This window comes from Marmota monax, unplaced genomic scaffold, assembly GCF_021218885.2.
Source record: "Marmota monax isolate L192 unplaced genomic scaffold, Marmota_monax_Labrador192_F-V1.1 WCK01_AAM20220418_F8-fsc00022, whole genome shotgun sequence".
Taxonomy (NCBI): domain Eukaryota; kingdom Metazoa; phylum Chordata; class Mammalia; order Rodentia; family Sciuridae; genus Marmota; species Marmota monax.
In genome coordinates, this window is record NW_026695215.1 from 10,421,589 (window position 1) to 10,493,677 (window position 72,089).

General features: G+C 37.2%; 1 protein-coding gene across 2 annotated transcripts; it reads left to right on the forward strand.

Annotated features, from left to right (window-relative positions):
• Positions 1-14,574: 14,574 nt before the first annotated feature.
• Positions 14,575-38,882, forward strand: LOC124084219 (phospholipid scramblase 1). Of its 2 annotated transcripts, none has more exons than XM_046431218.2 (8): positions 14,575-14,770; positions 20,813-20,838; positions 22,776-22,969; positions 24,337-24,379; positions 27,063-27,133; positions 28,214-28,375; positions 33,317-33,478; positions 38,686-38,882. In XM_046431218.2, the coding sequence occupies exons 2-8, from the start codon at positions 20,826-20,828 to the stop codon at positions 38,740-38,742; spliced, it is 702 nt and encodes a 233-aa protein (XP_046287174.1). In that variant the 5' UTR covers positions 14,575-14,770; positions 20,813-20,825; the 3' UTR covers positions 38,743-38,882. The 2 variants fall into 2 exon arrangements, with proteins under 2 accessions (XP_046287174.1, XP_046287172.1); XM_046431216.2 differs by having other exon boundaries at positions 14,579-14,770; positions 26,913-27,133.
• The last annotated feature ends 33,207 nt before the right edge of the window (positions 38,883-72,089 follow it).

The window sequence follows — 72,089 nt, forward strand, 5'->3', positions numbered from 1 at the left end:
AGTGAAATATTTGTAGTTCAGGATTTTGATTTCTAAGTGGCTGGATTACTTTGTTAACATAAATTTGACACATAGTTGGGCTGTTAGCCATCCCTTGAGGGAGTACTTTCCATTCATATCTCTGATCAGGACCTTCATGATTCAGTGCAGGGATAGTAAATGCAAAACGTGGACTATCCTCAGGATGAATTGGAATTGAAAAAAAACAATCTTTAATATCTATAGCTAAAACATACCAGGTTTTTGGCAAAGCAGACAACTGAGGAATCCCTGATTGAGCAGGTCCCATAATAACCATCTCATTATTAATGGCTCTTAAATCTTGCAATAATCTCCATTTACCAGATTTCTTTTTGATGACAAAAATGGGAGTATTATGGGGAGATACAGAAGGTTGTATATGTCCTTCCGCTAATTGTTGTTTGACCAGGTCATGGGCTGCTTGTATCTTTTCTTTAGTCAGGGGCCACTGAGGAACCCATACTGGTCTTTCTGATTTCCAAGTAATTTTTATTGTCTCAGTGGCCCTTTCTGAAAACCCAATCCATGTCTGTCTGTTCCTTGATCTATTTGTATTGGTGCTGTTATACCTTGTTCTTGTTTTTCTAATCTTTTTCCTTTCCTAAAACCTTGTCTAGTCATAATAGTGGGTGCATTTTGGTTGATGTTATTTGTTAATGTCAAACCTAATTGATCTAGGACATCTCGTCCCCATAAATTTATGGGAAGATGATCCAATACATAGGGCTGTATAGTTCCTTCACATCCTTCAGGATCCTTCCAATCTAATACCATTGCACTTCTATGGGGATTAGTTGCCACTCCTAGGCCTCGAAGCGTTTGAGTGGCTTGTTGTAATGGCCAATGTTTTGGCCATTCTTGACGAGATATGATGCTAAGGTCTGCACCTGTATCCAGTAGCCCATTAAATTCATGTCCTTGAATATTTAGTTTTAGCATGGGGCGAGAATCTAAATTTAAAGAAAGCATAGCCCAATCTACACCTGTGGAGCCTAATCCCTTGGAACCTCTTTCTACAGTACGACTGGAAAATTTATCATGTAGGCTGGGTATTATTAGTAACTGTGCTATTCTATCTCCTGGTGAAATTACTGATATACCCTTTGGAGAACTGGCTATAATTTTTATTTCACCTTCATAATTGGGATCAATTACCCCAGGACTTATCATAAGTCCTTTTAGAGTAGAAGAGCTGTGTCCCAATAATAAGCCTACTGTTCCTTTGGGAAGAGGTCCTTTCACCCCTGTGGGAATGATTTGAACTCCCATCTCTGGAGTTAGTACTGCTCTGGCGGAGGCGCAGATGTCCAACCCTGCGCTCCCTCTGGTTTGTCTGATGAGGGATCTGATGGACAATGTGTCCTGGGCACTACCCTGATGGGGTTGCTGGGTTCCTCCAGTGCTCCGTATATTTGTGGTTTTGGGCCCCGGAGCATTGGGCCCCCCTGTCCATTTTTTGGCAATGGAGCCCAATGCCTTTCTCCATGATATCGTGGATAAACACCTGGTCCTTGTTTGTTTTTTGATAATGGAGTACCCTCTATGGTGGTTTGAGAACGGCATTCATTAGCCCAATGTCTCCCTCTACGGCATCGTGGGCAAATACCTGGTATTCTACTCCTTTGATACCTAGTTTTGTTAAACCCTCCTCCAATGGGGCAATTCCTTTTAAAATGTCATGTTTGTTCACAATTGTAGCATGTTCTTGGCCTGGCATCTAAAGCCTGTTTTACTGCAGCTGCCACAATTTGCCCTTGTTCATTAATGTCTCTGGCATCTAAAGCCTGTTTTACTGCAGCTGCCATGACTTGCTCTTGTTCATTAATGTCTCTACATAATTTAATATATGTGTTTAAATCTTCATGTTTCCATGGTCTAATGATATCTCTGCACCAACGATTCGCTTGCTCATAAGCCAGGTGTTTTAGTAATGGCATTGCTTGTTCTGTATTCCCAAAAACTCTGGTAGCTGTTTGAATAAGCCTATCTACAAATTCAGCATAAGGTTCATTAGCTCCTTGTATTACCTTAGATAATTGACCTTGTAAACCTCCATGTCCTTGTAAAGTCTTCCATGCCTTAATTGCATCTGCAGCAATTTGTGCATATATGCCAGGATCATATGCAATTTGTTGCTGCTGATCCTCATAAGGTCCCTTTCCTAACAACATATCTAGATTTCTCTGAGGATAACCAGCTGCTGCATTTCGCCTAGCCGTCTCCTTGCAAAATTCCTCATTGGCAACCTTCCATAACAGGTATTGTCCTCCATTTAGCACAGCTTTACACATATTAGCCCAATCTGCTGGCGTCATGTTCAAGTTGTTAATGGATTCGACCATGCTTACAGTGAAGGGTGCTTGAGGACCATAGGTTGTTACAGCCTCTTTTAGCTGCTTCACTGTTTTGAAATTTAAAACATGGTAAAATCGCTGCCCTCCTGCCTCAAATACAGGGCATGTTAATATTTGAGATCTTGTCTCAGGATCCCAACTATCAACTGCGGGGGTTGGGGACCTCCCAGCATATGGAGGTGGCCTTGTTAGTTGGACACTTACGTCCTCTGGTGATAGAAAGGTGTTAGTAGCAGTCTCCTGTTGTAACTTTCCCCCTGATGGCTTTTTCTGTTTTACACTTTCTTTCTCTGTCTGAATAGCTTGAGAGGCCTTCTCTTTTACTTGAATCTTTTCCTCTGTCTGACTAACTTGAGAGACCTTCTCTTTTACTTGAATCATTATGTCTTCTCCTTTCTCTACCATTGTCTGAACTGAAGGCTTTGGACTAAGCAAACAAGATATGAACGTCCACAATGGCAATGTGCCAACTGGCAGAGTCCCTGGGCTTTTCTTTTCTATTCTTTTTAATTCTTCACCATGATGGTTCCATTGTGATATATTTAACAACTCCTCCTTAAAAAGCCATGGGCTACATTTTTGTATTGTATCAACGTATGCCCTGATTGTTCTTGATTTTACTGAGATGCCTCCTTCCTCTAACAATTTACTTAACACTCTTTCAGTTTGTTTTTTACTAATTTCTGATCCCGTATTTCTACTATAATACAACCCAACAAGATAACGCCTAACAAAACTGAAACTGAGTGAAACAAAATTGGAACAACACAAAATCATTATAATAGCCTCCTGAAATGTCCATCCGTCCTTTCTCCCTATCTGTTCCTCAGATGTGAGCGGTTTTTCTTCCATCTTACACATCTCCAGGGACAGGCAACTTAAAACAAAAGTGAAACAAAATAACAAAAGAAGAATCTTAAAATGGCTACCCATCCTCTCGCCCTGCCCTCAGGGGCAAGCAGTTCACTTACCCTCAGTCGCTCCCCGTGCGAGCCACCAAATGCCGCAGTCTGGCTGGGCACAATCAGGAGCCACTTGTCAAAAGAAACTAACTTTATTTTTAGAACCACACACGCCAAACAAAACAGCCTCTCAGGAAAAACCCTCAGAGCCTCAACTGCCACCACCGGCTTTCCACAAGCCTCTCTCTCCCACACAAGCTTCTCTCCACCTCCCACAATCCTCCTGCTCTTGAGGCCGATTGGCTGGGTCACGTGGGCGGAGCCAAAAAAGTCCCCCAATGAGCAGTTCCGTGGTCTGAAAGGGCAGGGAAACAGCCCAATGAGCATCACCGCAGAGGAGCCAATCAGCTAGATGTTGCTGGGGCCGCGGAGCCAATCAGCTAGATGTTGCTGGGGCCGCTGTGAGCCAATCATCAGCCGGCAGCTGGAAGTTTGCTGGCAGCTGGAAGTTTGCTGGGGCCCCTTCGGCTGTGGCTCTCAACAAATACATTGCCATTCATGTGAAATATTTTTGTACTTATCAATGCACATAGATATGATATATTATGATTTTTTAAATTTCAAGTAATATTCTTTCTATATATAAGTTACTTTTTACACAGTTTCAGAATATAGACTCTTAAAAATCTGTGCCTTGAAGAAAAATCAGTCAGAACACTTGTAAAAATTATCAAAATCATCCTTTTCAGAACACTTAAAAGTTAGCTGTAGACTTCCAACAACTTAAGAAGAGTTTATTTAATAAAAATGGGAAAATTTCACATTAAGAGTAAGCTGTTGCATTTCAACTTGACATAACCCATACCCACTGTTCCCAGCACCAGAGATGCTTTTCAAACCAGCAGCATCAAAGTTACAAAGATATAACTTTGCACCAAAGATGTGCATATCATATTTTTCCAAACTGTGAATATGGTACCTTGGGTGTCACTGTATATGACAGTGTAATGTCATATGAAATGAATTCAGAGACACCCGCTAGAGAGCCGTAAGCTTCTTAAGGCCATTATTTTAAATGAAACAAGGCCACCTTGAACTGAAACAGACAAAGGAAAAAAATGAAAGAAACTTACCCCACTCAAAACTTTCTATGGGAGAAAACTGCATAACAAAGTTGCTAAATTGAAAATGCATTCTTCATTTTTTAAAAATGTAAAATTTGTTCTGAAGGCTGAGACACAAGCCCAGAGAGCAGAGCCCTGAGCCCCAAAGAAGAGCTGAGAGCATGGAGGAGGATTACTCTAAGGCCTTGAAAATCTGGTGGTTTGCCTTCCAGGATTTCAGAATTCTTTGGAATGTCGACTCCCTTTTCTCTTGTATTTGCCCTACTATAGGTTCCCTGGACCTGTCTCCTCACTGTGTTTTGGGTTCACTCACTTGTTTTCCACTGTCACAGGTCCACAATATAAGAAAAACTGTGATTGAGAATGGACTACATTAGGGGTTTTACAAATGCATAATTTAGATTAGGAGATTTGGGAGTTTTGGCTGATTAAATTTATATGGAATATTGGACTTGAGTAGATGCTGTCACGTGTTCTGAAGATCTGAAATGAGGTGAAAGGCACAATGAAAGAAAGATGCTATTTTGAGAACATAAAATTGATAAAACTTTGTTAGATTAACAAAGAGAGATGGGGAGAAAGACATAAAGAAGAGCCAAATAAAATCAGAGATGAACAAGGAGACATTACAACTGATACAACAGAAGTACAAAGGATTTTAAGAAATTATGATGAACAAGTATATTAATAAATTGAAGAACTTAGAAGAAATGAATAAATTAATGAACACTGACAACCTATCAAGACTGAATCAAAAAGAAATAGTGGAGAATATCATGCTAAGTGAAGTAAGCCAATCCCCAAAAACCAAAGGCCAAATGTTCTCTCTGTTAAGTGGAAGCTGATCCATAATGTGGGGGGTGGTATAGGAAAAATGGAGGACCTTTGATTGGGCAAAGGGGAGAGGGAGAGGTAAGGGAAAATGGGGGCAGGAAAGATGGTGGAATGAGATGGACATCATTACCCTAGGTATATGTATGACTGCACATACAGTGCGACTCTACATCGTGTACAACCAGAGAAATGAAAAGTTGAGCTCCACTTGTGTACAATGAGTCAAGATTCATTCTGCTGTCATATATACCTAATTAGAATAAATAAACAAGAAATAGAAAATCTAAACAGATCCAAAACCAAAGTGATTGAAGCAGTAAAAAAAGTGTCTCATCAAAAAATGTTGAGGACCTCATACTTCAAAGAAGAATTCTACAAAATACTTAAAAGGAAAGTATTCTGCCAAACTCCTTTTACAAGGCCAGCATTACTATAATATTAAAAAACAGACATAGAAATAGCATAAAAAAGAAGCTACAGACTACCATCCCTGATGGACAAAGATGCAAACGTTCTCCACAAAATACCAACAATTGAGTCCAGTAGCACACGAAAAAGATCATACACCATGTCATGTGGGATTCACCCAGGGACGTGAGACGGCTTAATATATGCTTACTGTTATAGCTTGAATATGAGGCATTCTCCTAAAAGTTCCTGTGTTGATGCAGGATTTTTCAGAGGTGAAATAATTAGATCATTAGAGCCATGATCTATTCAGTTCATCCTCCTTGGAATGAATGGACTGGGTGGTAACTCTAGGCAGGTGGGGGCACAGCTGGAAGATGTGGGTCTCTGGGGTCATACCCTGAAGAGGTGCACCTACACTGCAGCCCCTTCTGTCTCTTTCCGCTCCAAGCCTCCATGAGCTGAGTAACTTTCCTCCCTCAAGCACTGGAACCATGATGATATGAGTATAATGGAAAAAATAAAACACACCAACTAGGTATAGAAGGAATATACCTCAGAAGACCAAATGAAGAACCCACAGCCAATATCATTGAAGAATGAAAAGCTGAACGAATAAATCAAGGATGTCCACTGTGACTGCTCTTAAGCAGTGTAGCATCGGACGTCTTGGCAAACACTGCATGTTCACACTCCCTTGTGGAAACTAAAAAGTCCATCTCATGGCAAAATGGAGTGGAATGGTGCTCACTAGAGCCTGAGAAGGTCCTGGGAGAAAGGGAAGGAGGGACCTTAGCAAAGGGCACCAAGAGAGTCAGACAGCAGGAACTGGTTCTGGTTTTCTATAGCACTGTAGGGTACCTATTTTCTGATCATCTGTATTTTGAAATAATTAGAAAATAATATGAAAATTTCCAAACATAGAAATGATTAATGTTTAAAGAAATGGAAGAGCTTATTATACTGATTTGTTTACTACACATTTAAGCATGTATCAAATTATTATACTGTGCTCCATAAATGTGTACAGATATTATATTTATAAAAGTATAAAATGATAAAAATGGTAACAATTTTAAAAGAGGAAAACCATTTTAAATATGTAAGACAATCTTCCATATTAAGACATTAGATAAAGAGACAATAAGACCTGAAGCAAGCAGAAGGAAGAAAATACATAATAAAAATAAGAGAGGAATATTAATCATATAGAGAAAGGCAAATGAGAAAATTAATGAAATAAAAACCTGCTTCTTTAAAATGATTACCAACATTTATGAACTTTTAACTGCATTGACCAAGAGAAATAAAAATCAAATTACTAAAATTATTCATTAACAAAGGACATATGCACATTATAGAAATCAAGAGATTTTTATACTTTTCTTCTTTTCCAAATGTCTTCATCTTTTAATGTCAAAATAATTTTTTCCTCTAAGTTCTTCTGTAATTATTTCCTTTGGTGTGTATTATTTTTTCCATTCAATTCATATCAGTTTAATGTAAAGGTGACCCTCTTATGAGAATTAGCATGTTCTGTATATAATAGCTGTTTACTTTCTGTTTCTAATTCATCTTTGTGCATGAGTCTGTGTGTGGGACTGGAGATTGAACCCAGGGATGCTGCACCACTGAGCTTCATCACCAGTTCTTGTTATATTTTATTTTCAGATAAGGTCTCACTAAGTCACTGAGGCTGACCTTAAACTTGGGATCCTCCTGCCTCAGTCTCCTGAGTTGTTAGATTTATTAAAAGTTTGCATTATGGGGCTGGGGATGTGGCTCAAGCAGTAGCGCGCTCGCCTGGCATGCGTGTGGCCCGGGGTTCGATCCTCAGCACCACATACAAAGATGTGTCCTCCGAAAACTAAAAAATAAATATTAAAAAAAATTCTCTCTCTCTCTCTCTCTCTCTCTCTCTCTCTCTCTCTCTCTCTCTTTAAAAAATAAAAAATAATAAAAGTTTGCATTACAATGACTGTTATATTCCTCTTCATTACTAGATTATGTGCTAGACAATTTACCAGGTTGACTCTATAACTCAAATAACTACTATAAAGCTAAGTTTTACTAAGATGAATTGACAAAAATACAGCAACTGGTAGCTGTATCAATAATTTGCTCTCCTGTTGGTTTAAAGAATATTGGGAAATTTGATGAGATCCAGAAAAGCATGAAAAATTAGAAGCTGAAAACTACAAGTCTTGTAGTTTGACTTCCTCCTAAGATAACTCTCTCCTACTTTCTCATTGAGAGGCCTTCAAGCCTTCAAGCTCACAGTTCAACTATTTTAAGAGTTGAAGAAACTCTAACAATTATGAAGCATTTTCTTCTACAAAGAAACTTCTCCATTCTATATTTATTATTGTTCTTTGTACAATACCTTGCAGGAAAAATAATAGTAGAAGTTAATATTTGTATGGTAGTTAACATTGTTTACCAAAAATTGTTTTGAGAACTTAACATGCAGTGCCTTATTTAAACCTTACAATAACCCTATGGAAATATACATGAAGTCAGTTTTATTGGTGGGAATCAGAAGCATTAGAGAGTAATTCAGAATAAGTATTTTCCCACATTCGTATTTCAGCTTCTAATTTTTCAAAAATACAGCAACTGGTAAAATTGTAATGAGAAACCAAGCAGATGTACCCTATGTCCCAGCTAGAAATACTGACAGGTTAAATAGAGCAAGAAACACAAATGACAAACTGCCTTGGAAAAGCACCAGTGAGCACCCTGCACATTCTTCATTCCCGTCCCAGAGACCTAGGCTGAATTTCTCATGCATTCACAGTCATAAATATTTCATGTTGATGGCTTAGTATGCATAGTGAGATTTATGATCCATGTGTACAGAACATTAAAATTAGGATTTTTTTTTTTTTTTGGTACTGGGGATTGAACGCAGGGGTTCTCAACCACTGACCCACACCTCAGTCCTATTTTATATTTTATTTATTTTTTAGAGAGAGAGAGAGAATTTTTTAATATTTATTTTGTAGTTTTCGGCAGACACATCTTTATTTGTATGTGGTGCTGAGGATCGAACCCGGGCTGCACACATGCCAGGCGAGCGTGCTACCGCTTGAGCCATATCCCCAGCCCTATATTTTATTTAGACACAGGATCTCAGTGAGTTGCTTAGTACCTCACTTTTGCTGAGGCTGGCTTTGAACTTGTGATCCTCCTGTTTCAGCCTCCTGAGCTGCTGGGATTACAAGCATACACCACTGTACCCAGATGAAAATTTAGGATGCTTTAGAAATAAAGAGCAATGAGGGCAATGGTCTGGGAGACAGCCACAGAGTGGGGGAGGGGTAGAGGAATTGACAAAGTGCTCCTTTCACAACCTTGTCCCCATCCCTTCTCATTTTAGAGGCTAAGCAAAGGCAGTGTCAAGAAAACCACATCATTGAAACCCAACTTCCCTAACCCACCAAGTGTTCTACCCATTCACAGGAGCAGGACTATGTGCTGTGGTACTTCATTCTCTGTGTGTATATATTTGGCTTAGTAAGAAGAACAATGTAGAGGATATGCTCATTTTCTGTATCAAAGTATGTACTATGTGTTAAAAAGAACGACAGAAGATATACTAGGATTCTGCATAGCCATAGAAAGTGGGCACAAATACTTCTTCATAAAGGAATTACTCCATCTCTTAGGCTCCATGAAGTGGTCACACTGCATAATGCAGTCACACCATAAGCTTTTATCTCACTTAAGTTTCCCTAAATCTACTGTGTCAAATTAATCACTCACATATGGAAAAATGTTAAACCAGTTTTCTCCCATGATACCCTTGACAAAGAAAACAACTTTTAAACTGATTGGTTATCTAATCGTATAATATCTGTAAATTTTCACTGAATTAAATAACATCTTTTATATATTGAATGATATGACAATCCGTGATTACAAAAAAAAAACAAAACTCATTCTGGAAGGTCGAAGCATAATATAAGTGTACTAAAGGATATTCAGTAGTTTAGAGATAGCCAGAGTCTCTGATTGGATGCCCTTACAGGAAGGTACATGCCATGACCCTTCTAGAAGCTCTGAAGAAGTCAGGATATGTGTGGAACTGGAGGTAGGAAAAATGGGAGGGAAGAAGAAATGAGGAATTCATGAAATGATGTGGCAGATTTGTAAGAGAGGCTATTAAAGCATCAGTGTAGGAAAAATGCCAGCTAGTTGTTTTTATTTTTCTTCTTCTATATTTTTATAAGTTTATAAGTTCTCATAGTAAGGTTGGTACCTTTGGAAATAATTAAGTTGAAAATAAAATATTAACATAAAACAGTGAAAGTAAAATGCAAAGAGGGATAACAACTCCAAGAATGCAGCAGCAGCTAAGCCTGTGACTGTACCCGAAGACCCCAAATCAAATTCCATCCAGAGTTAACTAGTGAGGGCTGGGACGCAAGGTACATCTGTTTGGTTTCTCATTACAATTTTATTGGCATTGAAATGACCCAAGCTATGGAGCCTGTAGAACTGCAGCTGTCATTGTGACTGAGAGATTCACAGAGTGTGTGTTAAGGTCTTCAGGATGATGCTCAGTAAATGCCTTCATACTATGGACGACACAGCAAAAGGGAGACTTGGCCAATCCCTTATCCCTTCATATGACACCAAGGACATGGGAAGTCAGATCAGCATTTCCTCCCCTTTTCTACAATTTCCTATTCAATCTGTTTAAAGTAAAAGATATATCAGATTGAGAGTAAAATAAAAATTCTAGGTTTCTGTATACTTTTCTCAGATATAAATTCTAAGTCTTATTATCTAGGTGATTTTTTTTTCTGAAAACAGTTATAAATTATTTCTATGAAGAGAAAACTGAAGATTCTTTGTAAATGAGCAGCAGAAATAATTGACTCTTTGGTATTACTTAGTTTAAATGTCTTTTAATTAAATTACAGAGTTTTATGGAAGAAAGTTCTACTGCTTATCACCCAGTAGATTCTACTAACAGCAAAATTTACTATAAGAGAAACATTGGCAGTTCCATATTTGGAAACAAATTTAATTTTCCATTATGAAAGTAAATAATAATTAAAAATATAATCCTTTTTAAAAATACTTTAATTTATTGCATATCTTCTAGGTAATGTTTCCTGGAAATTAATTTTAGAATATTATAAAACTGTAGGAAAGCATATCATATACCCTTATAAAACAATAGAATCATGCATGTTCCTTAAAATCAGGGATAAAATACACATGCACCTGATATATGGTCTATTCTAGAGAATCTCCCTGCACTGATGAAAAGAATTTTTGAGAAAGAGACTTCTGGGTACAGAATTCTTGGTTGGCAGAATTTTATTTCAGGGTCCAGAATAAGTCTTTAAGTTCTCTCCTGACTTAAGATTTCTGTTGAGAATAAGGCAGATTTATTTATATGTAACTTGATGGTATTCTTCTGCAGATTTTCAGAAGTCTTTCTTTGTCTTGAACTTTTGACAGTTTAATTATAATATTTGTGGTGGTGATATTTTCTGCTCATGTCTGTAGGCCTCCTGTACATGGATGTCCATATCTTTCCCAAAACAATAGTTTTCTGTTATTACTTGATTGAATGATATGTAAAAAAAAGTGATACATCACACCAACAGAATGACAGATAAATGTTATATGATCATGTCAATAGATGCAGAAAAACACTTTATAATATTCAGTATGTTTTCATGATAAAGCCATGAACCAGTTAGGCATGGAAGGATCATACCTCAACTAGCAAAGGTTATTCATCAACCAGCAACCTAGTAAATGGGGAAAAGCTGAAAGCATTTTCTCTAAGATAAAGAACAAGACAAGACAAGGGTATCCACTCTTCTTACTCAATAATGTACTAGAATTTTAGAGCAATTAGGCAAGAGAGAGAGATATAAATAAAAGGCATACATAGGAATGGAGGAAGTCAAATTATCCCTATGTGCAGATGATGTGGTTCTATAAAGGGAAAAGTCTAAAGACTCGACCAAAAGACCATTAGAACTGAAAAACAAGTTAAGTAAATATGCAGGATACATAATCGACATGCTATTATCAGTCGCTTTTGTACATGACAGTAATGAAGTTGCTAAGAAAAAGAATCATGAAAACAATATTATTTGCAATAGTTACACAAATAAAATAGCTAGAATTTAATTTAAATAAGACATTGAAAAACTTTTTTATGATAAACACATTGATGAATGAAATTAAAGAAGACACTAGACGGTGGAACCACCTCCAATATTCATGGATTTGGAATATTAATATTATTAATATAAATTTATATTATAACAAATGTTATATAGATTCAGTGCAATACCCATCAAATTACCAATGAGATTCTTCACAGAATTAGTAAAAACAATCCTAAAATTCATATGAAAGCCCTCACAAACACACCAAAAAAAAAAAATACCAAAGCAATCTTGAGTAAAAGGAGCAAAGCTGGAGACATCACAATCCTGGATTTCAAGATATAACACAAAGCCACAGTAACCCAAATAGCATGGCATTGGCATTAAAACAGATATACAGACCAGTGGAACAGCTAGGATCCTAGAAGTGAACCCACAGATCTATGGCCAACTGGTTTCTTGACCAAAAACATACTATGGAAAGAAGGCAGTCTCTTCAACAAATAGTTCTGAGAAAAGTTTATATCCCCAAGCAGAAGACTGAAACATAGCCCCTGACCCCTATCTTACACACTTACAAAATCAACTCAGAATGGATCAAAGACCTTAATATAAGACCTGAAACTACTTGATAAAAATATAGGTAAAAGGCTTCAGAACCTTGGTACAGAAAAATGGTTTTCTGAATAAGAACCCAAAATCACAGAAAACAAAAGCAAACATTGATAAACCGAGATATCTTCGAACTAAAAACTTCTGCACAGCAAAAGAAATCATGAACCGGGTGAAAAGACCACTACAGAATGAGAGAAAATATTAGCAAACCATACATATGACAGGGGGTTGATATACAGAATATATAAGGAGCTCAAAAAACTATCAGAAACCTGATTAAAAATGGGCAGTAGATTTAAATAGACATTGCACGAAAGAAGACATACAAATGGCCAACAGGTATAAAAAAAAGCTCACTATCACTTATCATCAGAGAAATGTAAGTCAAAGCAACAGTGAGATATCACAGAACCCCTGTAAGAACGGCTATTATCAAATCTAAAGATAGCAAGTGTTGATGAGGAGGTGAAGAGAACCCTTGCACACAGCGGGTGGGGATGTAAATTAGCACAACTATTATGGAAACCAGTATGGTGTTTCCACCTGAAATTAAAAAATAAGTAGCTACTTTAGATAATTAATTTCTCACATCCAAACATATCAAGAAACAAAAAGTCTAACTTACACATAGTTTTTAAAGATAACTAAAACTTTAAAATGGTAATGTATGTAGAGTCAATGTAAAATAAAATTTTACATTCAATGCCACTACTTCTTGCAAACACAAAATTCTCTTTCAAATTTTTATTTCTCAGAATAAGAAAGCCTTTTTTGATGTGTTATCTGAGTGTACAGCACAGTTTTTGATTATTCAAGAAGCCAGAGAAATATTTCCTGCATTAAAGTCAATCTTAAGCTGCTTCTCAGAACATTTATAACAATTTTATCTTTATATTTATCACATTGAAAATAAGTGAAATAAATCCCACAGAGATTTTCTGAATTACTGAACACTGAATAATAGATTTTGTAACCCTTATGTATTCTGACTACCAATGAATAAATTGTGATATTATGATGCAACATAGCTGCACCTATTAAGAACTATGTATATTGTGACCCAGGTTAATTCTTTTTCTTGTATTCTATTTTTAAATGCATTTATTTATTCTAATTTGTTAGAATAAATAAATTAGAATGTATTTTAATTCACAGTCCACACATAGAGCACAATTCTTCATGTCTCTGGTTGTACACAACCCAAGTTAATTCTTAAGAACCTCATTTAACAAAGAAAGGCAATTTGAAAATTTTCCTGGATCAATTAAAGTCATTACATTTCCTAGCTGCTGATTTCTAAACCACATGAACAATAATGTACAAAATAAAGACAGAAGAAGGAATATGTTCATGTTTATCCTCTATAATTGACAGGTTTAGTAAATTCATTAATGAAGAGAAACCAGAAGACACAGTCAGTATTTAAACAGAAACAGACTGTTATCAAAGACCAAGCAAACCCCACCTATAAATTTCCCAATTTTTTTTCAGTTTTTAACAGGTGAAAGTAAATAGGCATTCCTCAATTGTAAATTTGATATTTTGGCAATAGAGATTGCAGGTAGTATTTCAAATTACAGATAAAGAGTGTTGCTAGTTATGAGCGCATCTATTCATATTTCAAATTGACCTCCTAGTATGTCTACATAACTGTATTTTCCCCACTGATTAAAAAAACTTCTCATGTAATCTGGACTACCTTATTTCGAAACACACCTCAAGGAAAAACGAGAAGAGTTGAGAATGTAAATCACAGCGCTGTTCCCTACTGTTGGATTATAACCACTATGCTAAAGCCAACAGATTCAGAGCACTCATTGCCAATGAGGAAATACACTTAGCACTCTATATTAACTCTAAAATATTTGTAATATCGCTCTCTGCACTTAAAGATATGTGACAACAGACGAGGTAACTCTGTGGTGACACTGGTAAACATTATCCTTTTTACAGAGTTGACAATTTAGTCAACATTGAGTCAATCATGCTCATGCATCAAATTTAGGTTTATGTGAACAATTAGTAAATGCCACAGTGCTTGAAAATTCGTGTGCGTGCGCGCCCCCATGTATGTTTGAGGTCATCAACACAGGAATTTTCAACTTGAGAACCACAACGGAGAAGTACCAATAATGCCATCCATCACCAGTGCTGTGATCTGTGACAGTCTCATCTACCCTCATCTGCTCCTTTCCTTCCCCAAGCACGAAAATGGGCGGGGCCGGTGGCTCCCCACTGCAGCCCAGCGACGGTCCCGCCTCCAGCTTGGCTGTCCTACTAGCTACTTGCGACCTGGGGCACCGGCACTGGGACTACGGGGAAGGAAGTCGTGTTGCACACGGAGGATCCGGGAAACGAAACCAGGAGCCACGGTGAGGTCACTTCTAGGCCTCCTTCCAGCTTTCTTCAGGAAAGGTTGTGCAATGTCTGTTCCCGGCAGCCGAGAGGCAGACAGGAGGAGAGTCGCTGCCCGGTACACGGTTCCAGGACTAGGGCTCCCTCGGGGCTGCGCGTTCACAGCGACAGTCAGATGGTGGACGCCCTTCTCTGTCGCCTACCAGGGCGGGTCTGCCTGGATTGTGTAGAAGAGACTCGCGCTGCCTCATTCTTTTTGATGGAGTGGGGGAGAAGGGCCCGGGAAGTAGAGAGGACCCTCGCCAAGGGGTCCTAACTGTTTCGGTGGTAACCCTGGCCTAGCCCAGAGGCAGTTCAAAGGCAAGGTGAGTCCTGCCTGAGAAAACCCGGCCTGGCTCTCCTTGCACACAGCTTCCCGGGCTTCATAGCTCAGAGAGCTTCTCTGAATTGAGGGCAGAAGGTGAGCTCAGAGCTTCTGCCAGCATCATGGGGTAATAGGAGGAGGGAGTAAGTAAAGCTGCTAGCTGCCACTGAACAGCAAACAATAATTGGAATTATGGCTGCAGCTCAAACTCTGCTTGGCTATCCAGAACACCAGATGAATAGGGAAGACAGAGCGGTAGGTGGCAGGTGGGTGAACCCTTTGCTTCAGAGTCACATGTCAGTTTCAATCCTGTCTCTACTGTCTCACAGCTGTGGACTCTGGGCCAGTGTCTTCACTCGTGTTCATTCAGTTGCCTCATCTCTGAAATCTCTAAAATTGTGTAACTATTACAAGAACCACCAAATTAAGACAGAGCATTGTGTGCATCAATATAAGGTGCAGGGGCCCCATCTGGCACTGCAGAACATCCCAGGGAAAGCTCGCTCCCATTATTACAAGCATTTGACAAAGTGCCTGCTGCTGCCAGCTGACCTTCTGACTCCCAGGTGGCTTTATTGATGCACTGGCATTCCTGGAAGTCTGGGCAGGACCACTTCCCAGTTCCAGGAACCGGCACTCAGCATTTCCCATTTCCCAACTGGAGACATGTTAGAGAGCCGCAGCTTGGTGAGAGGTCTTAGGCAGATCAGAGCTCCTTCCCCTTCTTGATCCTGCCTCACAGCAGAACTTTCTCTTAATGCCACCCTGGCACTTGCAATAATTGTATGGCTTTGAACAATGAACATACTCATGGGAATGAAAAATGAAATGAGTGGGTTTCTATGTTTGGGTAGAAAACCATCCTCACCTCCAAGGAGCTCTCTCTCCTCTGCTCCCAGATCTCTCATTGCCTGAATGAGCCAAAATACTTCCAGCCTCAGGACTTGTGCTCTGGAGGTTCCCATAGCTACAGCACAGTCACTCCAGATACAACCCACACCCAGGACACCACCCAGTGGATGGTTATAGACATTTTTCAACTCAGATCTGAGTTGCCTGACAATGTCACTGTCACTATCAACTAAATCTTTGCCCTCATAGCCCTTTCTTCTAGCATCATTATTTTTTACTCAGAGTACTTAATGTATTGTAAATATTTAAATACAATTATATCTCTACATATGTATTTTACATGTTTATAATAAATAATAAATATCTCATATTTGTAGTAACTGTGTTCCATGTTTTCCTAGTGTCTGATATAGTGATTTGCAAGCCCTGTGCCTTCAATTAATGTTTCTTGAATAATAGGATACAAGCTTTATACTAAGTGAATATTTATAAATTTGTAAATGAATATGTATGTGTACATTGTGTATCTATATGCGCACATAAGACTATTTGAAGAATGATAGATTTAAAAAAGTACTTAAATTAATAAGCACTAGCAATTGTTATTTCCATTTTCCAAGTTTTGTTTTAAAAAAGTTCTTAGAAAAAAGTCTTGCCTATCTAAGTAAAATTTACATGACCACAAGAGTAAATTGAAATTCAAGCCTTTTCAGTCTTATGTAATGACAGTCTTTTAAAATTTTTTACTGAAAGTTGGCCATTTGGGAGAATGTCTTTATTTTTTCAATGAGCATGAGTGCCAAGAACTTGCCCCTGGAATCAGGAATCATTTAAGTTATGTAGCTAGTTATTTGTATGATGTTAAGTAACCATCGTATATTTACTTACAGGCTTAGTTTTCTCATTTAAAGGTGATAAAGTAAACACCTCAAATTTATGAGGCAGCAGTGGGTTGTCCAGAAAGGCTTTTCAAGAATAAATATGCAATGAGATGGGGTTGTAGGTCGGTGGTAGAGCGCTTGCCTAGCGCGTGTGAGGCACTGGGTTTGATCCTCAGCACCAAATATAAATAAATAAATAAAATAAAGATATTGTGTCCAGCTACAATTAAAAAGAAAGGAAAAAGAATAAATATACAAATCAAATGAGAAAAACTGACTTTGAAGATCAGTTTTTTTGTGTCTTCTGGCTCTTTGGTTTACTGCTTAGTTTTTTAAACACTTGGTCACTGCAATCTCATTTTATCCTATTTGATATAGGATCTGTGTTTTAATTCAAGGCTTACTACAAAGTAACTATCCCAAATTGGTTCTAAGCCTATTTTGTCTAGTTTTATTGAACCTGAAATACAGAAATAGATTTTTACAGGAAGACTCCCTGTTATAAGATTACAATTATAATCAGCCTCGGTAAAAGGCCTCTGTCTCATATTTTACAGGTATGAGCAGCGATGTACTGAAATGCTCACCATCTCTTATCATGTCCATATTTTAAAAGACAACAGTTATTGTTCCGCTTAACTGTTACCCAGACCACAATGAAACCACAACAGACGAAATGGTTTTCTCTTCAGAAGTTAATCAAACCTTCTTTGAATGCATGCAATTTACCCACAAACATACTTACAAGAATATGGAAATTATTTGATTTTTGATTTACCTCAACCAATGTTGCCTTGTCTCATTGTCCTACTCCCCATTACTCTTCTTCCCCGCAAACAAAGTCTTATTCTCACTTATTGATAGGGAGCTAGAAACCTGAACTTCTGGTGAAAGTTTTTAGAGGAGTAAAGTTGTGCAAAAATAATTTAAAACATACACCATCATATTAGGGCTTGAGAAGAACATGAATTGGTTTATCTTGTGTTTGGGTTAGAAAGATTTGTTCTTAGGCAGTTGAGAAGTAAATTCAGAACTACAGCCCAAATTTAGTTTATGCCAATTTTATAAGGATAGTAATTTTAGGATCTTCTAAAATTATAAATGCTTCCCTTTGGGTTCTAGATTTTACATTAGTACATTTTGAAAGCATTCAAACAGAAATTTCAAGATCCCAGGAAATGGATCAAATGGTTTAGCTTTATCAAAACACAAAATTTCAACAAATTGAACGGACAGGCTTAATGAACTTTTAGTATCAACCCATGAATAAAGCAGTTTTTTGACTAAAAATAGAAAACTTACACTGGGAATGGCTGAACAGTCGGTTTTTATAAAGCAGCTTAAGAGGGAACTATGAAACCATATAACATTAAAGACAAGTTGGCAGTAGGATGAGATGGACATCATTACCCTAAGTACATGTCTGAAGACAAGAATGGTATGAATATACTTTGTGTATAACCAGAGATATAAAAAACTGTGCTGTATATGTGTAATATGAATTATAATGCATTCTGATGTCATATATAACACAATACAAATAAAAAGACAAGTTGGTTGACAACTGGTAACTTCAGGTTGCCCTTCTTAAAATAGTAATGGTGGGGGACCTGACTATGCTAACTAAAACCAGCTCTTTGCAGTTAACAATCTTTTCCTGATTTCTAGAAGCTCAGATAAACAACTTAGCTTCAGTTTGGTGACATGGAATTTTATCATGAGTGATTCCATTTTGCTTTGGTCTGTTAGGGCTTTGTGCAGGAGTTCAAACAAAACCAAGAGCTTGCAGTAAGTTTTATTTGACAATGACGATATGAACTATGAAGCTGGAATTGGATATCCTGTATGTTGTTTCACCCTCTCCCTCTGTTAGAGGTTCACAATGATAAAATAGCCCAAAATAAATTTAACAGTGATGTACTTAGATGTACATAGTAGGTAATAACTCAATTTTCTCCAAAGCTGCTCCTAAACAGAATTAGGGAGAAATGTATAATTAGATTGTGAAGAAGTTTTGTATTTTTCTTGGAGTAATTATGATTCCAATGGCACAATATGATTTTGGTTATAGACTTGCTTTCTTTTGGTAATGCATAAATATGTTTTCTTTTTCCATGAAGTCTTTTTAGCATTTGTTTTTTAGTAAGAACACTGAAAGCAGTTATTTAGTTATCATGTTAACTTAATTAACTAATTTCACTAGAACATAGCTCAGTCATTTTCCCCAATTGAGTAATATTGTGCTTGGAATAGGTCCATGATCCATTGTATTAGAGTTATGTAGAGAAACAGAACAATGCACAGTTTTTTTTTTTGAATAAGAAATTGGCTCATACAATTTTTTATGCAAAGTCCCATATTCAACAGTCTGTAAATGGGACACTCAGAAAATCCAGGGATGAAATTCAGTCTGAATCCAAAGATCTGAGTACCCGGGGAGTCAATGATGCAGACACCAACATGGGTCTGAAGGCCAGAGAGCCAGAGACACTGAGACCAGAACACAGACAAAATGGCAGGAGGAGTTGGATTCCTCTTTCCTCTACCTCTTCTTCTACTCAGACTCTCAAAGAGTAGATGAAGCTCACCCACACTGTGTAGGAAAGTTTAATAACTCATTCCACAGATCCAAGTGCTTGTTTCATCAAGAAACATTTAAACACCTCTGGAAATCAGGTTTAATCTGAGTACACTCTAGCCAGTTAACACATGAAATTATCCATCACACGTCTACCCTTATCAATGTGTCATTTATATGCCTCTCCTAAAGTGTAATTGAACATGCACTGGGGTGTCTTCCCAGAAGAGGACATTAAGTCCTTGAGTGACTTTTACTCTTTTCCTTGTTATACCTTAACTTAAATGCTAAGATGTCAGATTTTAAAAATGCTTGAACACTGTGATATATCATCTATACATCTTATGTTACATGATATGAGATCAAGAGTGTAGGGAAAGCACACACACATTAGATATAGCTAAAAGTAGAGGAAATAATCTTATCATTACAGTCCTTGTTTCTGAAACTGGTCACATGATCATAACTGGTATCTATAGCTTTCTTCTACTGCTCTGTAATCCCTTTTTCCTCCAGCAAGCACCTCTAGAGGTACAAAGGTCAGTTAACATATTACACCAGAGCTTATGATGTGCCATTTTTAATGGCTGAGATATTGTGTGATTACTAAAATTCTAAAAGCCATAGGAAAATGAGGACGGAACCTTTATCATCAATAGTGTTTCACATACTGAACTATAGTTGAAGATGTAATAAAACCAAACTGGGATAAAGAAAGTAAGCAGGGAACAAATGCACACTATTTTAGCCTATGTTTTATTTTCTCTTTCTAGAATTTCTGTTCAAGATGAGAATGATCTCTGACCAAAGCACACATCAGGGCTGAATGTTTCAGCTGGTACTCATTAGACAAGGACCCAGATGCACAAAATGAGTCAGGCCTTTTCATATTTTTTGCTCGAGTTGTGCAGTACAGACCATGGGGTGTGGAATTTCTAGAGATAATCTCCCAGTGTGCACTGGGAGTTCCCCTTTCTTGCTCCCCTGCTGGTCTGTTCCTGAATCCCAGCTCAGAGGCGGGACACTGGACCATATGCTTCCTCTGGATGTGTAGGTTGTGAAGGCTGCAGTTTTTAGCTTGGTTGCCAGTGGGGGGTTACAGGTTTACAGTGTTCCTTCATAACTTTTTACATCATTGGATCTTCTCCCCAAAGGCTTTTAGAAGGTGTCTGCCATCATGGGCCACCCAACAACTTCTGAAATCCTACTCAAAGTAGCATGGGAAATAGGGCCCGACCCAGAGGTTTAAAGGACTAGGTGAGGATAGACAAGGTTAATAGAGAGGACTATTCCATGAATGTGACTGTGTAGTTTAGCGCACCTTGTTTCAACAGTTATATTTGAACTTGTAGATATTGTGCTAATATCAAATCTTCTTTTTCAGGACTATGTAAACCATGGGCAAGAAAAGTAAGTAATTTAAGTGTTTTCTTTCCTCCCTGTATTAAATCCTTCCTGTATTAACTTGTCTTTCTCATGTCGTTTTCTTTCTTTTTTTTTTAATACTTCTGAAAGGTTGTCATTTGTATCTGTGTTTAGGTGTCTAATGCTCAGCACTTCTAAAACCTTTGTGAGATATAAATGACAGATCTCACTTTTTTGCTCAGAATCCTCCAATGCCTGCCAATCACACTTGGAAGAAAACACCAGATTTTCCTAAGGGCCCAGAGATGAGCTGTTTCCTACTGTTCTACTGACAGCCAACCCTATTCTTCTCTTGATGATGCTTCTGTTTTCCTAACATGACACATTCATTCCCAAAGTCGGAGTTTTTGCATTTTTCTTTTCCTTCCTCTTGGAACTGTTCTCACTAGAACTTTTCCCTTGTCATCTTTTGGGTCACAACAGGAATTCTATCTGCCTAAAGTAACAGCCTCATTCCCTGCTGCCGACCCGATGTGTTCTTTTTTCCTATCAGGTAAATCTGAAAATGTTTTTGAAAATTTATTTTCTTACTACCCAAAGATAACTGTCAGCAGCCAGAGAGCAGCTGCCTTCTTGATAACAGTTTCTCCTCATTCTTCAATGGATCCTGTCACATTACTGATCATCTGTAAATATTCTTTTATTTTAAAAGAAATAAAATCCAACTGGGCATGGTGCTGCACACCTGTAATGCCAGCAGTTCAGGAGTCGAGGCTTTGCTAAGCAACTCAGTGAGATCCTGTCTCTAAATAAAATACAAAAAGGGCTGGGGATGTGGCTCAGTGGTTGAATGCTCCTGAGTTCAATCTCCACTACCAAAAAAAAAAAAAAAGGAATGAAATCCAATAGTGATATTTGTAAGTTGCTAATATGTTTAACTTGTTTGTGAAGTCTTGTTTTTTAGTGATATGCAAATTCATTTTCAGTTTTCCATTCAAATTTATTTTCTGTTATAGGTATTTTTGCATGTCTCAGTGCTGTAATATTGTGGACCTCAGTCTTTTGAAATGATATTCCATTCCTCAGGAGTTGCTAGTCTGTGGACTATGCAAATAAGCTAATGAAGCAGCACTGCAAACACACATTTGCATGGAACATAAAGAACATACTTACCAAATTTCTTCCTCTATTCTGCTTCATAAATACTCATGAAATGCTGCTCTAGCTTTTTGCCTTCTTTGTTTTCAAAGTATATTTTTTCAGATAACTGAAAGTGCAAAATTTAAATTTCTAACCAAAATATTATAATTGATTTTTAAAAAAATTATTAAACATAACTTAGAAAGAATACTCAGCAGACTGAAATCCCAGGCAAACTACTAACCTAGACAGGTGTTTGGAATCAACTAAAAGGAATGCCATCCTTTTCTCTATATACTGAGCTTTCTCAATGATAGATAGCACTATAATATTTGGACTGGACAATTCTTGTTACCTGGGAAATGTTCTTGGTAGTTTCAAGTGTATAGCAACATCCCTGGCTCCTTCCACACTGAAGTGAAGATGCTCTTAGAAATACTGACCCGTGACTTTATTTTGGGTTTCCCAATGACAACTCTGATTTTCATGAAGACATACCAGAATCTTTATGCAGGTTACTCTCGGTCATTGTTGATGTTATTTTGCACACTCAGGTATGAAAGCATATTTTCCATCTAAGATGGAAAGGGAAATCTAAGAGTGGAAGGAGAAGGCTGTGGCCAATTCTATTCACAGCCACCACCCTCAAACTAGAGGAGGATGTGAAACCAAGCATGTTTTATGTAAAAAGCTCTGAAAAAATAAAATCACACTTTAAATTTCACAGACATAGGATTTCTGAGTCAGAGTTTGATTTATAGATAGCTAGGTAATTCTGAAAGGCTTTGTAATTCTATTTTTTTCTGTGTAATTACAAATTATTTCTCTTTTTCATATTTTAGAAACTTTAGGCCAGTCTGGTAATCCAGAGCCCGAGGATTCCTCTCCTGGGACCACAAGTGGTTACCCAGAACCCTGGGCTGACATTCCACTCCCACCATATAGCTTTTCACAGTTTGGTGGACCTCCAGGGACACTATCGATGCCTGTGCCACCACCTCTGAACTGCCCACCTGGATTAGAACATTTAATTCTGGTAATTTCAAATACATAAAATACTCACAAAAAACAAAACTGTGCTTCCAGTTTGCTTACCAGATTAGTTATAATGATAAAATGATTAATGATAAAAGTTACAATGATAAAATAATTAGTTATAATGATAAAGCAATTATTTTCTTTTTGTTAATTAGCTTTGGAAACGGTAACATCATGTTTGGTTAATAGATCACTCCAATTCTTTTAGATTCAGTTTACTTTGAAACAAAATACGAATGTCTTTGCTAATTGAGTTTTCTATTATCTTGCATATAGTGTATGCTTAAAATCAAAAGCAAACACTTGTTTAGCACTATTTTCTAGGCTTTGTTCTAAGCATAATGCATGTATTGACTGAATCCTTATACTGTGTGGTGTATAGAAGCTATAATATTCCATTTTACACAAGATAAAGCTGAGATCCAGAGACAATATATAGCTTGCTCAGTGTGTAAAACCTAAGGAAGCAGGACTGGCTCTTTTATCCTGGTACCTTGATTCTGGATCCCATGCCCTTTAATATTAATATTGAATAATTTCCTTGACAGGTGAAAAAAACTTTTTATAAGTCTTAAGAGTTCAGCTTCAGTAAGTGGTACCAAAAAGAGTGTTTATGTGTAACATATTCTTATAATTATTAAAATTACTTTTTAAAATCAATACTATGTTTATCATAAATATCAACAACAAGGAAAAAGAAATGTTGAATTTTGCAGTACTACATGATAGCTTACTTAGCAATGTGAGTAAGTAAAATAGCACTATGAAGGTAAGTAAAATACACTATAAAGTTCTATATGTCTAATCTATAAACAAATAGATATTTCCATGATAAAAACTGATGTTTGCGTAAATGAATTGTCTCTTTCCTACTAGCTTACTTTCTCACAATGCACTTAAGTAGTATTTAACCACTCACATCTTTCCACAAAATACCCTGAAATGTATATATTTTTTAAAATCAAGGTCATAAAATATGTTGAAATCTTATTTACCACAAATGATGATATCAAGTACACTTAAAAGAATACTTTTGAAACTTGCAGAAAAATTCTTTAAGTGGATTAAAAATTTTTCATATTTTATACACCTCATTTCAAAAGAGCCCTGTGCTCTAATTTTTATAAATACCAGAATAAGTCAGTTTTAATTCACTTAAATTTATCTTCATCAATAGTGAATACTTTCAAATACATATTTTCAATTTAAAACATGTTAACTATAATTTTACATTAAAAAGTAATATAGACTATAATAAAAATTTAATATGAATAAATGTTAGCATGTAGTACTAAACAATGAATTATGAATATTGATTGGTTGGCTAAACATTTGAAATTCTTAATTTTGTTTTTACTCTAATAGATAGATCAGTTACTGGTTCAGCAGCAAGTTGAAATTCTGGAAGGTATGTATTCACTGTGTTCTTCACATTTTTAGAAAGACAGAAGGTTAAGCTGATGAAACCATATGAACTCCCACAAATACAGCACTCTAGATGACATAGGATGATAAACGTATTAATGTGCAAATGTCTCTTCAGAATAAGCAAACCAGGAATGTTATCAGCAATTCATTTCTAATCAAATAAAATTTATGTAAGTGTTATTTACAATAGTAAATGTTGTTATAGTAAATGTTATTTTTATTGACATCTGTCCTTATGACGTAGAAAAACTAGAAGAAAACTATCAAGATGTAATTTTGCTCTTCTCCTTCTCTCTCTCCAAGTCATTCTAAAAGTTTTTATCATTTTACTGATTTCTACAAGCTCAGCTCTGTTCTTCCAATTTGAGATCACTTTGAGAATGGCACATAATCACGTGTGTTAGTTCAGCTGCTTTAGTACGTTTCCAAAGTGAGTGATCTTCTGAATTCAAATGGGGATGTTTGGGAAAAATTGTTGTTCATGCCCACAGTTTCTCCTGGGATGAGATGAACCCAGTGGAATGTGTGGTCCATGGGCTCTGGGTTCCCTGGGGATTATGGGGACAATACAGGGTTGGCAGATGCTCACCACAGGTCTGGATGCTTCTTCCTGCAAGAGCGCTGCTGCTCCTGTGTGGGCCCAATGTATCCAGGGCTCCCAGGTTCAGGAGTAAACCTGCAAAGCCAAAAATACCTCAGGATGTTTGCCAAGGAAAGAGACCCAGGTAGATGCATGAACGATGGCATCCTCCTTGCAGATATCAAGGCATAATAGAAACTCTGGTGGTTTATTAGGACCCATATTCACCTTTTCCACTGGTAGAAAGTTGTATTCCACTGGTAGACATTAGAACATGAACTGTATTATCAGAGTAATCAATTTTGTCAAAATGCACAATTGTCATCTTTCACGTTTAAATTGCTTATTAACCATTAGATATTTATAACGTTTTGATGTGGTTTCCATTCTTTAAAATAACTTTTCTTCTTTAGAAAGGAACAACTTTTTAAATAATTTGTATTCTGAATTTAAAAAAAATTCTATTCTGTGGTATACATTACTGGGATTATAAAATCCAAAAGGCCAGTCACTATATATTATATAGTATTCCATTTCAATTTTTTAGATATATATAAGCTTTATGTATATTTCAGTATACAGTATATGTCTTTAATGTAGAATATATAGTGACAGATTCACTAGTTTTTAATTCTTAATTTTAAAAAGAGATATCTTTAAATTCATCTGTTGTGAGTAACATGAAAAGTACTAGTTTATTTTTGGCATCTGAAATTATGACAAGCACTTAAACCTTCGCCTAACTGAAAACTTAATAGATTCTAACAATATAACTATAGATGCTTTTGATTTCATTTTTTTCCATGTAACTGAAAGGAAACTTGAGATTTTGAAAGACTGTTGATCTCATTTTGCAGACACAAGTATAAAAGTTTTGAGATTAAACTACGTATTCAAGCCACAAGTTGGTTAATAGATGCCCTCTCAGAAATAAATTTAATTTTTAAAATTAGTTTTTAAGCTTTTTCAAAAACCTTAGCTTGTGGCAGATGTTGTGACTAAAGATAGTCCTTTAAAGGCCAAGACTAGGCCAGTTTGAGTCCCCTCAAATTCCTTGAGAGAGGCTACAGTGATAGGACTTGTGAAGGACAAATTCAACTATTCAGTGTCCCTCTGGTTGCACGTAAGGTTTCCACCAAGTGGATCTATGTGGAAAGTTCTTTGGTAAGGTGACATTTTAGTGTCAGCATCCATCACTCCTCCCTTTCCCTCATGAAACGATGAGCTACATGAGGTGCTGCGTTCACCTTGGGATGCCCACCATCTAGATATTTCGAGTTGAAGCCCTAGTTCCCTAGCCTGGTCCTGTCCTTTCCCTCCTGCCTAATACCCATCTCCCACTTCTCACTTGTCAACACATCCTGCTGAGCTGAACGAGGGTGCTGTGCGTCCGATGTGATGGTCTAATTCACCTTCCACTTTCACTCTCTCCCTTTTGACATGGGTCCATTGAGAGCAACCCCCACCTATTGCCACGTTGCTCAAACACGAAGGCAAAAAATAAGATATAAATATGGTTTATTAAATAAATCTCCAACCCATTGTTTTGATGTAGTATTTCATAGACTATGGATACAGAAAACATCCTAGAGACCCTCCCTAACATGTGAAAACTACCACTACGTGAACATTTTATCTATGTAGCCGGTACCACTGTACCCACCTGCAGTGCGATACCAGGAGAGTGACTTGTTTTCTTTTCCATATTTCACATAATGATTCAAATTCTTTGTACATTAATATCTCTTCTCACCCCTCCCCTTTGCATTTTTTTTCTCACTCTGATCATCTCTGAACAATTTCCCTTTTTCATCTTTCCTCTTCTACTTGGAATAGCATTCACCACTGATCCAGCTAGATATTGCAACGTCTTAAGACATATTCAACATTTTCAACATATTGGTGACTGTGATTTCTTCTTTTTTCTCTTTAGCCATCACAGGTTTTGAAACTAATAACAGATATGAAATAAAGGACAGACTGAAACAGACAATCTACTTTGCTGTGGAAGATAACGATTGCTGCACTCGCAATTTCTGTGGGTATAACAGGCCTTTTACCATAAAGATCCTTACTCTTTCAGGTCAAGAAATTATAATTCTGAAGAGACCACTACGATGTAATAGCTGTTTCTTCCCCTGCTGCCTGCAAAAGGTCTGTGAGCAATTATTAGAAAAGTCTGTGAAGTAGTTCAGTAAGAATTTTCACCCTTTCATGGAACTTGCATAACCAAATGAGATCTAAAGGCAAAGTGACCATGAGCTATAGAGTTAGTATTTAGTCAATTGCATAGGAAGGAAGGCATGTAACCAATAGTCCTCTGTCTCTAAATAGTTTTCCCCATAGGGTTGATCAATAGCTCAGAGATGAGAGAATTCTTTATACCTTATACCCAATGACTCTGATAGGCATGATCAAAATTGATGGAGTTATACCTTTGAGAATATCGTAGAATACCATTTTAAGAGCACATAGAAGAAGAAATGTGTGGGATCCCATGGGTCTGCAACTCAGTCATCCTATACAGATTGCTGAGAAACCAGGACACAGAGATAACACAGTCAAACAGTTATTCGAGGTCTTAACGCTGTACTTACTTTGAGAGGATAGCTGAATTATTCCCATCAAGTGATTCCTATCATTCATTATTCATTAATTACTTTGCTTTCCACATCATTTGGGATAGGAATAATTTAATACAAATTTTGGACTCAAAAGAGTTGGATGGGAAATGCTGTGCAGTTGAATAGTGCAGTTGAATAGTGCATTAACATGTATCCTGTTGCCTTGAACTTTTCAAAAGGTCATTCCAGGTGAGCACAGTCAGGCACCATCATGCTCACCCAGCTAATGAATAAGTCAAAATTCCAGTGGCTGGATTCTTTTCATTACAGCAGCATGCATGGTCATATTTGAAAATTGCACCATCGAGCAGAGATCTGTCTGTACATATAAGCCAGTGGTTTTAGAACATGCTTTAGAACACTATGTGTGCAGTCTGCCTGAATTTCTGCTCATCTCTTCCATAAACCAAAGAATCTGGTGCCAGTTTATTTACCCCTACCTTCTTCAGTCAGGTCCTCTATAAAGGATGAAAAGGAATAGTACTGACCTAGTGAGGATGTGTTGGGTATTTCAATATCTGACATTGAAAAAGTGCTCAGTAAATGAAAGCTACTAGTAGACATTATGACACTGATAATTATATTCACAAATGTCCTTTTGCTTTTGTAGATAGAAGTTCAAGCTCCTCCTGGTGTACCTATAGGTTATGTTTCTCAGACCTGGCACCCATGTTTTCCCAAGTTCAGTGTTCAAAATGAGAACAGAAAGGAAGTACTGAAAGTTATTGGTCCAATTATGGTGTGTAACTGCAGCGCCAATATTGATTTTGAGGTAACAGATGCGATGGTTTGCTTTCCTAATATAAAAAGAATCTATTTTTTCACAAGATGGAACAAATATCTTAAATAAGTATTTGTGTACAGATATTTCAAGAGAAAGAAACTGTGCTCATATATTTACTCTGGGCTCGAAAGACATTTATTGATCCAGTTAAAGGTCGGTATTGATTATGCTAAGTGAAGAAAAGAGAAGCAAAGTCATGTTAAAAAAAATAAGCCAAGTATCTAACACTTAAACATTCTTTCTGTGCGGTGACACTGTATATTATTCATTTTAAATGGAATGCCAACCTTGACAACTCCATGATCTGTACTTTATCTATATCACAGTTTCATAGGATTACCACATACCTCATTTCATGTAAACAATTAGGTCATTTCATTCAGTTTTCAAAGTCAGAATCCAACTGGTAGTGGGTTAAATTCATTGGCTATTTTTTAATTGACATTTTTATGACGCTAAGGCTTTCACATGCCAGAAATGTTACGACTGTTATTTATCCATGTCTTATTTTGGATTCTTTATAAGACCACATAAGTTTATATATATAGAAAATGTGCGCCTTTTTTGTTAAATTTATTCCTAAGTAGCTTATCGGTATTTTTTGATGTTAAAGAGGTATATTTATATTTTAGATGTTTATTGCTAACATTGAGAAAAATCTTTGTGTTTTTACTTTTCATTCAGTCACATGTTTGCATTCTAGTGTGCAGGAGGTGTTTCTCTTTTGTTTACTTGCGTTTTCTATGTATAGAATTGCAATATAAATGGGATTGGGAGCTCTTCTAATGTATACATGCTGAATATCTCCTTTTCTTCCATGCTATTTTCAATAGCAAAGATGAATATAATGGTAATAATGGAAATACTGGTAAATGTTTTATAATTCTAACTCTTTGCTATAGTGTTTCATAGTATTTTTTCATTCCTATTTCACCTAGACGAATTAGCAAGCTTTTTTGTGTTTCGAAAACGACCCACACAGAAAATACTTGGAGTTTATGGACGACATGGTGATAATTGTTAACAAGAATGTAGGTACAGAGAATGTAGAATTGGAGAGTTGGCTCCTGACAGAATTTCATTCACAAAAATAGGGTGACAGCTAGATTTAGCTCATGAACCATTGCTCACTGATCCCAGACCTAGATTCTTATTGGGATTTACTACTCAATTTTCAAAAAGGTAGAATATTATGGTCAAGAGTTCAGACTCTGTGATAGACTATCTGAATTTGAAACACATGTCCACAAATTCTTGCCTGGGTGACCTAAAACAAATTACCTAACATTTGTTCACCTCATTTTTTTTTTTAATATAAAAGTTGGGTATAATACTACATGTCTTTCAAGGTTTTTAAGAGAATTACATCACCCCATAATTGAAAACCCTTTACATGCTATGCATATACCAAACATTATATACAAATACCAAATTAGTAACTTAGAAATTGCTTTTTAAGCAACCATTCCTATGATCAGATGTTTTTAATTGCAAAGATATTCTAGTATTTTAGGCTATATTATAGAACATTCTTCTGATACATACCTTGGCTCTCTGTTCCACTGTTCTTTACGAATAGTGATGTTCACATTATGACTTTGGTATTCTTTTTTAAATATCTTTATCTGTTATTGATATTAAGTTGATGGATTTACAAGTTTAGTACTACATAATACACTGTTCTTTTTGTTTTTGTTTATTTTGGTACCAGGGATTGAACTCAGGGGCACTTGACCACTAAGCCACATACCCAGCCCTATTTTGTATTTTATTTAGAGACAGGTTCTTACTGAGTTGCTTAGTGCCTCACTTTTGCTAAGGCTGGCTCTGAACTCGCAATCCTCCTGCCTCAGTCTCCCGAGCTGCTGGGATTATAGTTGTGCGCCAACGCACCCAGCTACACTGTTCTTTTTTATTTGCACTTTTGATATCAAACGTGCATTTTCTCCCCACAACAACATTCTCCAAGTCTCCAGATACCAACTGGGTGTCCTACAACTCAGTTTAATAATGACGTTAACTATCTGACATTAGCACAGACCCTACAGGCTAAGGTCTCAATCTCAAAAGACAGCCTGATTTCAGACACTAATCACAAATCCAAAATTTCCTGCTCTTCTGACCAGCTAACGTGGGATTTCCACAGCTCCCTTTACAGTTTTGAAAATTTGCTAAAACTGCTCATAAGATCCAGGAGCCCCCTTCACTTGTGCTAACAGTTTATTTCAAAGGCTATTGTAAAGAATGGAGATGAATAGCCAGAAGAAGTGAGTGGAGCAAGGGTTCAGGGCACCCAGCCCTTGGAGCAGGGGTAGAACATGGAGGTGTTCACCACCCTGGAGAGACTCTGAGCATCCATGATGGACTAATCCATTCTCTACTGGTGGGTAACTCAGTCCCCAGCCCCTGTCTCACCACTGGAACTCAGTGAGGGACTGAAATCCAACACTCCAGTCATCACTAGATCTTTATGATGTCCAACTTCCATGCTAAAGTGAAGCTATCAGGGATCTACCCCCAACACCCATCTCATTAATGTACAAAAGTCTTTACTCAGTAGAGTCCTACTGGATTTTGAAGCTGTGTGCCAGGTATCTGGGACCAACACTAAATGAAACAAGATTTTGCCTATCATCCTTATCATTGAGGAAGTTACAGGGTTATAGTAGCCCTGTGTGTTAGGAAGCAGGGACAAAAACTGGACACCTTTTCTTTGGCAGCACAAGCACCAACTTATTTCCAGAGGTCGAGAGACTATGTACAGGAGAATTTAGGGTTTTTAAATGTTCTCTAGAATTTAGCAAAATACCATCTATCATTTTTCAGTTATTTGTGTTCTTATCCTCCCTAAAAGTGATATTTCCTACTTGCATAAATTTTAGTAAAATTTTCAATTTTTTGCTGTAGGTATCAAAATGGGGAAATAGATCATTACATTTAGTAGTTGGTTGACAGAGCCTGGTAACTAAGCTATCTTCTGGATTGTTTTCATTTATAACAATGTTTCAAAATTAAACTAAATTTAGATAATAAAATGGAAAGTTTTTCATGAGTTGCTTTAAATACTCAGATGACAGCTACCAAAGGAGAAGACACCAAGTTATGCAAGATGAGATCTCCTGAGTCCATTATGCCTCACTAGTGTTGCATAACAAGTAACCCCTAAAACTCAGTAGTTACAAAATACATTGTCACATGCTATGGGTCTGCAGGTCAGCTGTGTTTCTGAGGATATACTAGGTCTCAGAGAGATGGACCGGTTTCAGGTGGCCTCAAGTCTGATCCAGGAATGTTCACTCTGGATTTGTAAAAGCGGACGTCATCTGGATCCAGTTTTGCTCGTGGCTCTTTACCTGATACCCAGAGTGAAATCACTTAGCCACATTTTAGGTCCCGGCTCATGTCACATCTGTGAACAGTGCTTATTCAAACAAATGAGAAGGCAAATCTTCATGGTCAAGGATCACTGAGATGCTGCAGAGGGAAAATTAAACAGATATTTGGTGAACAGTAACCTGAGTTTCATATTAAAAGTTTATTCCAGGCTGTTAAGAACCCATTCCAACAGATGCAGATAAAACAAATCAAGTGGTTTTAATTTCTCCATTGGTATTTAGCTGGTCCCAGCCCGAGGCAAGGGCTTCAGGGGATGCTTCTAGCATAAGGGGTGCTTGGTTTAGATTAGAAAAGGACACACTTTCCTGGGATAGGTGAAACTTCCTGTGGAGGAAGCTTGGTGAACGCTGGCAACGTGCATCCTCACTGTCCACCTGGATAAGTGCCTGTGTCTGTGCACACGTGAGTCCACTCTACATGAAGATCCTCAGCTTTACTCAGTCATATTTTTTTACAATTCTTCCTTTTACCAAAATAGAAAAATTTCACATTGGGGTCTTTGATTCATACTCCTTTCCTTTTTCTTGTTCACCAACCCCAGCTATTAAACTGTCTGTCCCACCCTTGACCTGATGGACTGCACTCATCAAGGTGCTTATAGGTCACTGCTGTGAGGTCAGGCAACAGGTGGCAACCAACAGGAGGCAGGTTTAAAATGGCCAATGAACGAGGCTTTATTTATCACTACCAGGTGGAACTCGATCAGACCCACAGAGTGGACAGGAGGAGGGTCTGATGAGAAACTGGACTAGAATTTTATGGGGCTTGCGGCAGGAAGGGAAGGGCTTGGGACAGGAAAAGGGATTTTTAGAGTTGGTCAGGGGAACTGGCTGAGATCCAGGTTTGGCTAGGAGATCCCGCTGATTGACTGGCGGTTCCTTTGGTGCCTGATTGATGTTTCTTTGCTGCTCACCGGCTGGTTGGTGCTTTGTTTTTAAGTCACCGCCACCGACCAGACAACTTCCTTCACTCAAAACTGCCAATCTTCTTTCCTAGATAATTAGCAATGTATGTTTCCCAATAGTGGATGGGAAGAAATCCCTACCAAATATTTAAACTTTCAGACTATGTATACTATCTGTGCTTCCTAAAGTAGAAATCAGAGACATGTTTTACTCAGTACCTTTCTGACAGCTTCTAGAATGTTCATCAAAGAAACATTTCAAAATTTTATACATTTCTGCTTCAACTTTGATGTGGATCAATTCAAATGATTTATTATTTTCTTAAGTAAGACAAAATGTTAGATTTCAGCAAAACTATAATTATCCTTTTTCTGTATGATGAAACAATTTTTTCATGTATCTATAAATACGCACAGGAGCCTATTTCGGGATACAATATTTGTATTGTAGTGAGGGATACAATATTTGTAGCTACATGTAGTGCATAATTTTAATAGACTATTTACAATATTCTATACAATCTGGATTATATAGATTGTTTTATTTAACTCCAGATTTGAAAGTAGGTTTGTTAATAGTTTACTGGACTTAAGACTTATCTTTTTGTTTGTTTTGCTTTGCAATTCAGGTTAAATCTCTTGATAAAGGAACTGTGGTTGGCAAGATTTCCAAGCAGTGGGCTGGTTTTATCAAAGAACTTTTTACAAACAGTGATAACTTTGGGATCCAGTTTCCTTTAGACCTCGATGTGAAAATGAAGGCTGTGATGCTTGGGGCCTGCTTCCTCATTGTGAGTCTGTCCTTTCTGATCCTGGTTGTAGGTGGTTTCTATCTATAATGACTGCCTATCTAATGCTGGCTTCAGTATCATTGTGAAGTGATTCAATGAAGTGTGCATTTTAAGATGACTGGAAAGGAACAGGTTCTATGCAAGGGTTCCCACTTAACCCTATCTCTGAATTTCTATTCAATGCTTACACTTTGGATTCACAAATGCCTAATTTTTGTCCAAAGGGCCTGGCACTTTCCATTGAGAAGAAAAGAACTTTCTATACAGCAGAGGTCCTGGTTTGGGGGCAATAATAATAATAATAATAATAATAATAATAATAATAATAATAAAGTTGATGCTTAGAAGAGGAATTTGAGTTAAGACTTACATGCAATAAAACTGTGAAACATGGGGATTTTATCTTGATTCCTTATTAAATGAAATCATGTACTACTGAAAACACAAAACAAACAAACAAAAAACAAAAACAAAAACAAAGAACCAGGCCATACCCCGATTCAACTAAGTCAGAAGCTCAGAAGAAAAAGGTTTGTAGAGCATCCCAGGAACTTCTGGCTGTGTAGTCAAATTAGAGGATTAATGGGACCAAGCAATGATCTTCAACTTTAATGCACAGGAGAAAACACAGGTAGTTTTCAAACTCTCAATGTCCAGATTGTATCCAAATGTATTAAGCATAAATCTCTGCAGCTGAGAGGGTCTGCAGTCTGTTTAGAACTCCCAGGTGACTCTGGTGTGCAACCAAGGTTTGGGCCCACTAGATAAATACGTTAAACATTGAATTGATTTGGGGATGCAATCAGAAAAAAAAAACTAATAGTTAAGGATATACAACAAAAGGATCTAATTTCTTCAACAGATAAATGACAAAGAAAATTTAAAAATAAATATACAGAAATTTGAGAAACATCAACCTAATTATAGTTTGTGGACCAGGTTTGAATACTGATTTGAACAAACTAATGTAATAACATTTTTGTGTTGTTCAGGGAAATTTGAATATTGACTGGCTATATGATGGTAAAGTGGAATTATTAATTTTTTAGATGTAGTAATGACATTGTGTTAGGTAAAAGCAAAACTGAATCCATATCTTTTAGAGGCACATACTGAAGTATTTCAGAGGATGTGTTTTAAATAATATTGGAGATTTGCTTTTAAATAATGGTGGTGAAAGCAGAGAGTTCTAGGAAGTTGAATAATTAAGCAAATATGATTATGTTAATAATTACTGAACTAGGTGAAGAGTCACTGGGACTTTATTATACTATTCTCTCTAATTTAGCATATATGTAATATTTCTGTTAATAAATATTAGTTTAATTTTTAAGTAATAATATTATTGTGATATTTATAGGGTTTGCTATGAGGTTTTGATATAGTATACAATGTGGAATGATTAACTCAAGCTAATGAATATATCCTCAAGTACCTGTCATTCTCTTGGGGTATGAAGATGTAAAATTCACTATTTAAGGAATTTTGAAATTTGCAATATGTTATTACTAACTATGGTCTCAGTGTTGTGCAATAGATCACTAAATTATATTCTTCCTAAGTGAAACACATTTGGAAACTTTGATGTATCTCCCGTTTCATTTCCACAGTCCACCTCCTAGCCCCAACTTCTGAGAACCACCATTCCATTCTCTACTTCTGCAATTTCAGCTTTTTTAGATACTACACATAAGTGAGATTGTGAGAATTTTCTTTCTTTCCCTGGTTTACTTCACAAAGTTTAACATTGCCCACAACAGAATTTCCTTGTTAAGGCTGTATATCCGTTTTGAATGTGAATCATATTTTATTTATCCATTATTTTTTCCTACTACAATTTTTACCTAGGGACACTTAAGCTACAACCCCAGCCTTTTATTATTATTATTATTATTATTATTATTATTATTATTATTATTATTAATCTTGAGACAGGGTCTCACTAAGTTACTGAGTCTGGCTTTCAGTTTGTGATCCTTCAGCCTCAGTTTCCTGAGCTGCTAGGATTATGAGTGTGTGCCACCACAACCGACTCTATTTTTTGATGGACAGTTATGTTGGGTCTGTATCTCTGTTACTGTGAATCATGCTGCAATAACTATGGGAGTCTAGATGTTTCTTTGGCAGATATCTTTGGCTATTCTTTTGGATAAACATCTAAAAGTAGGATGGGTCATATGTTAATTCTTTTTGAGTTTTTTTGAGCTATTTTCCATAACAACTATACTAATTAATATTTCTACCAAAAGGAATATTCCTTTTGAACACATTTTTTTTCTTTTTGATAATAGCCATATTAACAAGGGTGAGGTGATATCTCATTGCATTTCTCTGATCATAGGGATGTTGAGCCTTTTTTGCATATATCCATTGACCTTTCCTGTGCCTTCTTTTGAAAAATGATCCTTTGCCTGTTTTTGGGGGTGTGTGTGTGGTGCTGGGGATCCAACCCAAAACCTCTACATGATAAGTAAGCATTCTACCACCAACTTATATATCCACAGCAATTTTAATCATTGTATGTGTTTTCTTACTATTTAGTAGAGTTCTTTATACATTGTTGTCGAGAAGGGGAAAAATTGCTACATATGCAGTCAAGGGGAAAAATAAAGAATGTCCATGAACTTCTGCCCCTTTCATGCTTTATTCACTCAAATTCCTCAATACAATTTCATTCTATAGGTTCTTAATCAAGAAAACAACAATCCTTAATGTTAGGCACTGCAATAGACATAATCCACTCACAGCAAACAATTCTAGATTGATTAATTTACTGAAAAAAATTCTAGATTAATTCTAAGCACTGCAAACACACTTAATCACGACAGGCTAATGACAGACATTCCCTCTGTATGCTAAGTTCAAATGTCAGATCAAAAGTCTTAAGCCTTAGGCTTTAAGTCCAGCAGATGCACACTCACTCAGACTGCAGTGATCAGGTCCAGAACTAAGGCAGGCTTTTCCTGGTGTGGAGTGGACGATCAGTTGAGGAGAGGGTCATATAGAGAAGCTGTGGCTCTCATCAAGGTCCAGATGAGGCAGTAGAGTTCGAGAGCCGTGAGGATCATGCAGAGGATCAGGAAACTGATGACAAATGATGGGATGTCAGTTCAGGTCCTCATCAGGATCTCCACCTGGAATGTATCCTTGTTTTGGCTGGCTGAATCCCTGTTCATCAACTCTATTATTTATACTAAATTTGGGGGCTTTTGACTCCCCTTTTCAATCCATATCAGCTACTACTGGATTTCTCCATGACATCATTTACCTTGGGGTCAGAAACATCTGGTCTGGTGGTCTCCACACTGATCTTCTCGCCTTTTCCTCTTATCAGGTGAGGACAGCCTGCCAGGGGCTTCACTCTGTTTATCAGGGTGAGGGGAAATAACTTGTTTGAGGCCATACTGGAGGGATCTGTTGGATGTGCCTGGTGAGACTGCAGGTTTCAAACTGGAGTTTTTACAGTGGAGTTGCTTAGGCTCAGGCCTAAGGCCATCCTCACAATTGTGGTTCTTAGCCCCTTTTCAGATGTATGATTTCAAGCATTTTCTCTCAACCCATAAGTTATCTCTCGCCTCATTGGTTGTTCCCTTTGTGATACAGAGTTTCAATGAATGGATGAAATCACATTTATTGACTTTTCCATTCAATGCCTGTGCTTTTGGAATCATATCCAGGAAATAATTTTCCAGATCAATGTTATGGATCCTCCCCTCTTACATTTTCTTCTTGTAGTTTATAGTTTCAGGTCTTACATTTAAGTCTTTAATCCATTTTTCATTGGCTATTTTTAGTACCCTGTGTGAGATAATGACCTGGTTTCATTATTTTGCATGTGGCTATCCAGTTTCCTAGCACCATGTTGTGGTTTAGATGTGGACTCCCTCTAAGCTCATGTGTGAGACAAGTTTAGAAATGAATGATTGGATTATGAAAGCCTTAACCCAATTAGTGAATTAATCCCCTGGTGAGGATTAACTGAGTGGTAACTGAAGGTGGGTAGGGTGTGGCTAGAGGAGTTGGGTCCCTGGGGGCCTGCCTTTGGGGTATAAATTTTGTATCTGGCTAGTGGAATCTCTCTCTGCTTTCTGATCATCCTGTGAGCAGCTTCCTCTGCCACACTCGTCCTCCATCATGATCAGCCTCACCTCAAGGCTCAAGGAATGGAACCTGCTGTCTTTGGAGTGAGCCCTCTGAAATTGTGAGCCCCAAAATGAAATTTTGCTCCTCTAAAATTGTTCCTCTCTGGTCTTTTAGTCACAGCCACAAAAAGCTGACTATAACACACCTTTATTGACAGCACTGTCCTTTCCCCATTGTGTATTTTTGATATCTTTGTCAAATATCAATTGATCATTAAAAAATGGGTTTCTTTCTTTCTGGGTTTTCTGTCCTGTTCCATTAGTTAGTATGCCTGTGTGTATATGAGGACCATACTATTTGGATTGCTGTAGTTTTGTAACATGTTTTGAGACCAGGGCGAAGGTCCTCGGATTTGTGTTTCTTACTCAAGATCACATGACTTACTCAGGTTCTTTTGTGGTTTCATACAAATATTAGAATTGGTTTTTCTATTTTTTGAAAAATTATATTGGGTTTTTGATAGGTATCACACTGAACCTATATTTTATGCTGTGTTGTATAAAATCTTAGTGATATTGATTTCTCTAATCCATGCTTGCAGTATAGGTTTCTGCTTATTTGTGTCATCTTCAATTTTTTTCATCAATACCTTATAGTTTTCACCATACAGATCTCTTACATCCTTGGTAACACCTAAATAGTTTATTTTTATACAATTGTAAATGGGATTGTGTTCTTAATTTGTTATACATACAACTCTTGTCATGAGAAAAGTCATATTACTAGAGAAGGACTAAAAAACATTAAGGAAGAAAGATTTAAATAGGAGGATTTCAAGGGGGATTAGAAAAAAGATGACATTCATGGAAATTAACAGAGGATCAACTAAATTCATTCAGAGATCAGGATATAGAAAGAAAGGATTAAATTGCTACTAAGTGGGGAGCTGACCGCAGAGCTTGCTTGGCTGCAGTCTTTCCTAGATCTACTCTACACTACATTTTTCTTGCTCACAAATGTTTCACTGTGTGTGATCAGTTCCTTCAGTTTTATGCCTCTGAGAATCCATCCCCTGCTTTACCAAAGAAAATTCACATCTGAATTTTTCTTTTCTTTTTTTCTAGGACTTCATGTTTTTTGAAAATACTGGATTACAGAGACCAAAAATAGGAATATGGTAGTGGATTTGTGAAAGTATCCTCAGAAAATTTGAAGGCTACATATTGATAGAGATCATCTAATAGGAAACCCGGTGGCTGCTTCTTCTCTGTGGAAATCACTCACACCTGAATAAAATGAACCGCAATGCCCACACCTTCCATTGTAGGGTTTTGCTTTAATTAGAGATTGTTTTCTGTTTCTTGCTGCCTTATGAACGTTCGCACACACCTGTGTGAAGGTTCACTATGAATGTGGGAAAAGAACATGGGGGGGGGGGGTTTGGAGTTGTGGCTCAGTGGTAGAGTGCTCGACTAGCATGCATAAAGCACTGAGTTCCATCCTCAGCACCACATAAACCTAAAACTAAAATAAAAATATTTTTAAAAAAAAAAGATTTTAAGGGGGACTTTACATCTAGGAATGAATGTTTATATGAAAAACTGCTTTAAATTTCAATATCCTATCTATATTTCATAACAAAATAAAGTCTTACTAAAGCAATTTTAATAAAAATAACTATTAAATCCAGTTGTAATTTATACAAGAAATCCTAATGCTATGTTGAATATAACATCTATTCAAAAATTTTAAGAAAACACTTCCTGTTTCCTTTGCCATTATGGTCCAATAAATACTACTCAGTGTGCATATTAAGAAAAAGCAATTTTTTTCTCTTTATGAAATCACATTATATTTTAATGCTCCTATTAATCCATGTACTGCTATAAGTATAATTTTCACACTAACAAGACACTAAATTATAAGTGTTAAATTGTTTTCATTAAAAGAAGCATGATTCTCTGTCAAAGAAATACTCAGTTTAAAACCTCACTTTGACCATATATGGTGGTGCACACCTGTAATTCCAGTGGCTCAAAAGACTGAAGAAAAAGGATGGTGAATTCAAAGCCAGACTCAGCAACTTAGTGAGAACCTGTCTCTAAATAAAAATATAAAAATGGCTGGGGAATGTGGCTCAGTGATTGAGTGCCCCTGGGTTTAGTCCCCAGTATCACCCCTCTCCCCCTGCAAAAAAAAAAAAAAAAAAAATCCTCCAAAACAAAGCCTCACTGTCTCTAAAATTTTACTATTGCTATAATGTTAGAAGTTATTATTTACATGTGAAATGTTTAGCTCCTGTATTCTAACAATCCTGGAACATAATAAGAATGAGATTAATCAGGTATTAATTAAATGGAACAAACAGATTCATCCACAGATTATGAACTTCAAAAATAGTCAAATCATCTACGACAATAATCAAATATCTAAAAAGAAAACTCACTGTTGTATTTTTGCATATATGATTTTATTTTTTAAACAAAATGTGGTCCCTGGACTGAGGTGGCATTCTGAGCTCATCTAACCCAGTTAGACGAGTTCCTCTCACTCCACTTCCTCTTCAAATTCTCTCTTCTCAAGAGCCAGGGCATGTGATGCCTTTTGGTAGGACCTGTACCAGGGCATAAGCTGGGCCTTCTGCCTGGCAGAAAGGCTAGGAGGGCTGCCATCTGCTCTGTGGGGAGCTTGCCTTGGGAAAGAGATGAACAGCCATGATTTGCCTCATGCACAAGACAAAGGGCTCAGGAAATGAACCCCGGGAGATCCCCTTTTGTCCTCAGCAGAGCTCCACCAGCAGCCACTGTCCTCATCCCAAGCGTGAGCTCCAGCAGTGCTCCAGCAACCCCAGTAGCTCCACTGGAAATGAGGAGGACAACAGCAGGACAGGGACAGTACAGAAGAAGCAATGTCCAGGTGAGCTCCCTAAGCCTCTGCAGCTCACCAGAGGCCAGGCTCCAGGGATGAGCTGTCACCATGACACTCACTCCAGCTTGTGCTGGGAAGGCAGCCTGCCAAGTGAAGGGGGGTGCCTGCAGAGTGGGGTCCCCGGGTTATTGGTCATGCCAGTTGGAGAAGGGAGGCATCCCAAGGCAGCAGTCAGGTGCCAAAATCAACCTAAAAGGAAGCATAAAGGACCTGACATTTCTAAGACAACTGAATCTCTGATTTCTTCTCCTCTCTCCTCCGCATGGGATTCTGGATGTCTGGTTAAGCAAAGCAAAACTACAACTGATCTACACAGTTCCTTCCTTCAACTTAGCAAGGAAGGTTTCAGGAGAAACCCACACACCATCCCCTGGACCTATTAAGTTCATATTCTGGACATACATCTTATTCAATATTCACAGAGAAAATCATCAAACATGAAGTATTAACAATTTAATAAAAATACCAAAAATTGCAAGAAATATCTGTATTTGCGGTCTCAAAGGTATTTGAGGGCTGTCTCAGGCTTGTTTCTATTACTTCTACTATGGGGATCGTAGCAGTGCAGGGAGAGTGACCCAGAGCAAGGGTCACATGGAGAAGAGCCATTAAGACAGCTGTGGATGGAGCTGTGTTTTCAGTCCTGAGAAGGGGACTCTGTGCAAGAGGTCAGTGGGTATGGGGTGAGAATGGAGATGGAGGGAGGGGAAGGGTAAAGGGTGTCCCTTTCTGGGCTTGCACTTTTTGGTGGGAGCAGGTCTGAGATGTGAGGAAGTAACGGAAGTGCAATCAAAGCTGGCAGATAAAAAAGGGAAAAATAAAAACCATCAGATTCAGGCAAACTGCCCACAAATCGTGCTCTAGGCTTCTGACTTCCTAATAGTTTGCTGCTTTCTGGAGCCCAGATATTAAGGTTTTAACTGAGTGGAGCTCAACAAAAGCAAGTATGATTTTTAAACTAATTAGAAGAAACTCACTTAAGAAATCATACCATCACCTAGGAAATTATGATCTGAAATGCTGCTGGGCACAATGACTCTCGGGACTGTCAATTGCCAGAAGGGTAAACAAAGTTTCTGTGTCCTGCTCTACCTCTGCCCTGTCCCTCCCAGCCAAAAACTGGCTTCTTGTTTTTTTTGTTGTTGTTTGTTTGTTTTAATGTTCCTGCACAAGACACTATCTCTCTGGGGCTCTGTGTCCATCCTTCCGCTTTAATTTCCTCACTGTCAGTCATACATTTGTCTGCTAATAGTAGCCATCTCAGAAGTTTGGTGTTAGGACTGGGATCTGCTGCAGGTCCAGGGCCGTGAGCACACCCCCACGGAACCAAAGTATAAAATGAAAAAGGCTTTGTGTTGATAATGATCAGTGCTTTTCAAAACAGAGAAGTGGCTCATGCCAAAGCAAACGTTTGGGCTAAATTGGACTTAGATGTTATGCTTAGCATGACACATAAAATTCACTCTGCACCTTAAGGCAAGTGCTGTTTCTTCCCTCTGGAGAGAGAGGAAGTCCACGCACAAGATGGTAACCAGGAAATGATGACTCCCTTCTCAAAGATGGGTGGAATACCATCTGGACAGAGAGGCACTGACTTTTCTTTCTTCACCTCATAAACTCCAAATGTGACAAGCCATTGAAGGGATTTAAATTCTTGATTATGAAACTAGAATAAATGTAAGTGAACAATACAGGGTCTGAACTTGAGACTCCATTTATAAGCAGAGAGCCACAGGATGTGATCCACGGAGCCAATAGCCACAGAGCTCTGAATTTTCCTCCCCACACCACACATTCAAGTTAACCTTCCATCTACTTGTAATATTTATATGGTAGAAAATATCCTATTTATGCCAAATGATGGCTCATATAATTTTCTAAGTTGGAACTTGACTAGATTTGGAAAATGGATGCTTAAATTCCGCCTGCCTACTAATGGCAGTTGGTTTCTGCCTGTGAATTCTGGTTTCCTGTCATTAATATTGAGGTTCTCCTGTCTGTCTGTGAATGATGCAATTCTTTCCACAGGATAAATTTCTTTTGAGAATGAGTTGGTAGAAACATTTTTAACCTTAGTCAAGCATTGTCCATAGACATCACTCATCTAGAAATGACTTAGAGGAATTCTCCATTGGGTAAACCTTTTGGATTAAATCAAATCATGATCAACTATGTAACGACTGAACACATTTCCATTCATTCTACTGCCAGAATTCTCTCCCATTATTGCTGGTCATAAGCAGAAGAGGATTTACTCACAAAATTCATTTTTTCAAGTCTATTTTTGTGTGCATGTGAAGATTCACTCATATAGTTCATAAAAATCTAATTGTGACATTGAACTCCTTAGAAATGAGAACGTACACAGGTCATGAGGGCTTTTTTTTTTTTTTTTTTTTTCAGTTTAACCCTTATCAGTCTTCTGCTTCTTGCTATCGATATTGTTATCCTTATCATCTTCAGATGCCTCAGCTTCCTCATCTTCATCTCCATCCTATTCCTCACCATTCTAAAAGTACAAAATTCATTTTAAGAAGCTAAAGTTATCCATCGGTCATTTAGTAAATATACAGAAAGTTCCTGCTGTGGTCTGTTGGTTCTACTAGGCGTTTTGGACTCAATTAACAACAGAATTTTTATATTTAAGATGCTTGAGTGCAGGAATACAGGTAGAAAATGTTCTAGTGGGGCTCATAGGAAGTGCGCATCATGGACATGACCCAGTTCAATGGTCAGGAAGCACTTCCTGAAGGAAGTGGGTTTTAAAATAAGAAAGTTTGCTGGGCAAAAAGGAAGCCGGGGGTAAGAACCTCAGCAGAAACCACACAAGGGGTCTGCTGTGCGGCTGGACCACCTGCTTTGTGTTTCTGTGAGTGTTGTAGGTTATGGAAATTGGGGGCGGTGGTGTGTGTAAGTGTAGGACGGCTTGCCCATACAGTGCCCTTTTAGCCACATTCAGAAGTTCAGGCTGTATCCTCAGAGCAATAGCAGAATCTGGCCATGCCAGGTTCAGATCTCTGCTACACCTAAGGCTATTCAAGGCCTGTTCTGTGCTCACATATCTGCAAACGGGGCACCCAACACACGCAACCAACTTTATAATAAAGAAGATGCAATATCATAAATGTTGTAAGGAATATAGTCTCTGAGGCCCAGCTTATCTAATAGGTGTTCATTTTAGTTTCCTTCTTTATTTCATGCTTCTGGGGTTTATGGGAATTGATACTTGTGGAATGATATGTACTGAAATAAAGAGACTTAGAAGAGTAGACACAGACAGACATATAAGTTATACACTGGGAAAAGGTCTTGAGAAAAAATTTTCAACAAATGAGGAAAGTGAGAGCGGAGAAAGAATTTGATATATGTGAAGAACTTTGACCTGCATGGTCTCTGGAGTTTCCAAGTTTCTCAGACCTCTTACTTCCCCTGATGATTCAAGTCAGAATCAATGTCATTAGTGCATCGGACCATGCATGATTGGGCTAGGTTGTCCCATTAAGTGGGAACATGTTGTCTATCCTGAGCCACCAAATGGGAAACCTGAGGACTAGGTAAGGTAGACTTTTATCTCGTGATGACTGTGATAAGAGAAGTCATAGCCAGCTTCAATTAGATTGCTATATCCAGGTTCTTTCTGTTTGCCAGGAATTAGACTCAGTTTACATAGATAAGTGAATCATTACAAAAAGCAAACAAACAACAACAACAAAAACCTTGCAAGGTATTTGCATTAGTTGTATCAGCTGTGTTCATCAGCTCATTCTTCAATCTATGACTCAAATAGAAAGAATGTACCTAGGGACCTGGCTTTTCAAGCAACTCCTGCTGACTCCTGTTTGTTTTGGGGCTCACTGCTACTCATGCCAGATCACAATCTGCCTTCCTGGAGGAAAGACATGACATTTCCAAAGAGAAGCTCCTCCTGCTGGCAGAAGCAGCCAGAGCCCAGGGATCTCAAGGCCAGCAGAAGAGGAAAGGAGAAATCTGTAGCTTGTTGCGCTTGGAGGGTTTTGTTCGGGGCTTTACATATGCCTGCTGGGGCCACTCAAGTGATGTAAATGCACAGGTCTGCAGGTGATTAAGACCTGGAGGTCTGAGGGGAGGTAGGGAGCCTAGAAGACAACCCATGGTCTCTCAAAAAAAAAACAAGCAAACTCTGCTAGCCAAACCCTTGCCTGCAAGCTTGTCTGATGAGGTCCAAAGTCCTCTGTTTACACCAACCTCCCAATAGGGTTGCCATATTCCTGAATAACTTCTCAGAAGCAAATGATTCATGAGCAAAATTTAACTACTAAAATTTTCTGATAAGCATCATAATTTCTTTATGATTGAAAGTTAGGACAATGGCAGTTTTCAGTTAGAGTTATTCCAGTTCTACTACTTTTGAGCTCTGTGCTTGTTTTTTTCCTACCAATTCTATCTTGGGGGCAAATCAGTTTACCTTTTCTGCCTTGGTCTCCCCATCTGTAAAATAGGTATTTTGGCAAAGAAAAACAATTAGTGCACTTATGGGTATACATTTAAATATTCTCAATGCACCTCACAAGAGGTTTTCATAAATGTTAAATGAGATATTTTATAAAAAGGCTCTAGAGTCACGCCTGGCAGTTTGAGAGTAAACACAATGGTGTTACCTAAGTTAAGTTACCAACTTTTTCTCTCTAAAATGAGAATCCATTATAATCTGTTATCTAAGATTTACTGAAATACTTGCAAGGAGGAGTTTCCCTGAAATTATTCACTCTTCTTCTCAAAAATATTTTTAAAATATTCCTTCTAGTTCAACGTTTAGAATAGGTGTAACTACTCCACCTAACCTGTCGGCTAAAGATCTTTGAGCTCAGTGATTCTTGTCAAACTTTAACACATAGGTGAATTATCTGGTGAGCTTGATAAAGTACAGACTTCTGGGCTCATCCACAGTTTCTGACTCAGTAGATCTAAGGTGCTGAATGAGAATTTGCATTCTGATTCTTTCTAATGCAATACTGACGCAGCTGAACTGGGGCCCAGCTTGAGAACCTTTGTTTCAGAACATGAAATTTAATGTGTGTTGGGGAAAGAAGTTTGAAAATGCAAACAGTAAATTTATTTCTCTGTGTGTATACATGCAAGCCTGCATCTACATATATAATTTAGCAGACATATAAGATTATTAATATGATTTACAATATATAGTTAAAATGTAAAACATTAAATAAAGCATCATGTTAAGCATCATGTAGTATAAATATCTAGGATATCTAACATTCATGGAACATGTCTTATTAGGTTGCCACATTGAAATGCTTTAAAACATATTTGATTTCACAAATACAGTATTTTTGATTTTGTGAAATGTGTGACCAACCCACTTACCCACTTGCTCCTTGTCTGACAGATCTTTCCATGATCACTGCTCATCTGGGGCATGAGGGCTTTCTTGATATCTGCTTTTATGTTTATCCTCTGCCCCATCCTCTTGGGAAAGCTCAATAAAGTAAAAATTAATTAATCAATGCACAGAAACAACTTCTTGCTTCTAGACATGCAATTTATGTGCATGTGGTTGAGATTTCCTGAGATTTATAACATGTTATTCCTTTTTTTTTTTTTTTAATGAGGGATTGAACTTAGTGGCACTTAAGCACTGAACTACAACCCCAGCCCTTTTTATTTTTTGTTTTGAGACAGGGTCTCACTAAGTTGTATAGGACTTTGCTACGTTGCTGAAGCTGGCCTTGAACTTGTGATCCTCTTGCTTCAGTCTCCTGAGCTGCTGGGATTACAGGTATGTGCCAGTATGTCCAGCTCCTTTTACCAAACTATGACAATAATGTGTTTTAAGCTAGGTGATGCTGAATTTTTAATAAGCATTACTTGCTGTGTAGTAGTATTTAAGGCAGAGCAAGGGCAATGAAAACACCATTAAGCTTATATATTGCAACTGAATTTTTCTTATTTGAAGTTAAATATTTCTTATTATGAAGTAAAATGCAGGGTTACTTGGGAAAGATTCATTTGTCCCTCCCTGGGTGGAAAAACTGACAGGAGGGGACTCCTACCTAGGGAACTGATGCTCTAGTTTTACCACACATGGGCTTTTTTGTACTATGTTAATCATTGCTCTTATAAATGTGGGAGGGTGCTAGGATTTGATGATTAAATCTGTGTGTGTCAAGAAGTAGAAACACATTTAAACATGTACTGATTTTACTGTATTTTCTTATCTCATTGAAGATGTAGGAGTGTATTATTAAAGCAATCACATTCTCAAAAGAAAGAATTGAGGGGCTGGGGATGTGGCTGCGTGCGGCCCAGGTTCGGTCCTCAGCACCACATACAAACAAAGATGTTGTGTCTGCCGAAAACTAAAAAAAAAATTCTCTCTCTCTCTCTCTCAAAAAAAAAAAAAAAAAAAAAAGGAAAGAATTGATTCTCATTACTACCTGTTAATGTATATGTTATCTGAGGATATAAAAAAATGTAGATCTCATGTGGTTAAATTGCCAGTGGAGATCTGAAATTCTGTCAAGCGATGAGACAGTATTCCCAGTCAGGAGGTGCCTCTCAAGACCACAGTGTTCCAGCCATAAAGAAATGCAGTTTCCCAATGCCTGATTATCTAAAGGATCACCCACTTTTGTTTCTTTCTTCATTCATAGCTTTTTCTTCTTTTATTGTACAAGTCACAGACTTGACATTGTGCTTCTAGATAGAGTCAGAAGTTAAAATTTGGAGAATCAGACCAATTACTAAGACAGCCTTTTTAAACAAAATTTTTTTTTAGTTGTTGACGGACCTTTATTTTATTCATTTATTTATATGTGGTGCTAAGAATTGAACCCAGTGCCTCACACATGCCAGGCAAGCACTCTACCACTAAGCCAAAATCCAAGCCCCTAAGAGAACCTTTTAAAGAGTTTGTTCCATCCACTCTTAGGGAGCTATGAATAAGAGGTAGATAATTAAATTCATTCAGATCATCAAATGTAAGAAACAGGCAAATGTATATATATATTTTAATGTTTAGATTCAAATATGGCCAAGATTTGATGTCAGGCTCCTGTACTTTGTACCTATAAATTTAGCCAAAATCCTTGATGAAGTATCTCTAAGCTTTGGTTTTACTTTCCTTGTTTTAGGTTTTATTTTAGCATTAATTAAGCATATTATACCATTACTTCTGTTAGATGTATAGCTAATACACCACTGATTTTCCACTCTACTTAGATAGATAGATGATATCTGATTATAAACACCTTTATGAATTTATGGTGATGCAGACAGTATCCTAACTAGGAAACTGTATTGTGGGGGATGATTTATTCATTCTCTGTTGACATTTCTAATGTAGTATATTCCTCGCTAAGTAGCTCAGTGCTTTCTTGTACTACAAGCATCTATTTGTGATTAATTTCAGGTTTTGGTATGTGATTCAAGTAAAAGTAATAATGACACTTATGGGGGTTTATTTATTTAATTAATTCACAAATCCTCTAATTTTCCTAATTTTAGTTTCCTTGACATTTTATTGTAAATTGTGAACTTATAATAAGTTCAAAACTTATAAAACATATCAAACCATGAACACAGGAACTTCTTTCAAAGTTAAAAAAAAAAGAGTATTTGAAAATATGCACACCCATAGAGGATTCTGAAAGTACAGGAAAGCTTAAAGTACAATTTGTGCATAAGAAAACAAACTGAGGATTTAATATCACTAATTTAGTTAACAGTTCTGGTTTGGGGATTTCTGTGTAACCTCATAATTCTGGTACAAGCTGGAATTCCTGGCATAGTCTTTCCAGTGACTGACAGACAAGGAAGTTGAAAGGGCACATTTAGATGAAGGATTGTGAGAGGCAATAGGTTTCACTTTCAAAAATCTGGATACGTGAGACTTAGAGTTGAGATTGTTGTAGGGACAGATGAGGCAAGGCACCGAAGACAGCAGGAAACAGTTTTATTTGGCTGCAGCCAGGCTCAGAAGGCACAGCTTTTGCTGTAATCAATTAATCCCCTGAACCCCGAGTTCAGGGAGTTTCAGAGTTTTATACCCAGCATGTAAGGGGAGGGGCTCAGAAGTTCACAGTCTGCAGAAATTCACATAAAAGCAGCTTTTTCTTTCACTGTTCTGAGCAAGTTAACTCTTCAAGGACAACACCTGAGAAGGGGAGAGCTTCTTCTTCCCTTTCTTTCCTCCCCCTGCCAGCTGTTGCCATGGAGCCCATTTGTAACTTATCTTAAAAATATAGACATCTCTGTGAAGCCCAGCTCAAGGCCAGAGGCCTGTTTGTACATTTCTTCAAAGTACTATACTGGATACTGCCGCAGTCCGGCTGCAGCAAAATAACCGGGGGGTGACGAACAACTTGTGCACGTTGATACAGCAGGAATGGGAGCCGTTTATTGTAGGACAGGAGGAGTATTTATACATTCCACACAGCTTATCTAATTAACATAAACTCAATACATCAGTCAACCAATAAGGAATCTCCACACTTAATGGCTGGCTGGTGTTACTTCACAAACCACTCCCTCTGGCATTTTGCCAGGCACCATCCAGACTTGTTTACAGACTCTAACAGGATACGTTTGTGAAAAACTAGTAAGGGGGTGTCCAGCACCTGGAGTGCTGGTATCTTCTCGGCCAGTGGCCAAGTAAACAGGGCGACGCAATAATAGGAAGTTTATCTACATTGGACTCTCTTGCAGAGACTCTTTTGCTGACAGTCCTAAAATCAGCTATGGTGAAGAGGGCTTTTCGGTGGAGAAAGTGGGTGCCACTTCAAGATATCATCTCCAGGTTTCTTTTAACCATCTGTTTCTGTCAGTTCTATACAAACAGGTTCCTGGAGGCCAAGGGGAGGTTCTGGAGAGCCATTTGCCCCTTTCTGGTCCACTTCAAGCAGAGATTTCCAGCACACTGGTCTGGTTGAGGTGCTTATGGGACTGCTGCTTGCCGAGAACTTTTAGCCTCCTTTCTCTTCTCCAGGGCGAAGTTGCCTACCTGAGGGACATCGTTCCTTCTGGACAGGCAGAGCTCAGCTTTTATCATGGGGCTTTATCCTAGGCTTTTCCCCTAACTGTTGCTGGTGGGCTTTGGTCTCTCCACAACCACTGGTGTGAAACCTCTGACCCTGTTCACTGGCAACACCCACATTGCTCATTGACATCCATCAGGGCAAGATGGAGGATACCTTCCATGGCACATCCCTTTGCAGGAGTCCAAATTTCTTCCCTCAGCTAGGGGAAGAAGAAAGCAGCTCACCCTGCCACCCTTGTTCCCGGTCTTTCATGTATTGAAGTGGCTCTTCCTTTCTTCCATCTTGAATATATTTTGCTCCCATGCTTAGATACCAAGTCTTCATCCTTTTTTTTTTTTTCCCCTCCAAAGACTGTTACCAAATATGTTGTTCTACTTCACACTCTACATAGCCATTCTCTTTTTATATTTGACTGAAAGGGGGACTTCTCAGGAAAACCACCTCAAAAAAATAGCGAAAATGGAAGCCAGCACCACAGAGGACAAAAGGTGATGCCCTTCGTTTTATGGGCCACAATGCCATTTTACAAATTGTTCCTCTGTTCATTGTTCAACAAAGCGGTACGGCCTTTAGTGATCAGGATAGCAGTGAGAAAGTGGCCTCAACTGCTGAAATTTTTGAATTTAAAGTATGAAGGCCCTGGCACTTCTCCTGCTGCCATTCCAGCTCAGCAGGATCATGAGTTTTCTAAGCAAGTGCTCAGGGGAGCTTTCATAGAACTGACTGCCTTCCAAGTTCTGAATGGAATGTTTACGTGTGGCTGCTTGGATCTGCTGGTTTTACACTCTTTAATAGTAACTTAGAGATATTGTGGACTGTGGGCCAGACAGAGGACCAAGCCTCTTCAAACTGACCTCTAAGGTAGGCATTTCACAGGTAGATTCCAGACAGTCTCTGGCGCTCTAACTGGCCATTCCCTTTGGTCTAGGCCCTTCTTCATGGCCATTCGAATGGAGATTTTATGACTCACACTAGGACCAAACAGTCTTCAGTCAAAGGGGTTCCCGAGTTTACTGATGTTTCATTGCTGCCAGTCTGTTATAAGAGAAAATGTTGCTGTCTTTTCTTACAGGATAGCTGTAAACCCATAGGTTTAATGTAACATCTGAGCATCCTACACAGGTGTTCAGTATCCAAAGCAGGAAGCAAGAGTTTACGTGATCATCTAGGGATCAGGGGAACAAATGTCATGGTGACAGAAGGTACTGGTTTCTCTGACCCTTAGATAGGAAGCTCTGATGTCATCTTTCTTCTAACTTAGAACTAACCAATTGAATAAAGTGATCTGACCTCCGTTTCTCTCCGGCATATCTGGGTTCTATTTCCATCCTTCCTTTAAGAAATCAAAGTGACAACCCAACATCCCTGAGGTTCGTAGTTGTTGTCTCCTAAAACTGAGAGGAGAGTTCAACTCAAAAAGATCTGTAATTTCTCACAGTGAACACACACAATTTACCCTTCTAAGGGTAAACTATTTTTATATGTGTGATCGCATGGAGAAGCCAGAATTTTATTCCATAATTTTAAAACTGTATATTTTATGAAACATTAATGCAAGCTGTATGTTCACTCTGAGGATACAGATGAACTATTCATTTTTATGTAAATGAGTGGTTATTACTGTTCTTTGAAGATCTATGACATAAAAAATACTTAAATTGTGACAGTGTTTAAAAACAATAAGGTTTAGGTACTGGTATTGATACATTGATTTAGCAAGCTAGAGATAAACATTAATAGGTCAAACATTTAAAGATTCTGGGTAAACATTTGAAGGGTCACCAATTTATCCGACATGATTTCTTTATATTCTTCTGTCTTTTGTCTTCCTTATATATTTAAACTGATTAAAACTATGAAAAACATATGAATGTTTATATGTATATATACTAATACTATATAAGACTATATTTATTGAGGCATATAAAATTAAGATGTAAGTAATTGGAGTTCTTTAAATGTATATTTATTGTTTATTTATAAAACATTTGTGCACATAGCAATACAGATGAATGATATATTTTGATTTGGTTTTAATTCCACATAATCATTTATATAGTGATTATTTCACACCCAAGAGCACACACACAATTTAAAGTATGGTTCTTTAGAATTCTGATTCTCAACCAAGTTTTCAGAACACTGGTTAAAACAAAATATCAGATAAACTTTTTTAGAATTCTGAAAATTAACCAAAGATTTGCAAAAATCTAAAGGGCATTTATGTAAGAACAACAAGAAAAATCTCAGTTAAAAAAAGTACGCTTGGTGGCATTTCAAGTTACCTTATTCCCAGCTCCTCGCTCCAGCTTCACAGAAGCTTAAAAAAATCAATAGTTCAGTAGCTACAATGGTCATAGTGTAATTGACAGAATAATGTCCCCCAAAGATGTGCATATTCTAAGCCCCAAAGACAGGATTATGTGTCCTTTTGTAGCAAAAGGAACTTTGCAGATGTGATCTTGATACAGGAAGATGTTCCTGTGTTTCTGTGAATCTGCTATAGTCTCAAGTGTCCCTAGTAGAGCAAGGCAGAGAGTGAGATCTAAGGAAACACTACACTGCCAACTTTGAAGACTGGGGAAGGAACCCGGAGCCAAGGAATCCTGGCAGCTCTGAAGCAGGAGAAGGCAGACAAACAGAGTTTCCTTAGAAACTCCAAAAAGAACAGAGTAGGGTTGGTTCAATTTAAACTTCTGCATTGCTGACTGTGATATAATACACATGCGTTGCTTCAGCCACTAAATGTGGAGTGATGTTCCTGAAGCAAGAGAAAATTAATATAGACATTGATATCTGCAAGTGGGACTTTTTTTTTACTATTTAAAGAATATGTATGTGTTTTTGGAATTGAGAATGGATGGAGGCTGGAAGAATTTGGAGAAGCACAATAAAAAGTGCCTGGTCTACTTCAACCAAATGTTAGTAGAAACATCATCATTTCCAAATGTATTTCTCACACTGCTGCTTGTGAGAGCTTTGGAGAAAACAATGTTACTGGAAACAAGAGGAAAGGTGATTCTTGTTATGTAATCACAGAATTCTTAGCTTAATTGTGCGCTGAGGTTATTTGGAAGGAGGAATTTATAAGAAAGGAGCTTGGACCTTTAGTTTCAATTTCTAAATCCAATGCTGAAATCATGCCCTGTTTTTTTTTTTTTGTTTGTTTGTTTGTTTTGTTTTTAATTGCTTACAGTGCAATATGATAAGACAGAGAAACCTGGAAAGAAGAACTTCTCAGCCAAAAGTAATCTGGACTTGACATTCTCAGTCTACCCAAATTTCAGAAAATACTACAATTAGAACTCTCAGTGCCAGGAAAGAATGTTCCAGAGAGCAGGAAAAGGGAGTGGCTGGATAACCTTTTCCTGGGTGCATGGAAGTATTAACATCTTAGAGTATTCAGTCACACAGAGGGCTCTTTAAAAAGGTTACATGAGTAACTTATGATCTCAGCAGAAGTCGAGAATGCAGGTGTCCTTGTCAAGGCAGCCTCTGGCGGAGCAGCCTGCTGTCTAACCCAATGCATCTACATCTAGGGGTATGCCCAGGAGACTCTCAGACACTGAACATAAGGACATTGTGAAGACAGAAAGAGTGCCCAGCTGGGGCTGAGAAAGACAAGGAAGGGAATAAATAAGAGAAATTTTCTGGAATAACAAATTTCTATGTGCAAGAAGTGGTCTAAATTACTCTGCTGAAAACTCCTATGCTTCCCTAAAAAAACTGGTGATTTTCAGGGCAGAGCTGCAGGAACTGAGTGCTGAGTCCTGGAGCAGATGGTGAAACTGACAGTCATGAGCATTATCCCAAGGCTGTGATACCTAGTGGAGCTGACATGCTGGATTTCAAAATTACAGGGGTTAAAGATTCCTTTTCATTATTTTCTCCCTTTTTGAACAGAAATGTCTTTAACAGGTGTCCTATACCTCTCCTACCACTCGGTTAAAGAAACAATAACATATTCTCCTGTTTCATGATCAAAGTTGGAGAGAAATTTTGATTCGGAATGGGGGGATGGATCATATCAAGAATCACAACCAATATATAGTTTGCATAAATATAATCTGAATGTTTGAGTTGATGCTATTTATATAACATTTTGGACATGACTTAATAATATAATGTCTTGAGATTTTGGAGACTTTTGTGGATTGAATATACTTGGCATGTGGGATGAACATGAATCTTTGGAAAACAGAGGCAGGACTCTAGTAGACAAAATAGTGGTCTCCCAACAGAATTATGTCGTAATCCCTGCAGCAGGTAAATATATTACATATGTGAGAAAAAGGTATTTTTCCAACATGATTACATTTAGCATCTTGAGATGTAGACATTATCCTTGGCTATCCTATTGGACCCAATATAATTACAATGATCCTATGAAAGCTCACAGGATGTCAGAATCTGGAAAAGGCATGTAAAAAGATTCTTCCTACAGCTTCCAAAGCAAAGGCAGCCCCAAGATCCCACTTTAGACTCTTGACCTCCAGAAACGAGAGATGATGCATCTGGGTTCATTTAATCAACTGCATGTGGTAATTTGTTCCAATTGCAAAGGAAATTAGTAAAGCTGAAAACCAGCAGCCCAGCCATCCATCATGAGACAGAAAAGTGCTGGGATCTCCCAGGTCTCATACTCAGAGAACTATCACTAATTGGTCTGGAAGTTCCGCTGAAACCCACTGCCAAAGCTTGTCTACATGGAATCTGGCTCTAAGCTCCGTTGACAGGAAAGAACAGAGTTTTCCCATAGAGCGATTTTTGAAAACCATCAGTGAAACTTATTAAAGTAGCAATCAAATAAGACAACGATGATAGTTGGGAAATATAAAAATCTGACCAAAGTCTCGTGAAAAGCTGGGGAATAAGGTATCTATTGAAGGAGCTTAAAGTTTTGATATGATGCTAGAAATCTAAGAGGAAAAGTACCTGTGCAGAACTGCACATACACCCCAAAAATACTTGACAAGGAAATAACTTCTCCTCCTGATGGCCTTAGGGTTCTGTGCAAGCAGGAGAGGAAGCACAGTCTGAGTTGTAAAATGCCTGCTGGATTATGAAAAAGGCTGCCCCTGAGCACACACAGCATCCCTCACAAAACCTGGGAAACCAGGGTCCTTCAGGAGAGCTCTGTCCACTAATGAAATGAACACCAACCCAACAGTGAGCCCATGTCAGTGATCACTCATCAAAGAATATAGACTTCATGCAATTAATGGAAGAAATTCAACCAACAACAAGAAAAACAAACAACAGTGAACCCCAGGAAGGAGACAAACTTACGTACCAGATTGGGCATATATTAAAAATACCCAGTTTTCAACAAAATTGTGAAACATATAAAGAAATAGGAAAGTATGGCCTATGCCCAGGAATAAAAATCAACAGAAACTACCCTAGACAATGAAGACTTGGCACTAAACCAGAGAAAAACTTGAATGTGATATATTTTTAAAGAACTAAAGAATAAAAAACTTATCTCAAAACTAAAGTGTGAGAATGATGTGTCACCAAATATAGACTATGTACATAAATAAATAAAACTGTATTGTGCATATATTTCATTTTGCATCTCTATTTTATACATGATTGAAAAGGCAGCAGCATAAAGCAATAATAAGCCTATGCAGATGGTCACATGATATACAAAGTTACTGCATAATAACTAATTTTAAAAGGATTCATATAAAGCTTTATGTTTGCATGTTTATAATATATTATTGTGCTTATAATATATACGAAAGTAATATTTGGCAATAGCAGCCCAAAGGAGGTGGGTTTGAGCAAACCTGTCTTGGGTTAAGGAAATGACTCCAGATGTAACAAGTCCATAAGAATAAAGGAAGAGGCCTGGGGTTGTAGCTCAGGGATAGAGTGCTTGCCTTGGACATGTGAGACCCTGGATTCCATCCTCAGCACCACATAAAGAAATAAAAAACAAAATAAACAACAACAAGTAAATAAAGGTTAAATTCTTAAAAAAAAAGAATAAAGGAAGAGAAGCAGAAATGAAGAAGAGAATAATTTAAAACATTTAAAACATCTAAAAATATGCATTCAGTCTCCTCTTAGACTCTCTAAAAGACATAAAATTATATAAAGCTAAATCATATCATTCAAATAATATAAAATTATTAGTTGTAACCATAACAATGTATTGTCTGCTTTATAATAGCAAGTTAGGTAGGCAGATACTATATACATATAAAAAATAATAAAATTAAAAATGGGCTGGGGCTGGGGATGTGGCTCAAGTGGAAACACACTGGCCTGGCATGCCCGGGGCACTGGGTTCGATCCTCAGCACTACATAAAATAAGTAAAGATATTGTGTCCACCTAAAACAAAAAAATAAATATTTAGAAAAAAAAGTGGGCTGGGTGCAGTGGCACACACCTGTAATCTCTGCAGCTCAGGAGGCTGAGGCAGGAGGATCTGGAGTTTAAAGCTAGTCTCAGCCAGAGTGAGGCACTAAGCAACTCAGACCTTGTCTCTAAATAAAATACAAACAAGGGCCAGGGATGTGGCTTTGTGGTTGAGTGCCCCTGAGTTCAATTCCCAGAATCCCTGCCCTCCAAACAAACAAACAAAATGGGCTGGGGATATGGCTCAGTGGTTAAGTGCCCCTAGGTTTAATCTCCAGTGCCAAAACAAACAAACAAATAATAAATAAATAAATAAATAAAAATAATAGAACAAAAGAGGGAGAAAAGAATCATACAAAGTAACATTTATACATTTTCTGGAATTAAGTTAATATAACTCTAAAGTATATTTAGAAAGATATATGTCATATACACTATGAAAGTGATATACAAAAATGTTTAAATGAATTAATAAGCATAGTTCGGCCATATTCACTGGATGCAGAAGAGATCATCAAAGGAGAAATGAAAACAAAAACTATACATGAGATCTACAGAAAAACAAAGAAAAATGACAAATATTAGTCAAATTATACTGATAATAATATTAAATATGAATTGATTAAACAATCCTGAAGAGGTAGAGGTGAGCTAAATGATTCTATGCTGTTTACAAAATACACACTGTAGATTGAAAAGCACAAATAAATTAAGCATCTAAGAATGGAAAAAGAACATGAAATAATTACCAAAGAGAGTTGGAGTGGGTATGCTATCAAACAAAATAGACTCTAAGACCAGAATAATGTTTTTAGAGTTAGTTAAGGAATTTTATAGGATTAAGCAATCAGTTGGTTTAGCCATAAAAACAAATATATACCTAATAACAGATCCCCAAATTCATGAAACAAACATTGACAGAAATGAAGAGATAAATGTCAATTTGACAATGAGAATTAGAAGCTTCAATATCTGACTTTCAATACTCAATAGAACAAGGCAGGAAATCAGTGCAGAAATAGAAGGGTTAGACAGCAGTATAAATCGACTAGATTTATCACACATCTGTAGAACACTCCATTCAAAACAGCTGAATACAGACTTCTCACATGGACATGAATCAGGGTCTAGAACAGACCACATGTTTGGCTATGAAGCAATTCACATTATATTTAAAGGAGTTAAATAAAAGTCACGGAGTGGGTTTTCTGACCACAATGGAATGGAAATCAATAAAAAAGGAAATCAGGGAAATTTACAAACTTTGGAAAATACACATATTGAGTGTATTCTTAAATACAAATTAAGAATACAATCAATGAGTCAAATAAATAATTACAAGAACATTAGAAAACTCTTTTAGATACATGAAAATGTAAGTTAAAGAATTAAAATAATGCTTACACAGAAATGTGTAATGCTAAGTAGCTATTAAAATAAGCAAGGTCTCAAATCAATAACTTGCCCTTTTGTTTCCAGACACTGGATAAAGAGAAAAAAAAAATCAAACCTTTAAACAAACAGAAGGAAAGGAATAATAAAAGTGAATGAGGAAATTACTGCAATAGGAAATGTCAAAGCAGAAGTAAAAAAAAATCAATAAACCCCAAAGTTGCTTTTTAAAAATTAAAAAAAAAATTGGCATTCAAAAAAATTGAAGTAGAAAAGCACTTTCCAACTCCTTAAGGCCAGTTTTACCCTAATATCAAAACCAGAAAAAGATACAATGAGAAAAGTATACAAACAAAGAGCTCTTTTGAATATAAACAAAATAATAATGATTAATAATAATCATGACAATAAAAAGAAAAAAGAAAACCCTCAACAAAATTCTGGCTAACCAAATCAAGAAACTAAGAAAGAATTATACACCAGGATGAGGGAAAACTTATTCTATGATTGAAAGTTTCTTTTTAAATCTGAAAGTCAGTTAACACAATACAACATAAAAATAGAATAAAATACAAAGGTGCCATGATTATCTCAATAATCAGAGGAAAAGGCATTTAATAAAAGTCAATTTTGTGATAAAAAAAACTAAATAACAATAAAAAGAAATTTCCTCAACCTGATGAATGGCATCTATGATAAAACAACAACAACAAACATCCCAAATAACATCATGGTTGATGGTAAAAAACGGCATGCTTTTTCTTTAAAATCGGGAGTAAGTTATAAGCATGTTTCTGAAACTTCTATTTGACACTGTACTAGAGGCTATAGCCAGAGCAGTTAGGCAAGAAAATAAAAACATTTAGATTTGGAAATAAAGAAGTGAAGCTTTTTCTGTGTGTAGATGACACGATCATGTATGTAGAAAATCCTAAGTGCTCCATTAAAACATGATTAGAATTAAAAACCAAGTTTAGGACATCCTTGGGATGATGCAGGAGACCTAGTCAGCAATTCTCAACTCCTCCACAGCTCAGAAAAAAAGGCAGTGAAAGTACAGCTGTTCTGAGAGGTGGGTGAACACTCTGACACCTGATATTGGACAGCTTGAGATCTGGAGAGACTTGGAGTTTGGTTATCAGAGCAGAAAATAAGGAAAGAATTCCTTGATCTTGAACCCTGACCAGGTTAGATAGGGTCAGTGGGTAAGATAACAAGCAGGAGAAGCCCACAAGCTTACTTCTTTGGCAGTAGATGGAAAGAAAGGGAGACCAAGATAAAACAGGACAGGAGCAGCCAAGACAGTACAGGAAATCACACAACTCAGCTAAAAGCTTGGAAGGGCAGGACAGCCATTGTAGAGAGCCCACAGTTAGTCAGCCTCCTAGTAGAAATAAAATCAATACAGCTTCTCCCCACCAAAAGACAGTGACAAATAAAACCATAGGGGATATCTCTGAAGAGATTGCCTCACTAATCCATCTAGAAGGAACTTGTGGAGGGTCCGCTGGTAGCTGCAGGCTACTGAAGTCCCTTCCCCCATATCTTATAAAAGGGGAGTGGGGTGGAGCTGGCCCAAGAGCTGATCACTCCTGAGAAGTACTACCTTCAACTCTGGTACTCCTAACAGCCTCAGCAGGACCTCAGGTGAATACAGCCAACTAACACCCTTCTCCGCTACAAGGATGGGTAAAATTCCAGTGAGCTGCATCAGCCAGCCAGAAGGTTTTTGTGTCATAGACTGCCCCCAGAGAGACTGTGCTCCCAGGTCCCACAGTTGCAGATAGCCACCAAGCACTTAAACTACAAAGAAACCCAGCAAAGGGTAACAGTACTCAGAAATTCATAGGTGCCATTCCTAAGAGGACAAATGAAGGCAAGCCATCAGACACCCTACCTCAGTCACAGTGACAGGTGAAATCTGGTGATCTGCAGCAGCCAAGATGGAGGCTCCTGTGTTACTCACATACCACCCACAACTCCCAGGCCCTCCCTACAGTTGCTGACAACAACCAAACCTCAGGATCACTATCAACAAGCCCCTGTAGAAAGAGCCAGTGCTCAACATTCCACAATGGGTCAGCCTCAGCCCTGAGCCCTGCACCCTACACCCCACCCCACCCCCAACAGAAATAGTCAGCAGACACAGTGTCCTCCAAACCTGCAGATTTGAACTGCATCAAAGTTCAAAACTTTTGTGTTTTGATCAAAATCATCAACAGCACACACAAGGGCAGAAAATATTTGTAAGTCTTCCTATAAGGAAATTTTTAACAGTAGAAAGACAACACACATTAAAACATTGGAAAGGACTGGAATAGATGATTCTCTAAAGAAGTTGTACTAATGACCAATAACACATAAAAAAAAGTTCAGTGATGCCAGTCATTAGGAGATGTATATCCAAACCTCAGTGAGAAATGACTTCACCCCAGGAGGCTGCTTGTGTTTAAAAAGAAAGTAGCAAATGTTGGGAAGACTGGAGAATCTGGTACCCCATTCATTATTGGTGGGAGTGTAGAGTGTTTGGAAAACTTTTTTGATTCCTCAAAAATTTAAACATAGAGCTACCTTTTGACCCATCTAAACTAAAATAATAACTTTTAAGCTTACATGATCTTCTAAGTTCCCATCTTTGCTTCTCCTTACACCATTTCCTATTCCATGGTCTGTCTTTGGAATGGAAACTTGCCATTTCTATTTTACTCTTATTTTCTGTAGTGAGCGTTCTGTATGTCTTGTGTACATATTGTAGTCTCTTAGGTATTTGTTGATTAAATTCTTGGATTTGTATGAGAGAAGATCATATATTTGCCTTAAAATAATGGGAGTAGGGCTGGGGTTGTAGCTCAGTGGCTGAGTGCTCACCTCACATGCGTGAGGCACTGGGTTCGATCCTCAGTACCACATACAAAAGTAAATAAATAAAAACAAAAATATTAAAAAAATTAAAAAGAATAATAATGGGAGTAAATTCTGCAGCACCTCCAAAATCTTCATAGGCATTGTTAGAATCATCCTCTTCAACTTGGAACCGAGAACAGGATTTGTAGATTTGTTTCATAAGTCTAATTATGTTCAACCTGAGAAAAATACCGAGAGTAGTAAGACCTAGCCAGGGTCAGTAAAGACATTCTGTTTCCATAGAGTTTTGTTCTAATTTTGTTAGAACAGTGGAACTGGAAGTAGATACCTTCCCAAATCATATTTTAAAAAATTTTATCTGGTTTTTGCCCTAAACAAAATGTTGCCATTTCTACCATGATATATCCCTCAATATGAGTGGGGATTTGAAGGCTGTAGCTCATCTAGTCATTTTCAAATAATTCTGAAACATAAAGATTTAATTTTATTAAAATAGATTAAGGTCATATGGGAATATAGATAGCAATTAACATTAGATTATCATGACAGCATAAACTGAGACTTCTTGTATTCCCAAGATTCTTATTTTCTTTTATAAAATCATGAACATTTCAATTGAAAACAGTTTTAAAAATAAAGTATGCCTGATATTTATGCCATTAAAAGATAAAAAAAAAATCAAACCTGGAATTGAAGTTGATTCATGATTCTAACCAAGTTTACATGTTTCAGTGGTAGTAGATTTTAAAGCTAAAGAGCTAATTCAATTCAATTTGTCTCATTTCAAAGCATTTATATTATCCAGATTATGGCTTTTCATAATCTACAATCTATGATAAATTGGATGAAGACATCAGATACAGCCCATTGGATAGACACATCAGAGTCAACCACTGACTGTCCACCTGGATTGGAATATTTGGCTGAGGTATAATAATGTGTTTCTTCACTTATTTGATCCATAATACCATGAATATAGATTCTGCCATATTATATATTATGCTATAAAATTTTTGACTATATGTTAAACTATTATAATATTAAGATTTTTACATATTATTTGAATATAAATGTCCATTTTCACTGAGATATTAAACTTGCATTTTAAATGTTATAATATTATTATTTACAAATTTATTCTCTAGGAAGCCCACTTAAGAATAAATGCCTACTTTTTCTGGGTGTGGTGGTGAATACCTATAATGTCACCATCTCAGGAGGCTGAGGCAGGAAGATCAAGAGTTCAAAGCCAACCTCAGCAAAAGCGAGACTTCTTGTATTCAAGCAATTAAGTGAGACCCTGTCTCTAAATAAAATACAAAATAGCACTCAGTGGTTGAGTTCCCCTGAGTTTAATCCCTGGTACCAAAAAAAAAAAAAAAAAAAAAAGAAGAAGAAGAAGAATAAATGCCTACTTTTAAAATATGGAAATGGATTTTGAATTTGTAACTTAAAATTAACTCCTGAAATCCTCATTTCACCTAATGTTTTTGTATTAGGTGCCTGGTATGTAAATGTGAAATATGAAGAATTAGGAAATTGTCTCTCATTTTGTACCAGATTATCTGAGATTGAATTAGTTTGTTTATCCTGTCAATTCAGATTCAATTTCCTGTGATAATGTCTCTGAAAAATTAACTTTGGCAATTCAGATGTCTGTAATAACTGATCACATTTTATTTTGTAATACTTTAAAAATAAATGGTATGCATTTTCCTTCTTTGAAAAGATTGCTTACTTTTTCAATTCTTAATTTGAAATAGTCATGCATTATTATAAAATACAATAAACAAAATATAGTAAAATTTGGGCAAAAGCTATATGAAAATTTTTATTTCAAATTAACAGCAGAGGGTTGGGGTTGTAACTCAGTGGTAGAGCACTTGCCCAGCATGGATGTGGCATTGGGTTCGATCCTCAGCACCACATAAAAATAAATAAATAAAATAAAGTTATTATTTCCATCTACAACGAAAAATATTTTATAAGAACAAAAACAAAAATAAATTAACAGCATAGATAGTTCTCTCTGAATTCCAAAAATATATCAATAATATTGCCAAATATTGGTAAATAAATTTTTTGTTAACCAAAATATTGGGTACATTAACAATAGATAAAAGTAAAACTTTTTATAAATTAAGACTTCTCTATTTGCCTGTTTTTTTCACTAAAATAAAATTCAAAATTTAATTTTAGCCTCGCTAGCTAAAGAAGCCTATTATATTAGCGTATTATAGAAGATGTGTGACAAAAACATCAGAGATATTGAAAATTGATCAATTTCTTTAAATGTCTCAAAATATTTATTTATTTTTTTTGTGTTGGTACACTTTAAATTTAGTCTGATTATTTTTGCTCCAACAGATAAATCAGTTGACAGTGTGTCATCGTTTTGATATGGAAGGTATGTACTCAAACACTGATGTATTTGCTCCTTCTTGAAGATGTAATGTGTTTTGCTGTAGTTAGATCAGCCTCTAAAAATATAAATTGCCCTTTTGGAGAAAACTAGGCCCTGGGGGCAAAGAGACTCCCAGAAGGCCCTTAGATGAGGAGGTGAGTACAAGGCAGTTTTTTGGTAAAGGAAAAATATACCTGCCTCAGGATTGTGCCTGAAGGGGCTAGTCTTCACTTTCAGCTTTGCTAAACACAGGTCTGCCTTCTCAAATGTTTTTTTTTTTTTTTTCATCCTGAATTCCTGAAATACAGATATCCACTGAAGCAGTGATTGCAGGTTTATTTAGGAATTCTGCTAGTAGAAGCAGAATCAGCTAAGTTTTTATCAAGTCTGAGAAATTAAATTGTCCACTATGAATCCAATTTTTTATCTTTATGTCACCTTATTTCCTTCACGCAGATGAAATTGTAACCCACGTAAACAAAATTTTTCATTTTAAACATGGTAAAGTCATTACTAATGACTTTGTTGTATACATTTTCTGACTAAAATAGGCATTTGTGTTTTCTAACTCATAAAAACCTTTCTAGTTTGCTATTTAACAGCAGTTCTTTGAGTTTTTTTTTTTTCATGCTGCATTGCATTAAGATGTTTCATTTTCATGAAAGTCATTTACTCCAGAAATACCACTGCATACCTACCATGAACAAGGCATGTGCTAATCACCTTGAGAGAATCAGAGAAGAGTCAGACCTGGGTTGCCCTGACGGGTTTGCTCTGAAGCCTGAGGAATAAATATGCTTAAAGAAAATATTTGTACTGCAGTCCCAAGGTCGTGAGAGAATTTGTAAAAACTAGTTGGTGGATACAAAAGAGAGGAACAATGAAAGTTGCTCATAATTTAAAGTCACAAAAATATCGGGAAGACTCTAAGCATCCATGTGTAAGGAGCTAGTTCTCTAAACCATTGGTTCTCAAAGTATGGTCCCTGGAATAGCAGCATCAACATCTTCCAGGAGCATGTTAGAAAAACAAGTCCCCGGGTTCCGTCATAGGCCCAAAGTGATCTAATATGTAATTTACACAAGTCTCACATCAGTATTACTAACAAATCACCTTCTTGTTTCATTCTCCAGTCCTCTGTTATTTGGAAGCTAATAAAACATATGAGGTCATGAATAATCAAGGACATAGAATTTATGTTGTAGAAGAGCAAAGTAATTGGTTCCTGCGATACCTCTGTGGATTGGCCAGGCCGTTTACCATGACGATTTATAACACAGGTCAAGTCGTGATCACTGTGCATAAAGGTCTAGGAGGCAGCTGCTGTTGCTGCATTCGCTGCCACAGCTGCTGCCCACAGAAGGTCAGTAACTGCTTCTTGCACCACAAGATTGACAATGTATTTGACATTCTTCACAAGGACCTCAAAGCAAGGCAGTATGATAAAAGTCAGACATTGGATTTGGTTACGGAAAATTATCTGGAATGAAGTGTCAGAAAGAGAACTAAATTTATTTATTTTTAATTGGTTGTTCAATACATTACAAAGCTCATGACGTATCATCTTCCATACATTTGATTCAAGTGGGTTATGAACTCCCATTTTTTACCCCAAATACAAGTTGCAGAATCACTTCGGTTACACATCCACATTTTTACATAATACCATATTAGTGACTGTTGTATTCTGCTACCTTTCCTATCCCCTACTATCCCCCCTCCCCTTCCCTCTCTACCCCATCTGCTGTTGTTTAATTCTCTCCCTTGTTTTTTTTTTTTTTCCCCTTTCCCCTCACAAACTCTTATATGTAATTTTGTGTAACAATGAGGGTCTCCTTCCATTTCCATAGTTTCCCTTCTCTCTCCCTTTCTCTCCCCCCACTCGTCTCTGTTTAATGTTAATCTTTTCCTCATGCTCTTCTTCCCTGTTCTGATCTTAGTTGCTCTCTTTATATCAAAGAAGACATTTGGCATTTGTTTTTTAAGGATTGGCTAGCTTCACTTAGCATAATCTGCTCTAATGCCATCCATTTCCCTGCAAAATCCATGATTTTGTCATTTTTTAGTGCTGTGTAATACTCCATTGTGTATAAATGCCACAGTTTTTTAATCCATTCATCTATTGAAGGGCATCTGGGTTGATTCCAAAGTCTAGCTATTGTGAATTGTGCTGCCATGATCATTGATGTGTCAGTATCCCTATAGTATGCTCTTTTAAGGTCCTCAGGGAATAGACCGAGAAGGGCAATAGCTGGGTCAAATGGTGGTTCCATTCCCAGCTTTCCTAGGAATCTCCATACTGCTTTCCATATTGGCCGCACCAGTTTGCAGTTCCACCAGCAATGTACAAGTGTACCCTTTTCCCCACATCCTCGCCAGCACTTATTGTTGCTTGACTTCCTAATGGCTGCCAATCTTATTGGAGTGAGATGGTATCTTAGGGTGGTTTTGATTTGCATTTCTCTGACTGCTAGAGATGGTGAGAATTTTTTCATGTACTTATTGATAGATTGTATGTCCTCCTCTGAGAAGTGTCTGTTCAGGTCCTTCGCCCATTTGTTGATAGGGTTGTTTGTTATCTTGTTGTTTAATTTTTTGAGTTCTTTGTATATTCTGGATATTAGGGCTCTATCTGAAGTGTGAGGAGTAAAGATTTGTTCCCAGGATGTAGGCTCTCTATTTACCTCTCTTATTGTTTCTCTTGCTGAGAAAAAACTTTTTAGTTTGAGTAAGTCCCATTTGTTGATTCTAGTTATTAACTTTTGTGCTATGGGCGTCCTATTAAGGAATTTGGAGCCCGACCCCACAATGTGTAGATTGGAGCCAACTTTTTCTTCTATCAGGTGCAGTCTCTGATTTGATATCTAGGTCCTTGATCCATTTTGAATTTACTTTTGTGCATGGCGAGAGAAAGGGGTTCAGTTTCATTTTGTTGCATATGGATTTCCAGTTTTCCCAGCACCATTTGTTGAAGATGCTATCCTTTCTCCATTGCATGCTTTTAGCGCCTTTATCAAATATAAGAAAGTTGTAATTTTGTGGATTGGTCTCTGTGTCCTCTATTCTGTACCATTGATCCACCTGCCTGTTTTGGTACCAGTACCATGCTGTTTTTGTTACTATTGCTCTGTAGTATAGTTTGAAGTCTGGTATCGCTATACTGCCTGATTCACACTTCCTGCTTAGAATTGCTTTTGCTATTCTGGGTCTTTTGTTTTTCCATATGAATTTCATGATAGCTTTATCTATTTCTACCAGAAATGCCGTTGGGATTTTGATTGGCATTGCGTTGAACCTGTAGAGAACTTTGGGTAATATCGCCATTTTGATGATGTTGGGAGAACTAAATTTTTGTTCCACATGTCCACAGGCTGAGAGTTACTGATAACATGGTCAACTTTTTCTCAGGCAATGAAGGTCACACGATCTTTAGGGTTTTTGTTTGTTTGTTTGTTTTTAATTCTAAAATATCTAAGCATCCATCCAAAGCTTCATTTTTGACTTTGGTCATTTATAATCCAGATAAGTGACAGTTTTGAGTTACTCAGTTTTATAGTTCCTACCATGCTTCAAACTATTATTTTGGGTTGTTTCATGAGATGGATAGTCAAGCACAGCCACAAGAGAATCCACAGAAGCAGCACAGGAAAGCAAATCTAGTTATACTCACAGGTTCTAGAGATAGTCACCTCGAAGCACTAGGAAAACACCTGTGGAGTGGCTTCACCAAGCAGGGAAGGAGAGAGTTGGGATTCATGGGCATGAGTCTTTGAGTATTGTTGATGCTCTCTTTCATCTGTCTATCCATTTGTTTATCTGTTTGTCTTTCTACACAATATGTATTGGAAGAAGAATAGAAGAGAGTCTGCATCAATAGGGGAAGTTTATTTTGGCAATTCATTTTCAGAAACATTACCAAGACAAGTCAATGGAAAAGGAAACTTCTACTTGATGGGTGTATTTCTCCTTATTTAAAAGTTCCTTTTTAATAATTCCCAATAATGACTAGTTATTGAAAGTCTTTAGGTCTTGAAAATATTCTATTAGGGATAATGTAATTATTTTAACTTTTTAATATATTACAAAAATATATAATATATTTGTAATGTTTATATATTTATCCATTTATACATTTATAATGTTATATATTATAACAGTATTTTAATTGAAATCTTTCTCTTCATGTTGCTTATATTATAAAACATCCATCTGTGCAAATTTACCCTTTACTCTTTGACTTTTACAAATTCATGAAGCTTGCTTTGTAGTCTTTTTAAATGTTTGTTTTCTATTTTGTGATAGAAAAGTACAAAATTTTCACTTCTTTAACTGATTGTATTTTTATATATAAATATATGAATGTATGTGTTTATTACTTACTTCCTTTTCATGCTAGTTAGGAACTGTAATATAATGTTGACAAGAAGCAGAAGAGAAAATAGCCTTGAATTTTGTCCTGTTTCAGAGGAAAGAATTCAGTCTTTAGGTGTGATGCTATATGTAAATTTTTGAAAGATAGTTGTTATTCAGTTGAGAAAGATCCCATCTGATTCTATATTTTTGATTTTATTAGTACTTACTTTTATACTTTGTCAATTTTTTTCCTATGGATTGTAAGTATATTATTTTTCTCTTATTCTATAAGTATGGTGGAAATAGCAAATATTCTTTTTTAACATTAAATCAGCCTTCTATTCCTGGAATAAATCTGCTTTGAACATGTTTCATTTATGTATTTCTGGGTTCAGTCTGCTAAGCCTTTGAGTCTGTATTTATAATATATCAGTCTAATTTTCCTTTAAATCTTTATATGATTTTAGAATTTAGGATGATGTTGGTCTCATAAAAAAGGCATATCTGTATTTTTTCCTTCTTCCTTTTCTTTTCTGAAAGAGCTTTTGTAGGATTAGAATTACATCTTTTTTCAATATCTGATTGTATTCCACAGTGAAGCCATTTCATCCTTGAGATGTAAAGGACTTTAATATTAAATTCAAAATTTCCTTAACAGCTCTAGTGATAACTGTTTTTCTATTCTTAACTTCATTTTTATAATTTGTTTTTTTTTCATATACTTTGCTGATCTCAGTTGTTGAATTTATTGGCATAAAGTTCTTGATTCATTTCTATATTGTTCTAAGTTTACAAGCTTCGTAACAATAACTGCTCTTGCATTCCTGATATCTGTAATTTGTGATTTTATTATAATGTTGTATTTTTATACCTTTATTTATTTATATGTGGTGCTGCGGATCGAACCCAGTGCCTCACACATACTAGGCAAGTGCTCTACCACTGAGCTACATCCCCAGGGCCCTAATTTGTGATTTTTGGTATGCTTACTTTATGAATTGTATTGATCTTTTCAAAGAATCATCTTTTCATCTCATTTATTCTCTCTGTTTCTGTTCATCACTCATTGATTTGTTTCCTCTAATGTTTATTGATTCCTTTTTTCTACAATTTTTCTTGGCATATTAGATTGAAAACTTTTAATTCTGGCTCTAAATCTTTTCCCACTTTTCACATGCGCATTTAGAACCATATTTATTTATATGTATTTATTTATGTGTCTTTAGAACTGTATATGTACTATATATAAATGTTCAGGACTAATTATGTCCTTTTGTAAGCACTAGTTAGATATAAGTTGGATAGGCTCTATTTAATTATTACTCATTTCAAATATTTTCTAACTTTTCTACACTGTTTCACTTCATCTAAGAGTTGTGTCAACAGACTCTGACAGTCAGGACATAGAAACCTCACAGTAATCTGATAAAAAGGAAGCTGATAATAAAGAATTACAAAGCTGTGATAGGCAAGTATCATGATGTCATAAAGAAAGCATGAAGGGGCACACCTGTGCCGAGAGAGCCATACCCACAGTATAGGGCAGGGCTACAGTTCAGCCTTGGTGGAGAAGGTATGCAGCAGCCAGCAGCTGGAAGGTACAGAAAAGCTGCCTGAGCCAGAGCTGGTCCACAGCACCACGAAGAAACCTGTCTGTGGTGCAGGCATGCTGTGGTGGGAGATGAGCATGCAGGTGACTGGGTTTCCTCTGTGGATGCCAGAGCTGGTAGGCAGGCAGGCAGAGGCCACTGGAAAGACACTCTGGGTCTGAATCCTGGGATATGCTTGTCCATATGGGGAGATGAATGGAAAATAAATCTCAGGAACACAGCTGAAAAGCAGCTAATAAGTGAACATAGGAGGGAGGGGTCTTGGGGATGCAGCCCTAGAATGTACAGTAATCGCCACATCAGGAATACCCAGTCTGGTGAGGTTGCAGACCAGGACTGCAGGTTTATGGAGATAATATACAAGCTTGATATGCTGCAAGGGCAGAATACCAGTGAATGTCCCCAGACTCTTGCACAGCTAAGCAACCACGAAGAAGGAGCAAGAAGGCCAGGTGGAGGGCAAGGTCACTGCACCCAGAGGTAGGAAAAGAATCCCTCTGTCTCATGCAGTGTCCCTTCGGTGCCCTCTACTGACAAGGCTTACTCTTAAGTTCATTGTAAAGGAGAAATGCTTAAAGTCCCAGAGCAAGTAGAGGAAGGGTCAATTTGGAGCTGAGAGGTAATCAAGTTGATAACTGACACCATTACTTAAAAGTGCACTTGTAATTTTCTAAATTTTTAAGGTGCTTTTATATCTTCGTATTATCTACTTCTCATTCAATTCTGTTGTAGTTAGGGCACATGCTGTGTATTATTTCAATCTTTCAAAATTGACTATGAATTATTTACTGGGCCAGCATCAGGTCTACCTTGTGGAATGTTCCATGTAGATCTGAGAAACTGGGTATGCTGCTAGTGGATGAAAGTTTTCACAGTGTCCGTTCGTTCAAAATTGCTATTAGACCAATCACATTTCGTATCTCTTTACTGACCTTCCACCATCATTGTGTTGTGATTGGATAGAAACATATGTGTATATATGTTTTATACACACACTGTTTTGGTCAGATTTTTCAGTGTTCTGACTAAAAGGCCTTACGAGATCAATTTTAGAGGAAGAAAAGTTTATTTGGGGGATCACAGTCTCAGAGGTCTCAGTCCATAGAAGGCTAACTCCACTCCTGGGGTCTTGAGGTGAAGCTGATCAAGACAGAGGAGCAAGGCAGAGGGAAGCAGCACATGATCAGGAAGCAGAGAGGCCACCCCCTTAATCCCATCAGGGGATTGATTCACTGATTGGGTTAAGGCTCTCACAGCCTATTTATTTCTCCTCCAAACCTATTTGCATTGTCTCACACACGAGCTTTCTTTCCAGTACCGGGGATTGAACCCAGGTGCATTCTATCACCGGGCCACATCTCCAGCACCTTTATTTTTTAATTTTCTGACAGGATCTCACTAAGTTGCTGAGGCTGGCCATAAATTTGTCATGCTGTTTCCTCTACCTCCTGGTCACTGGGATGAGAGGCATGCAGAGTTTCCATTTCTTGAGGGCAGGTTCCAGTGGAAGCTCACTCTTGTAGGAACTTTGGAACTTTTTATGATGACACTGGATGTCCACAGCAATATTGGGTCAACATTAATTCCTATCACGTCTCTCACGCATTCCTATTTGCTTGTAGAACATTTTAAATTTTTATGGTGATCCCATAGAAGAGTACAGGTCTAGAGATTGCAATTCTATTTTACTGCAAGATATTAGACATATAGCATCTAAGTTCTTTCTGAATCTGTCTTCTCCATTGATCTCCTCCACCTTTATTTGAACGTCTTTCTTTCACCCCAGATCTCCCTGTCTTTCTCAGTTGAGTTAAAATTGTTCCAGACATTTCTTGCCAGTGTTAAGTACAGTTTTGTTATGAAAGGGAGATTTGGGTTTTTAAAAATTTTTATTTGTTCTAATTTGTTATACATGGCAGCAGAATGCATTTCAATTCATTGTATACAAATGAAGCACAACTTTTCATTTCTCTGGTTGTTCATGATGTAGAGGCACACCTTTCATGCAAATATACATGTACCTAGGGGAATGATGTCTGTCTCATTCCACCATCTTTCCCACACCCATGTCCCTTTCCCTCCAATCTCCCCAATGCTCAATCCAAAATTCCTCCATTCTTCCCTTGCTCTGCACCCCCCAACTCAACTACATTATGCATCAGTATCCACATATAAGAGAAAACCTTTGGCCTTTGGTTTTTGGGGATTGGCTTATTTCTCTTAGCATGATATTTTCTAGCTCCATCCATTTACCTGCAAATGCCATGATTTTATTTTCTTTTAGTGCTGAGTAATATGCCATTGTGTGTGTGTGTGTGTGTGTGTGTGTGTGTGTGTGTATATATATATATATATATATATATATATATATATATATATATATATATATATTAGTTTCTTTATCCATCCATCTATTGAAGGTCATCTAGTTTGGTTACACAATTTAGCAATTGTGAATTGAGCTGCTATAAACATTGAAGTGGCTGCATTACTGTAAGATGCTGTTTTTAAGTCTTTAGGGTATAGACCGAGGAGTGGGATATCTGGGTCAAATGGTGGTTCCATTCCAAGTCTCCATATTGCTTTCCATATTGGCCGCACCAATTTGTAGTCCCAACAGCAATGCATGAGCGTATCTTTTCCCCCACATCCTCGCCAATACTTATCATTGCTTGTATTCCTGATAATTGTCATTCTGACTGGAGATGAAATCTTAGAGTAGTTTTGATTTGCTTTTCTTTAATTACTAGAGATGCTGAACATTTTTTTTCATATATTTGTTGATTGATTGTATTTCTTCTTCTGTGAAGTGTCTGTTCAGTTTCTTAACCCATTTATTGATTGTGGGTCATATATTTTTTTTGGTGTTAAGTTTTTTGAGCACTGGAGATTAGTGCTCTATCAGATGTGTGTGTGGTAAAGATTTTCTCCCACTCTGTAGGTTCTCTCTTCATATTGATTGTTTCCTTTGCTGAATAGAAGTTTTTTGTTTGTTTGTTTGTTTATTTTTTTTAGTTTGAATCTATCTCATTTATTTATTCTTGATTTTATTTTTTGTGCTTTAGGAGTCTTGTTAAGGAAGTCAGGTTCTAATCTGACATGATGAAGATTTGGGTGTACTTTTTTCTTCTATTAGGTGCAGGGTCTATTGTCTAATGACCTTGATCCACTCTGAGTTGAGTTTTGTGCAAGGTGAAAGATAGGGGTTTTATTTCATTTTGCTGCATATGGATTTATAGTTTTCCCAGCACCATTTGTTGAAGAGGCTATCTTTTCTCCAATGTATGTTTTTGGCACCTTTGTCTAATACAACTGTATTCATATGGGTTTGTCTCTTTGTCTTCTATTCTGTACCATTGGTCTACATCTGTATTTTGGTGCCAATACCACATCATTTTTGTTACTATAGCTCTGTTGTATAGTTTGGTACCAATATCATGTTGTTTTTGTTACTATACTTCTGGTATTATGATGCCTCCTGCTTCACTCTTCTTTTTGAGGATTGCTTTGACTATTCTGGGTCTCCTATTTTTTACAAATTAATTACGTGATTGCCTTTTCTATTTCTATGAC

Bases quoted from the DNA above. Each gene is read 5' to 3' on its own strand.
- LOC124084219 (XM_046431216.2), top strand. The intron at 24,380-26,912 runs GTATGTATTCAC...TTTTCTCTTTAG, and splicing joins GCAAGTTGAAATTCTGGAAG to CCATCACAGGTTTTGAAACT. The intron at 28,376-33,316 runs GTAACAGATGCG...TTTGCAATTCAG, and splicing joins GCGCCAATATTGATTTTGAG to GTTAAATCTCTTGATAAAGG.